Genomic DNA, 71,430 nt, shown 5'->3' with positions numbered 1-71,430 from the left:
TAGTTCTACCTCAGTCTACAACAAGAAATGTGTTTGCTACCAGCTCTACTCATATTTAGTATATCCCCCTTAGCCTGATGCATTATTCTGCATTTTCTCAATTTTGCATGCAGGTTCACTTTTAAATCATTTGATTTTGCCCTACAAAAGCAAAGAGCAGACATAGCAAAAATTAGTTTTGCCTAAGTTACTCTGTTTAAAGTTGTAAACATCTGCATCCATCTTTCAACCTTATTGTTTTTGGTTCTGCCTTTATCACCCATGCAGTGCCTAGCATCTCTTCAGCCTTGTTCAATACTCCTTCAGGCTATGCTTCCTTACCCAGAGCTAGGGCAGTGGGGCGTGGCTGCGAACGGACCCGATATTTAACGTTACTTCCATATGCAAGATTGTGGGTAGCGCTAGTGAACTCATCTCCATAGCAGGAAAAAGGTAAACATCAGTAGTATTAACGTATATTGTAACATAAGCTATGGTCTTAGAACGCAGCAAATCAGCTACAGTTTAAAAATGCCTTAGATATATGAGTAAGCAAGTTTTATTCTACTGGGTAATCAATCATTCAGCAGTTTGCCTTTTTGGCACAGGTAAACACTGCACCTTCCCAGGAGAAATAGGACAGTGCGAGTTCTCTCTTCGTGAATTTACATACTTCTCAGAGCAAAGTTAATTATTTTAGTTGGTATGATATCAAACATGCTTTGCCCTGTTTCATATGACTGCAGAACCTTTTCATAACTCTCCCACCTTAGTTTGTTAGGACTCATTTGTAACACAATTGCCTCAAACACTATTCTTGTATTGAAAAGGATACAGGGATATTCTTTTTAGTTTCAAAAAGGAATTTTCTTGATGCTACTTAATTCCTAGTTACCCATTTTTGTCATTTATTTAATTAAAAAAAAAGCTCCTAACTTTATGCTAGTTCTGCTCAAATGCTTGTTATTTGATTCAGTTGATTTTGCTAAGGTCACTCTACTCACATTGACCTTTAAAAAAATTAATGATTGGCTTGTGTCTAAATCCAAAGGTCTTGCTTCTTTTTCTGTCCTCGACTTATCAGCTAGTTTTGGACCTTTGGATCATTCTTTATCAACTCAGTTTACATAGTTTTTCTGACTCTGCACAATACTTCTTTTTCTACTTACTACATATGTTTGATGCTTTGTAGGGTCCCTAAAATCATCCTCGCCATCATTACAATCAGCTTTGTGCTCGTGCTCTACCATTTATTTATTTTCCTGCTGGACTGCATTTTTGTCAGTGAAAACATTCTTTCCCATATCTCAAAGGTCTGTTTCTTCCTTTCTTAGGTGTAGTTCCTCCTGGGCCTAAGCCAATCTTCATTTAAGTACAATCAAAGCAGAAATTCTTTCCTTTTCCTAACTGGCACGTTTATGGTCTGACCTTGAAACCTTTACTCACGGTAAATAGCATTTTCCTTCCAGCCTTCATGGAGCACCAGTCATTTGACCCCCAGATTGCCCTCACGTGGGCCTTGATACCTGCAATGCTATCAATGCACTAACCATCTAATATGCACTCTAGTGGTACCCCTATGCTTCTTTCATCACTTGGCCATCTTCTGGGTCACTTGAAAAAAATCTCATTTGTCTCCTTAAAGCAGTCACTTACTTGTATTTCTCTGCCTCCATCTTTTTATTCCTTAACATCCAATCCAGACTTCATACAGTTCGCATTTATGGTCTATGGAAGTGTCATTCCTCACAGTTCCCTCTTTGGCATCAAAATGAGAATCCTCTTGCTTCTTGTATGCTAGGTAGCTCTTTATATCTTCTTCCTCTTCTACAAGAGGGGCTTGATCTACCAATGTACGTTTTAACAGTGACATAAATCATGGAGCACAACACCAGTAATGATTATTCAAATGTAAATAAAGCTAAGCTCATTCATGCAAATACAAGAAAGTTACTTAAACATGTGGTTGACTACGCAAGTGCTGAGCTCTTTGGATCAAAAAATCTCATTCCAAAGATCACATCATTAAAGTTATTACACACAATTGCTAGAATTATTATAACACCTTGAAAGTTCAGCTCACTACCCAAAAGCTTGCCAATTATTTTCAAAATTATGTGCTGATCTAGTGAAGATATTTTCTTCCACTGAAAACCTCACCTCAGTATGGAATTTTAACCTGAAACAGGAGCAGGAGCTTCACATTACTATTGTTGAGATCAGGCCTATAAAGATTAACTAGCAAGTCTTTTGGGTTTTGTTTTGTTTTGTTTTTAATGGGGCTCTATGCATTTTTTGTAATATTCTATCCATCATTTTCGAATGACATAAGGTGCCTTGCAGGCTTATATAAAACCATCTCATCCTGATAACTAGGTAATCCGCTTAAAGCAATGTGGTTCCAGTTAATAAAGAACAATGTTCTGGCCCAACGGCATTAGAGAATAAGATATTAAGTAGTAAAATCCACCCGAGGATACTGAGGGAGCTGGCAGAGGAGCTTGTCAAGCCACTCTCCATCATTTATCAGCAGTCCTGGTCAAACAGGGAGGTCCCAGATGACTGGAAGCTAGCAAATGTGACGCCCCTCTACAAGAAGGGTCGGAAGGAGGATCCGGGGAACTACAGGCCTGTCAGCCTGACCTCAGTGCCGGGGAAGGTCATGGAGCAGGTCATCTTGAGTGCCATTACGCAGCACGTGTGGGACAACTGGGGGATCAGGCCCAGTCAGCATGGGTTTATGAAAGGGAGGTCCTGATTCACTAACCTGGTCTCCTTCTGTGACAAGGTGACGCGCTTAGTGGATGAGGGGAAGGCTGGGGATGTTGTCTACTTGGACTTTAGTAAGGCCTTTGACACTGTCTCCCACAGCATTCTCCTGGAGAAGCTGGCTGCTCACGGCTTGGATAAGTGCACTCTGTGCTGGGTTAAAAACTGGCTGGACAGCCGAGCCCAGAGAGTGGTGGTGAATGGAGTCAAATCCAGTTGGCGGCCGGTCACGAGTGGTGTTCCCCAGGGCTCAGTGTTGGGGCCGGTCCTGTTCAATATCTTTATCGATGATCTGGATGAGGGGATTGAGTGCACCCTCAGTAAGTTTGCAGATGACACCAAGCTGGGTGGAAGTGTCGATCTGCTGGAGGGTAGGAAGGCCCTACAGAGGGACCTGGACAGGCTGGATCGTTGGGCCGGGGCCAACTGTATGAGATTCAACAAGGCTCAGTGTCGGGTCCTGCACTTGGGTCACAACAACCCCATGCAACGCTACGGGCTGGGAGAGGAGTGGCTGGAGAGCTGCCCCGTGGAAAAGGCCCTGGGGGTGCTGGTTGACAGCCACCTGAACATGAGCCAGCAGTGTGCCCAGGTGGCCAAGAAGGCCAATGGCATCCTGGCTTGTATCAGGAATAGTGTGGCCACCAGGACCAGGGAGGTGATAGTGCCCCTGTACTCGGCACTGGTGAGACCGCACCTTCAGTTCAATTTTGGGCCCCTCACTACAAGGACATCGAGGTGCTGGAGCGTGTCCAGAGAAGGGCAACGAAGTTGGTGAAGGGTCTAGAGCACAAGTCTTACGAGGAGCGGCTGAGGGAGCTGGGGTTCTTTAGCCTGGAGAAAAGGAGGCTGAGGGGAGACCTTATTGCTCTCTACAACTACCTGAAAGTGAGGTGGGGATCGGTCTCTTCTCCCTAGTAACAAGCGATAGGACAAGAGGAGACAGCCTCAAGCTGTGCCAGGGGAAGTTTAGGTTGGATATTAGGAAAAACTTCTTCACCGAAAGGGTAGTCAGGCATTGGAACACGCTGCCCAGGGAAGTGGTTGAGTCTCCATCCCTGGAGGTATTTAAAAGATGGGTAGACATGGTGCTCGGGGACATGGTTTAGTGGTGGACTTGGCAGCGATAGGTTAATGGTTGGGCTCGATGATTTTAAGGGTCTTTTCCAACCTTAACGATTCTATGATTCTATGAAAATTCTAGTTTAAAACCACACAATTAGGAAAAGCAACAGGAGACATGAAGTAGAGAGAAGTTATCCTTGGCAACAAGACCAGCATTAGTGAAGATCAAAGTATAAACTCAGCTATGTTTTAGGACAGTATCTGGTCTCAGTCTCACGTATCTTTTTCTCTAACACAGATCTACTAGAGAATCAAAGGATTATACTACTGTTTAAATGTGAATTTCTATCTGTCTGAGACTTGAGGTCCTGCCTTTCAGAGCAGACATTGTTTAGATTTGTAATGTGGTATAGCAACATGCCTGAAGCACTTGAGGGACATGATGTTTAAGGTAAAGGAACAGCTTACCCTTTCTTACCAGTATTTCTGATATATTACTGATTTAATCGATTTAGTATAAGATACCTGGTGTGAGCTGGTCTTAACATTTACATATACTCAACAGTTTTTACTTATCCTTACTTTTACTTTACTTACAGAAACTTACTCTTTTCAACAATACAATTGTGAGAGACTTCAGTTCCTTCTAGTTCGTTGTCAAGGATACTGTTTGCTAAATTCCAACAGTCTACACCCACAAGAAGAGAATTTGGCACAGCAAATCTTATCTGTTAGCTATCAGGAACAACATAGAAGAATCTAGTATGCTTCTTAGAATGCAAGTTTCAAACTTCCTGAAGTTCAGAAGTCTGGACTGTTAGAGTTGGGAAGAATAAATGCACCTCAAAATATTAATTTTTTTTTTTCTCCTTTAAGCTCATAATTTTGTTGTCAACTCTGAACTCTAAAAACAGTCAAAATAGTTTGTTACACATAATTAAAACAATTTCTTTAATTCAACACTTTAACTTGTGATCTATAGTAAGAGCTGAAAATCATTGTACTATTTTCAAAGTCCTTTGAAAGATATTTCAATTTTAATTAAATAATAGAAAATCTTGCTTTATCATTCTTCACACTCAAAGGAAAGATATAATTAGATTCAATTCCTTATCCAACCAAACAAGCTACATATGTAAAATGGCAGGAAATTCTTTCTCCCTAATCCCAGCTTCACCAAACCGCATTTTGTCTTTAAACTTGCTGACAAACTCTACATGGCTTCTGCCTATTTTGTCTTTTATAGTTATTGAAGGACAAATCCTGTAGTTTTCCCCAACTGCCAATTGTGGGTACTTTTTGGAAGATTTTCTGTTCTTCCTTGTCAGGACATCTTCACTGTGTGACATGCTGAAGTGGCAAATTCTCCATCAGACGGAATGCAATCTGCTACAATGGAGTTTTGACTACAGAATGAAATACTTACTCCTCTGAGTACAAGAACTAAGTAAAACTGATTTCCTCTCTTGTTGTACAATTCATATGGTAAATGATAAATCCTAATCATAAATTGGATGGTATTTACCATAATCAGAGATCAGAATTTATAAGGAATCTCCATTATGTGGATACACTGGTATCTAATAGCTCTGCAACCTTTCTGCTAGTTGGGGCACTTAAGGGGTCTTTTTATTCCTATCCAGCTAGCTATTATCACGAAACTTGCAGGAACTTAATACCATTGAGACCTATGACCCTTTCTCAACTTTGTCTGAAAGTAGCCAACAGGTTCAAGTTACAGGGAGGGGAGGGAGGAACAGACACAGACATATATGCACATACACAACCCACGGTCATATAATGTTATGTTCTTAGGAAGCAAGACGAAAACCTTCCTTGTCTTTAAGAAAATAAAAGATGAAAAAAATTCTCCTGTTTGAAAGCAGATGACTTATGTAGAGGTTTTCTATATGAACATATAGATCAAAATTTTGTAAGATTGCTAGGACACTGGTATGATTCAATTCTTAGTGTATTATTTTATTTATGCAAACATTGCTCTTCATATCTTTCTGTTAAAATGTCTTTAAAATTTCATTGCAAAATGCCATCAAATCACATATACAATCAAAATGCATTTCAACACATGTAATTCAAAAGAACATATCAATATTAAAATGTATTGCACTAAATTTCAAGCATGTCTGATAATTTAGGAAAGAATTTAACTTCTTTTTTGGGAACCAGGTAGCTGGAATACTATCCCCACCCAAAACAAGGCTCAGTAACTGAGCAAAGGAAACAGTACAGGTAGTAGAGGTGCATGTATGTGAAAGGCAGGACACTGGCCAGTGAGGAGACAGAAGTTGCAATTGAAATAGCAAACACAACTACAGAGCTCTGATGAGATAATCGTTAGACAAAACTTTTGGCTTAATAGTCCAAAAAAACCATTTGGAACTTTGAGCAAATAGAATAGTCCTTGATGACTGAATCCACCTGATTTCAGGAAGATAGGACTTTCCACTATCCTTCCGGCTCACAAATCACGTTACATCGTAGAAATGACTGATTTAATAATTTATTTTTTTTTCCTAACAGAGCTTGCAGAAATCCACATTCTGACTAGCTACACTGTATGTGCACGTAAACATGAGTACCAACATACATATAAATATCTGTTTTAATTTTAGATGTCATGTTTCTATTATAGAAAGGTGACAGAGCTGAAGAAAGTTCTATGAAGGCAAAGGATCTGGTGATCATAATCCATGACATTTTACACTCTGTCATTTCCAGAGGCAGTGCAGTGCTGACTACTGAAAAACACAGGAGGTCCACGCAGCAAAAGGCACATCACTTGGTGGGATAGATTTCATTCAGACCGTATTTCCATGTATACAGTAACACGATCTGCCAACATTTTCTAGGGTCAGTACTGTGACAATACTTTCTGTCAGGGCTGCCAAATGAACTTCATGGCTCTAGGACATTTGAAATCTCTTGAATCGCAAACATATGGTCTTGCGACACAGGCTGTTGTACATTAGCATTTAAAATTTGAAAACTGCTTCACATTTTTCTTGAAGAATATTTATAGAAATTATTAATATAACTTTGCTGTGCCCCTGAAACAACAACTGCATCCAGTTTTCTTCTCACTCGAACTGGAGTTAAAATTGCAGCCATATCACATCATACATCTGAACAACAGTTTCAAAAATTCTGGTTCCTTTAACCATTGTGTGAGTGGCAAGTAAGCTACTGCGCTTCTAATATGAAGGGGGTTTGCATGATTTTTATGGCAATACTTGCCATTTGTTCCGCTTGTTTTCTTTTTTGGAAGGGACAGGAAGCCTTGGCTCTCCAGGAAAGGACAGCCCGATGCACCAAAGTTATTAGACCTCTATTTACTTTAGGGAGAATGCTGCAAAAAACAGCTTTCCTCTGCTTCTTCTTTCTACACTGAACCACAGAATGCCTTGAAGAGACTCCCTGACAAGGGGAATAAGCCACAGAACCTCAGCCACTCTGTGCAGTTTCTTGAGCTTTTGAATATTCCCTCTGACAGACAAGCAATTACTCAGTTACTATTTTCTAGCATATGCATGCAGTTTATTCCTGTGAAAGATGTTGGAGTACCCTTAGACTAAACTAGATGGCACATCTTGTCTGTTCAGTTTGCTACTGCTCAGTAAATAAGGCTCTGAGAATAAAGCCTCTTTTCCCCCCCTCCCTTTTTGTAAGAAAACACAGTTCTTTGATAAGCACATTCCATCACTTGATGCTCTTGTTGGCAGCATCTATGAATGTTGCTCATACTGTAATGCCTCTGAAAAGTTTGCTGAGCATAAGCTTGCCTTGATGGTAGGATAGTAACAAATTACACAAGTAGGGTTTGATTTGAATGTCTCCTTCAGAGGATTTCATAAATTCATTGTGAGTTTTATGCTGAATCTGATTCAAGCCTAAAGTTCGTGGTTAAAAAACAACACTGGATTTGGACATATGGATGTCATTTACTCTTCCATCACAAATGAAAAAAAAATGGCAACATCAAAATTTGGGGGAAAGGAGTAATTTTAAATTGTCCTGAGGTCAAGGCTCAGCTAAGCTTTCTGCTTAATCCTTACCCTTTCATCTCCCCTTGGCCACTTCAGTTCTTGACAGATAACAAGCCCTCAGCAGAGAGGAGAGAGCAAGTAGCTTGCTTGCAATGACGGGAATACCTGTACTAACCTAACTATCTGAACTCCAAACTACTGCTGGCATAGCTCTGGAATGAGTTTGGCTGTGTATCTGTCATGAACTAACAGAATTCAAAATCTATTTATGGGATGGAAACATTTTCTCAACTCCATGAAAGAGAATTGAGCAAGGCTCCCTTTGGAGTTTCTGTATTAGGAGATGAGATAATTCCTGAGCTTTGACAGCTCCCTTCCCTGATCTTGAAGAGCACATCTGTTCTGATGAATCCCAACCATGTCCGTATAAGGAAGATGAGGATGGCCTCAGTGCCAAGAATCTAGTTACCATCCAACACCAGGAATCTCTCACATGTCGCTGTAGAATATTACAATTTTGTTCCTAGAATTTCTTACCAGTTGCTTCTAACACCTCTGCAACGGAAAGATGAGTCTCACTATGATTCAGACAGCTTCACGTAGAATTTCTTTAGCCAGTCATAAATGAGCAGAGAGCTAAGCCTGGCAATCTTCTAGCAAAACAAGTTCTTAGTTGTAAAATGCCAATTTCTTGAAATGGAAAGGTTTCATTAAGAGGTCTTAGATCCAATAAATTTAGGCAGAACAGAGGAAAGGTTCACTTTCCTTCTTCCACTTTCTGCTCCAGTTTTCCATGCAGGCTGCTGGGAAGACAGACACTCACAGTCTGCTGTGAGTGCTACAATTACACTACAAGCCTTCTGGCTTTGCAGCAAAATGGTTAGATCTCCAACTAGAGCTACTCAAGGTTTTTGAAGACCAGGTCCCCTCTCAAGATACCATATATCCTTCTAACCAGTGGGCTAAACTACTAAGTCATGATAGGCAGGATGGAGTAGCTAAGATTGCATACATAGTAATAGTATCGTCATTTCACGCTACCCTACTAACCACCTCTCACGTTCTGTGGAGTGTAGCAGATTTCCTGTATGTCTACACTATTAGATATCTATACGTGCGGCACACAAATCTGGACTATCTATATGGTTTTGTCTAATGAGTCATGGCATGTTTATTCATAGCCAGATTGCACCTTTTTTATCTTTTAAAAGCAATGTCATTAACATAAAGGAACATAAAAGAGCTTGTGACAGAGTGCAGCAAAATAAAGGCATGCCGTAACATCTAGATTTCTTGCTCTTTGGAGGAATCTGGGTAATCCATTAGACAAAACTTTCTTGGAAATTCCAGGGTCATAGGAGTGGTTTACACACTTGGAAGGAGACTTTTGGAGGTTGGTGATTGCAAAGTATTTCAGTGAACAGACGTGTCAAATCAGCTGCAGATTGGACCAAGCAAGTCAGCTCAGCTAGCTGACCTATTAGAAATCCTGATGCATTACAAATTTGTAAACATCATCCCTCAGAAGTGGGGAAAGATCTAGAAAAATACCAACAAACCGCTGATGTTAGCACAGTTTAAGTGGTGCCAGAGCATGTATTTCACTGACCTTCATCTCCTGAACCTCTGCCAGACAGGGAGGACAAAAATGGAATGGCTTGAACTCTGCCATGAGTGGGTTTAGTGATTTATCTCTCCATAGACTATGAAATTGGTTCTTACATTTACAAAATTATTTTGCCTGGTTAATAGGTACCTTGCAACCCATATAGAAGGGGGAAGGGAACAGAAGGAGAATTTGAGATGTAGCATGTAGGGAAGGGAGATCAAGCTGTTGCTTATTATCTCCTCATTCCCTCCTTTGCATCGGTCCTCATATTGGTACTAATATGACCCTTTGATGAGCCTGTTCTACTCAGTGAGTCAGCAGAGAACTTACCCAGCAAAATAAAGTTTTCTGCTGGCTTAGTGAGCTGAATTCATCACTGAAGTGTCAGAAGAACACCAGAGCTGGAGCAAGGGAGGCAGTGGAGCTAGGAGGCCACATAAGGAGGAGAGGGAAACAGAATCACCCCTTTTGGCAGCACCAATGAATTGGATCACTCCAGCCTGTCTCATCTGATTGCAGCCTTACAGAACCATTGTGGTAATACTGCAAATAAAGCTTTAATAGCAACTGTAGTAGCTGTGAATTTCAAAATGAAACAGAAAGCCATTTGAAACCGGAAACTGAAGACTGTAGACTTCATATAGCCATCCTGAAAAATACCCAGTTGAGGCTTTCAGTAGGAAGGGTCAGGTGAAACACGTAAGAAAAGAACCAACCCAGCTGACCTGTTACACAGGTTCACTGAAGCCACAAGTCATCCATTCTGAATCCTATCTCTCTGCCATTCATCAGTAGTTAGGTAAGTGTTGTTTTGTGGTATGATTATTGTCACTTGAGCTAGCTAGAATGGAGCATGCTGCCTTGTACCATTACAGTGAGGTCTCCCATCAAACCATAAACAGACAACAAGAGAAAAGGGAGGAGGTTGTCTGCACAGAAAATGCTGCAGCCTGGAGCATCCAATGGTTAGCCAATATAAGGAGTGCTGGGCTTTCCCATGCTCCCTGTCCATGTACCTTCCCTGTAACTAACAGTACAGTGAGCTTGAATCCCAATTTAATACAAACTTCCAGTTACTTGTTACCCTCTGGTGACATCTCGTGGATCAAAGCAAGATATCCCTGCCTGCTGGCAAACCCTGCAAAGCCTCGAGTGTCTGAACCTGCAGAGTGCAAGTCTCTTTCCCAAGTCTAAGGAACTCTATAGCATCTGACAAGGTTTAGCTTTTCTTTATTTTTTCCTTCCTTTCCTGCTCAGTGCAAATGAGCACTGTACCAACAAGCCCCCTGCAAAGAACTGAAAATAGAGGTAAGCAGGAAAAAAGCAAATGAGAAACCAGAGCACAGAAACTGAGAAAAGAGGAGAGTAGTCAATAAATTTCATTAACTGTATTGTCTAGTAATAAAACAGATTCTAATGTCTAGAGCTGAGTATAAGCAAGTGTTGAGCAATTAGGATTTCATAGCTGAAGTCAAGAGGAACCTATGCACTGCTTGCCACAGTGGCAGGAGCAAGCAAATAATCAGCATCACATTATCATAGCTCATTGCACCCTGCAAATATTAAGCAACTAACCCTCCCAGTATGCCTGTGGGCATTCACAGGGACTGGAACTAAAGACTTAGCTCAGATTTGAGTTGCGACAGTAAGAAATGGAAAAGTTAGTAATACATTGCTAAAAATATTAATCGATTTTGGATGGTTAATTTTGGAGCCTCCATTTCAAAATACTTAGGCATTCATCATATAAGTTAAATTTATATAAGTTTATTACATAAGTTAATTATGTACGTTTAAATTATAGCCTCATAATATAGGAAAAAAATCACTTCTACATAACAAGAAATACAGTCCCTTGTGACCTCTGCAGGTACCTTGAAATTCGATCCACCCCCCATGGGGGATATTGATGCAGAGAAAAGAAAGAGTTCCATGAATGTCAGCTATCATGGAGCTATAGTAGAAAGGTATCTGCTTTTCAAGTGCTTCCACAAAGCATTAGGAGACTGAAAGCTGGAAATGAGGAGACTATGGAAACGGAGCATACATGGGAAGTCATAAACTCATTAACTGAACACCCACTGAAACCACAGCGAGCAGCTGGGAGCAGCATCTTTTCGCCACTCAGCCTATGACTGTGCAGGCTCTGAAGGGGTGCTCAGGCAGTGCCAAACATCGGCAAGAGGCCTTCTGCAGAGCCAGGTCCCATGGCCAACACCCAGCACAGGACAGCACTGCCGACTGACCACGGTGGGCCAAGCCCTTGGCCAGTTTCTAGCACAGGCTCAAGCACGCGTGCCTCTTGTAACACTAAACAAGTGTCAACCTGTCATAGGAAGCTCCATCAGCTCTCTCCAAAAAATCTGCATTTAGAGTAGCTAATTGGAAAAAAAAGGAAAGATAAGGTATTAAATAGGGTTTCCAAACTATAAAACCTAGCAAACAACTAAGTCAATAAAAAAGCACTCCTTGTCCCTAGGCTAACAATATTTAAATTGATACTTGGTTCAGCAAAAATACTGAAGCTTACATACTTCAATTTCTAGCCAAAGTGACAGCTGTTCAAGCAAAAATATCAACATACCCTATGGCAATCCATAACATTAGTCAAGCACAAAATAACCTGCCTGGATTAGTAATTTACTCACAAAAATAACTTAAAAAACAGAAAAGCACCAGCCACTTCTAAGTCACACCACATCGTATGTGACACATTTCATGATATATTAACCTCAAACAACATATGAATTAGCAGTTGATTACCTATTAAAACTGCTATGGCAATGAGAAATACTTGAACAAACAAAACTGTATCTAGCAGTGGACTAACACACCTTCACCCCTTGGGATTACTGAAGAAAAACAGATTGTCCCAGTGTGCAGCAAAAACTAATTCCTAACAGGGCTTTGCTTTGTATGGTTTTAGAGAACAAAACAAACCTTAGTGCTACCTCAAAAGTATCAGAAGGAACACTATAGACATAGGTAGCTAGGGCTTGGTAAATGTTAGAGAAAATAACAGGAACTGAGGAAGTGCAGTTTGTTTCAAATTTGGAGGCTATCCAAATGCCTAGTAATGCTGACATAATTACTGCTTAAACTGCTGAATTCTAGTTGCCATTGCTAGATTAAGCATCGGTAAATATTGCCTCTGAAATTTAACTGTCTCAGCAAGCTAGCTAGCTCATCACTGAAATCTTTGTAGAGCTGAAAACCTTTATGAGGAGCCTGTAATTAGAGGACAGTGGGAAAGGTTTATCTCAAGGAATAGCTTAGAAGAACGATGTATTGTGAAAAAGCTGGCCAGCAAAACAAGTATTTGTTGTGTGGAAACTTACAAGTTTTTTAAAAAATTAGTCCTGAATAATAAGGCAGCCAAAGGTCCTTCAAAATGTCACTGGAGCACACTCATGATCAATTAACCTGAGGCTTTTAGCTCTCCAGGCTGCTGATTGCAATTCCCTACTAAAGTTACAGATCTAATGCCACTGCCCATGTGAGAAAGTCAGAGATGTAACTGAAGAAGAAAAGGTTACATAGGAAAACTCTTCTTCAGAAAGCCCATTGCAGGACCACAGCACAATACTGCTACACCGTCTTCTGAGCAAGAGGCTGGAATTAGTTACGGTAGTTCAGCAACGCTTTGGAAAGACTGGCTGTGAACATAGCCAATAGGGTGTACTAATTTCTCGTACTTCTCCCAGTCAGTTACCATCAGATAAAGAAGCTTTCAAAAATATTCTGTAGCTTTTACACCTCTGAAGTAACTCTTAAAAAAACTACCTGAGGCACCAGTTTGAAACAGTAGCTCTCTTACAGAAGAACTGTAAAAAACCTCTAATTTGTCCAAATGCTAAAGCCTAATGATACTCAAAATTTACCTTAGACATTAACCAGTTAATTTTCACCTGCGCTAGCTCCCTGAACCAGCTCCTCACTCAGTCCCATGAGTTCTAACACTGGCTCATGGGGAGGAGTATGTGAGCAGGAAAGGCAACACTGGCTGTTGGCCACTTGCAACCCACTGGGTCCAGTTTCAACTGCAGAAGCTGCCTGGGAGGTCTGACCACAGCTAAACTAACTGGACAGCTCTGCTCCCTCCCACCCTGCTTGAACATCCAGCACTTGCGTTGCATTAGAGCTAGCCACAGCTCACCTAACAGCAAAGTGAACTTAATCTGGCAAGGGAAACAAAGTCTGCAGTGAAAAAAGAAGTTTCCTGACAGATCAATGACCTGAATCAACTCACCTTGTGGTGAGAAGTATCAGATTTGCCATAGAAGGGGAGCAGAAAACTGTGAAGAAGAGGGCAGGAAACTGTCCCCTTGGTGGCACTTAGCAAAATATAAAATTAAAAATAATTTAAGAAAGAAAGAAAAAGCAGTCCTTATTCACAGTAATGGCTGCTTAAACTTCACCAAGAAAAGCACTGTGTTCTGGTCGCTGGGTCCAGTCAGAAGGGTGAAATTCCTGGAGTTTCCTTCAAGGTTGTCTGAGCAACTAATGTGTCTCTTAGCCTTGGACAAGGGCAAGACAGCGAGACTGAGACTGTAAATTCCTTTTGTGCATCTCGAATACTAATAGCTGTAGGTTTTTTTAATTAAAAAAAAAATTAAGTCACACCCCAAATTTTCAGTTGGCTCGGCTACTATTTACCTAGTAGACTATTTACCACCCAGTGAGGAATAGCACCAGGGCTAGTACCAGAGGAGGGCAGGAACATGTTCCCCAGGGCAGCTCACCACTTAATCTGCCAGGAAGCCTCATCCTAAATTTCTCCCAGTGTGACCCTTGACTAGGCTTGGCTGCCTTTGCCACTGGTGACTGCAGCCTCAAAAGGGGACGCGCGGATGGCCGTATCCCATGCAGAACGCATTCAGGCTCTAAGAAAGGCACCGGTCCCGACTGCAACAAAAGAGGCCAACCTTCTGCCCTGAATCTGCATGCCCCTTCTGCTGCCCCGCTGGGCCCAGCTTCCGACGCGGCACGCAGGCAGGGAGCCCGCAAGCACCTGCCAGGCTGCGACTCCGCCTTGGCACGCACCACCTGCCGCGCTTCGATTCCCTACGGCGGTCATCAGGCCGGGCCTCTAATTATGGCGGGGAGCCACTGCCACCAATTCAGACAACCCTTCCGGGGGCTCCGAAGCCCGGGAGGAAGGCTCGACGGCGGAGCTCCGTCAGCACCCGACGCGGCCCGCCGCCCCCGGGCTGCGAGGAGGCGGGCGCGGCCGTTGGTCCTGCCCGTCCCTCCTCGGGCGCGAGGCGCGGCCGTTGGTCGTTCCGCCCCCTCCGCCGGCGCGAGGCGCAGCGGTTGTGGCCGGGCGCGCGGCGCGGCGGGAAGGGCAGGGGCGGCGGCGGCATGCTGTCTGCCCTCTGCACCGCGCTGGCGGGGCTGCTGCTCCTGCCGCTGCTGCTGCGCTGCGCCTGGCCCTTCTTCTTCCAGGACCTACGCTTCGCCCTCACGATGGCGCGGGTAGCGAGGAGGGCGCGGAGGGCCGGTGCCCGCCGGCCCGCCAGCACCCTCCTGGACGTCTTCGGGCGGCGGGCGCGGCGGACGCCCCACAAGCCGCTGCTGCTCTTCGGCGACGAGGCCTCCACCTACGAGCAGGTGGAGCGGCGGAGCAGCCAGGCGGCGCGGGCGCTGCGCGACGCCGCGGGGCTGCGGGCGGGCGGCTGCCTGGCCCTCTTCATGGGCAACCGGCCCGCCTACGTCTGGGTCTGGCTGGGCTGCGCCAAGCTGGGCTGCGCCGTCGCTTGCCTCAACTCCAGCATCAGGGCCGCGTCCTTGCTGCGCTGCTTCCAGAGCAGCGCGGCCACCGTGCTGCTGGCGGCCCCAGGTGAGGAGAGCACCGGCCCCGGCCCGTGGGGAGCGGAGCCGGGCCGCGGGGGACTTCTCGGCTGCCCCCCGCGGTGACGGGGCTCCTCGGCGGGGCTCTCCCCAAGGGGGGGAAGAGGCCCCCCCGTTTCTCCCGCCTTGGCCCCCCCCCCGGGGACGCCGGGGGTAGGCTGGAGCGGAGGGACGCTTTCTTCTGATTGCATCCCCTCCTCCAAAGACGAATTTGGGGATTTGAGAAGTTGCTTCAGACCAGACGAAAGGATAAGGTTTCCAAGTAATTTGCACCGTGTTTTCATTTTCAGCTCATGTACAAGATGTGGGCGTTGAGCTTTGATACCTTGTTAACTATTTCATAGAATCATAGAACGGTTTGGGTTGGAAGGGACCTTTTGGTAAGGGTAACAAAGACCTAGAAATAAAATAGCCCTCCGTCATAAACATGATTAATTCACAGTTACGTTCACACAAATGTCCAAATTAGAAATAAACAAAGTAATGTAGCAGAATCCTCTTGCTGCAGCTGGACAGCGACTTAGACGCATGAAGGTGGTTGCAGTCTATATAAAAGCTTTTGTCAGGTTTCAGTTCAAAGAAAAAGGCATGAACCCATGTAGACAAACCATATTCCTTTTCCATAGAAGAGACTTTGACACATTCATATGTTTTAAATGGAGAGCTACATTCTGTTCCGTATAGAACAGAGACCTTATTTCATGCCCAGTCCTTTGTATATATTTGTATGTATATGCATGCATGCAGTATGAGTGACTAACCATATGGGAAGTCAGAGATACTCTCTTTATCTGCCTAGACTTAACAACTTCTACATGAATATGTACTCTCTTTCAGCTTAGATAGTTCAACTTATTCGTCTATTGTATGTAACTGAAGTATTTTATATGCCCCTAAACTTTAGAAGTTCAGATGAAATATTCTCCTTTTGTGATAAATGTCTGCCTCACTGAGAATAAATTCTGTGCAATCTCGGAACTCTCAAAATTAATCAATATTGGAGTTACTAGCATATGTGGGAAAAGCTTTTGTGTGGGATAGGAAATATTTTTCCTCCTTCTATAACATGCATCAAATTTTCTTAAAAGGCCTTCTGCTCTGAGGAAAGAAAAAAAAGTAAAAAAAATTGAGCCTCATTCATAAAAATGTGCTACATGCTTGACTCCACTAGTGATTGCTGGACATCAGGAGAGGAAAGAAGTCTAGGTCTTTTCTGTTGGACCTTGATTCTTTCTGTCCTTAAGTTTCATCCTTTATTATCTCGCTACTCGATGCAGAAGATAAATATTGCCTCATCAGAACTCACCATCACATGAGATCCTGTGTGTGTGCTTTCACAGATAAGGTCCTGAAAAGAAATATGCCGAATTCATTAGTATAGTTTATGTGTCATTGAAGTTACTTATACCTACAGTAAAATATGGATTTCAAAGTTTGTTGGAGGGTTGTTTATCTCAGTGAAAGTTTATTGGGGGTTATTTATCGCTAAGGTGCCAGCTTATTAGATACTTGCATAAGAGGCCTTATTTTATCTCCTTCATGCCTGATAGTGTCTCAGGAGCACTCCTCCCACCCAGGTTTAGTCTTTGTGCAGTCCAATATCTGTGCAGTGCTGGAAAGCATAGGTGCAATGTAGGAAGACAGGCCAGGCTCTGCTAACATTTTGAGGTTTCCTTACCTGTTCACTAAAAGAAGCCTTCATTAGATTTTCTCTGAGTAGCTTGGTGGCTAAAGGGCACCCATGGTAATCCCAGGATGTTTTTTGGGCCAAAGTTACAGCAGAAGTACAAAATTGTTTGATGGAGAATTCCAGAGTCTGCCAGACTTGAAAAGGTAATGCTTTTAATAAATTTTTGTGCAATTGAGACAAACTTTTGATGTGGATCTTGGCTTTATCTAGTCAGTTAGTGTGGAGATATAATTTCCAGTAATAGATGTAGCTTTCAGTATTAAATTGCCTCAGAGATTTGTTGATTTAATATTTAATTTATTCCTTGCTTTGAAATAAAATAGAAGTGGTAAAAAATAAATTACATGTTATGGAAAGTTTTATATTATGATGTTTCAGTGAAATTGGTGTTGAGGATTCTTTTTAAATCTTGTGGATTATCTATTCAAGTAAAAGTGCCCGTCAGTTGGAAGGCTTTTAGTCTGGATTCCTGAAGAAACAAGGTTCATACAATTGCACCAGCTGTCTGGTCATCCTCACTTCATTCTATTATGCAGCTTCTTAAGGAAATAAAAGTCTCAGGGACGACTACATTCTTTCCAAATTGGTTGAAACTGGCAGTGGGTAGAGGAGAGAGACCTGCATTACTGCTTCAATAAGAGAAAGGCAGACAGGACTTGATCATGCAGGGAGTTAGTCTACTCATTGCACATAAATGAAATCATGCGCTCATGTTGGTTGGAGATACCAGAGGGAATACGAGGAGAACCGGGATTAATCAAGACATGCAGGAGACAGGCATCAGAAGAGACAGAGCACAACTATCCACGAGTCCAGGCTTCAGTAGTACCACTACTTACTGAGCAAGTCACTCTTCATTCTGCTTTTCAAGTGTTTCTTCCATTTGTGTTGGGACTTGAGAAAGATGAGGTTCAACATAGTGGTGATTTAAGCAGCACCTAACTTTGTGGGGGCACTTGCCAGGTGAGGCATTTCCCCACGGTGGAAAGGGAATGTAGCAACATGGAGCTGGTGATGCCAGCTGTACTCTCCCTCAGAGTCCCACAGGGTCTGCAGGCAAGGGGAAGTGTGCTTGGATTGCTCCTCTGCAGTTCTGTTCCTGCTGCAGAAAACCAGATCAAATCAAATCAATCCCAGTTCTGTGGGGAGGCACTGTTCCTCTTCAGTCCTTTTTACCAGATTCTGAACATGAATTTCTGCAACAGCAGCTAAACACAAAAGCTGCTGAGCCAAAGTTGATGCACTGATAGTATAGTTCACAAAGTACAGAATTTTCTTATAATACTTTTTTCTCTCCTCTTTAAGAACTGAAGGAATCTGTTGAAGAAATACTGCCATTCTTGAAGAAAGAAAATGTTAAAGTTTATTATTTAAGTAAGACATCTGCTACAGAAGGAGTTGAGAGCTTTCTTGATAAAGTAGATGCTGCTTCAGATGAGCCTACTCCGTTGTCTTGGAGATCAGATATAACCTTTAATACTCCTGCCATGTACATTTATACTTCTGGTACTACAGGTAACGTATAAATTCACAAAAACTATGTGGAAGGCCACACATTCTTACTGACATTATGATTTTTTAAGTAAGGAAAGAGAATCTGTGACTTCACATTAGTTCCTACTCTCATTCATTCCCCCTCAGAAAACTGAAAATCTGATATCTGTATCTAAAACCAAAAAGCAGGTTGAACATCAGCTGACTTTAAGCACTAAATGTGGGGGGAGGTACTGAAGTAAAAGCCTATTAAACATACACATTTTATGCCAGTCAGGTCACTAGACAGCTGCTATCTTTTATCCCTGGAGACACTGCTGGCCTAGGTACGTGTCTTGGCACCCACCTTATACTCAGTATCTTTGGATCGTGAACTCTAAATGCTGACCATTAAGTTTTTGGGTGTCGGAGTACCAAAAATAGTGAGGGCAGCACAAAATACAACTAGTCATGGCCACTGTGCAAAACTGCAGCTGGTATAGGAGCTGCAGCCTGCTCTACATAAAGGCATCTAGCGTTAGGAGCACTAAGCCACAGCAGAAACTGGGTGACAAGGATGAAGATGAAGACAACACCTAAAGACACTCAAACCTCTAGCTTCATTAAGAAGAGCAGGGTATGCCTCCACACTAGCTCAGTCTTTGAGCCTCTTAGGGCAGGAACTCCCCTGGAAGGGAAGAAGTAAAAATTTGAATCCTGTTTGGGCTGCAGGAGGCAAATAACTCCGGTGTCCATCATCCTTGTTAAGGGTTCTGACATCTCTTTTCTTACAGAATAGGCAAGCACTACCATAATTTTGTCTTCTAGCATCTGTTTCAGCCAGTAATCAGTTCAACTGTATCTGATGGGAAACCAAGAAAAGATTCTGTAGGGGGAATTCCAGTTTCGTCTAGGATGATTCAGAGCTGCAAGGAGACACCTAATTCCAGGAGAGATGCAAGATCCGAGATTAACCTGTTTTTTAGCACTTCTATTCCCTTTGCTCAGCATGCTAGATTCTCCAAATCCCATTTCCTCATACTCTAGGTACTTGCTATTCCTAGGTACCATAGTATTGGGAATTTGGGTGCTTAACAGGGGGGTCAATCACCTAAAAGTTACATGTGGGAAGACATATCCTCACTAAGGCTAAACACCAGTGTGTTGCATAGACACAAGCTGCATACCTCCCTGAACTCTGAAGCTGTCACTTGCATCAGTGAACAAGAGAAAGTCTTTTCGTAAGCCCTTGTGAAGTCGACTGTGTTTATTGTTCGAATGAAGTTACACACCTTTTTGCTTGGCTTTAAACAGGTCTCCCCAAAGCTGCAGTGATTACCCATGAACGCATAATGCTAGCTTGTGGTTTGTTTGATGCTGGCAATGTTACCTCGGAAGATATTGTGTATACTGCTCTACCGCTCTATCATAGCTCTGCCCTCCTCGTTGGAGTCCATGGATGTATCATGAAAGGTACCGTGCACTTGTCTAGTATGAATGAATGTGTTACTGTGCAGAATTCATGCACAGATATGATCACAGATACAGTAAGCCTTTCCCTAGCTACCAAACTTCGAGATTAAATACTTGGTTGTACATGTCTCTGTTACCAGAAACTCCGTAAGTCAAGAGGCATTCTTGTTTCTCTGTCATCTTCATATCACTCACACAGATCTTTGCCCTGTACAAGTTTTATTTCATCACCTGGACAAACAGGATATATCCTATCTTACATGACAGCTCTTTGCACAGTTTTAGGGTAAATTAGTGCAGAGTTTCGTCCACAATAATAGCCTTTAACTTCTGATTAATAGAAATAAGAGTTTAAACCAATTATTCAGCATGGATTGTATTTCAATATGTTTTAGGAAGAGTACTTGCAAAAGCTATATAACCCTAATTCTACAAGTTTTCTACAATGTTGTGCTAAGAAATTCTATATGATCTTACGTTATAAGAAGAATCGTTCCTTCTGTTATTTGTTTTATTCTTTCTACACAGGTGCAACTATTGTTTTGCGTGCCAGATTTTCAGCAAGCCAGTTCTGGGATGATTGCAGGAAATATAACGTAACAGTGATACAGTATATTGGGGAAGTGCTTCGGTATCTGTGCAGTGTGCCACAGGTAACATTAACTACCTTTCTTTTTTGGCTAATTAAATTACTGGGAATATTTGTTATATTACGCTTGAAATCTAACCATAAGAGGAGAGGGAAAAATACCCCAACAAAAATCTTCCCTAATGAGGTCTGTAATCTCATTGTATACTAACATGAACTTTTTTCAAGAAAAAAAAAAAAAAAGGATCTTTTAGCTTGAATTAATGATTCTTTTGAATAGTGGAACAATGACAATCCGTTAATTGACATTCTGTTAAAATTGGTAGAGAAAACACTTACCTTATATGAGTACTCCAGCTGCAAACCAAAAATGAGGAGTTCTCTAGGAACCAGTGGACCTGTGTTTTGGGCAATGTGAGTTTTGGAGTTCTTGTAGCTAAGATGTCCTAACTCAAGGTAGTCAGGTGGTCCCCAGGTGAAAGTGTTAATGTGATTATTTAACGAGTGCCCCCTCTGAAGATGCACTTGTCATAGTGTCCTCATAGGGTACCTATTCATAGGCACTTTCCCACTGAGATCCCTGCAATCATATTAGTTAATCCTTGATTTCAAAAATGTGTTTGCATAAAATAACTTTCACAGAGGTAGGCCTAGTGAACTGCAGTTAGGTTTTAGTAAGAACAAAGGTGGTATCAGTCAGTCTATCTAGCACCGTTTGATAACTGTAAGCCAGAACAGAGAATCAGGTGCACAGTTTCTTTGTAATTTATGTATGTGTGCAAAATATCCAATATACAGAGGTTTCATTCTGGTGTCAGTTACAGAGATAAGAAATAACTTCACTAGAAATCAGTAGGATTCCTCAGGAATTGGGTATCTAAGGAAGATTCTGCTATGCTTTTTATTATTTCTTCATGAGTTGTTAGCCCAAAATGAGCAGTTAATAAAATAAAGTTTTATAATAATCAGAAGACTTAGCCTCTGGGTTGAGCCACTAGTTTTAATCAAAAAGTGTGGGTGGAGGAGATTTAAAGTGAGTTAAAGAAACTGGGCACTTGAAACATAATAGTTAAGAGTGGTGATAAGTTATACATCAGTACTGCAGTTCATGGAAAACCCCAATTAGCAAAGTACTCATCATTAGCCAATACTCAACTGGTGTAAATAAAATAGGGGAAAAAGTGAAAAACTAGATTATCTCCTTTCATACAGAATGTTTTTTAGGAAAATAAGCTTAACGAATGAGCTAATTACTCATTTTTGATAGAGTTGGGTTTCTTGATAGCATGCATGCACGCACAAATATAACTGAGTCACAGGGCATACTCTGTAAATTCCTAAATTGAACCAGTATCTCAAAGATGTGTACAGTTGCCAGCCAAGTATAAACTAGTTCCCAAATGGGGTGAGTTTGGTAATGTTAGCCACACAGAGACATATAGCTTAACCATTAAAATGACCTGTTAATCAAAAATAACGTGAATGACTGAACCTGAAGCCCACTGAATGATACTGTTGAGTAGTGTTTGAGGCTGTCTTACAGATTACTCATTATTGGTGGCTGTTTATCTACAAAGGCCAGATTTTAAGATAGACACAGATAGCTTGGCTTTCATTATTTAATATAAGGGGTTTTGTTTACTCAGTACATAGAATTCAACACCAGTGGAGAAAACACCTTTACATAAGCAAGGTTTATAAGCTTAATATCTGATCCCATGTACCCCTATGCATGCCACTTTGAGTGCACAAGTCTTCCAGAAAGATGGGATTAACATTTTAAGAATGCAAGAACTTGACAGAATGGATACTATTACTTAAACTGTCATGGTGCCAAGAGGGCTTGGCCAGTTATTGCAGATGTAACAGAGACACAGTCTTTTCCATGAGGAACTCACAGTATAAGCAAGATCCACATTGACGTAGGGTGTCATCTATCTTAACTAATGCCATTTCATTATTGAACTTCCTTATTGTGCTAGTAACTTTTATCTATGCTATCGTTTCTTTCCTTTAGATATCCACAGAAGAAAAAAACTCAATATGTGTCACAGTTTTCTTTCTGATTGTATTGCCAGCTAACTTACGTAGTCATTTCAGAACAAATGAACAGTCCAAGTATTATAGAAATCACCTTAAGTGTGAATCGTTAAGTCCTTCCTTCCTCCTTTCACTAACTGTGACTAATTAATGGCTAAGTACCAAATTTTCTTTATCTGCCTAAGCAAATGGGGAAGAAAGATTGAAAATACAGACTTAAGAACAACAAAAGATAAGGGACAATGTGGATCCAAGCAGCATCCTGTCCACAGTGAATCATTTCCAAATACAATCTTTAAGCTCAGCTGTATAAATGCGCAATCAACTGGAGTCTCTCTCATGAGAGGCTAAGGTATTGTGTATGGTGTTGTAGAGCATCATCTACAACAAACAAAGATTTTATACAAAGTGAACAGCAAGTCATTTAGACACTATGCAGAATTTTAGCAGATTTCATTGTTCTATTTTAAGCTTGGTTACATGTTAATGGCAGATCTCTCAGTATCACAGAGAGGACTATGTATTAATCTATTTCTTCTTTAGATTAAACTTAAACATCCATTTCTAGACTATTCTGCAGAAAAGCAATACTAATCCAGAACTACTATGATTGAAGTCCAAAATAAAGTTTTACAGTATTTCAAAATTGTTGCCATTTTACTGTGGCATTTTTTGGTCCTTTCTGGGAATATGACACTATAAGACCAATCCATGTTTGTCTTAATAGCCAGGTTTCTCTCTTGAATCGCTCCTTGAAAGAGCATTTTGCAATTCCAGTGTTCTGTGCTCATCTTCTACTTTGACCACCTACTGCATTGCCCTCTGCACTGTGTTTCCGGAAAGACCGAGAGCCAACATACTATTCAGCATGAATACACATTCCAGTCTGTTGCTGATAGAATAGCCTTATTCTTTCAACAAAGTATTCCAAGTTAAGAAGCCAATATATATTTAAAAAGACTCTTCGTACCTTAAAATACTATTAAATTATGTAATAAAAGAAACAGTTGGAGAAAAAGGCAGGAAATGGGACAAAAGAGACTTTCCGTATTGTGCTAAAATTCTCGCAGGCTGTTGTTACTCATTAGCACATTAGATATGTTTATGAATTACAAGTGTCTGACACAGTTCAGTACTTCCTATTGTTGAGGATAAATATAAACATCTAAGAGAAGGCATGAATGGACTGCCATCCTCGCGATGTGTTTATCGCTTTACTGTGTAAACAGAAAGATCTAATAGCACTATTAAAAGTGATATGAAATGTGGTAATACAATTTTTAGCAGGCTCAATCCTGCACTTACAGTGGCAGAAGGGATTTCCTTTCCACCCAAACACCATTTTAAATCCTGCAAACGTTTTGCTGAATTCAGGGTAAATTACACTCTTCTGCAGATAGTCATCACAAGGCTTACAAACAAAATAGTTTAACATGGTGCCTGAGTTTCATTCTGGCTTTCTGCGTAGAATTATTTGTTCCTTTCTTCATCCAAGTCAAGTTAACTACTAACTACAGTTAGATATATAGCCTAACTTGCTCAGTAATTTCTTTTCCACATCAAAATCATGAGCTTAACTGTAATGATGTTTGCACACATTTTGCTTCAGAATATGCTCAATACTTTTAAACTAAAATTTCCTTTGGAGTTTTCCAGAAGTAGAAATTCTGCTTTCACTCAGCAGAAATGTGAATTCATGACTGTTTCTTGTTTCTAGAGAAACAATGATCAGGATCACAAAGTCAGACTTGCCATAGGAAATGGAATAAGGGCTGATGTTTGGAGGGAATTTATCCGAAGATTTGGAAATATTAATATTTTGGAGTTTTATGCATCAACTGAAGGAAACATTTCTTTTGTTAATTACACTGGAAAAATTGGTGCAGTGGGAAGAGTAAACTGCCTGCAGAAGGTAAGAATTAACAACAAAACCTGGCATTTTGTCTTTGGTGAAGTTTGGTGTATTGCCAAGGGCATATACCAGGCCACTTGTCTGACAAGTTGGGAAGAACCCAAAGCTCAATTATGAATTTGTTTAGATGAGAAGATTCTCCCCAAGTAGTCTATAGCTGCCCGTGCTAGATATCACAGATACCTCTCGCTAGTTCAGGCAAAAGAACATTTAGACTCAACACATCCAGTTGAAATGTGATGAATTCGGCTCCTGTTAAACAGAAAGCTGACTATGTAGTAGAATTCTGAAAATATTTTTCAAAGATTGAATATTCACGTGTGTATACATTTTGCAAATTTTCACTAGAAAATCTTACGCTATGAACTGATTAAATATGACGTAGAGAAAGATGAACCAGTCCGAGATGAAAATGGATACTGCATAAGAGTTCCCAAAGGTAAAAACTTAACTCCTTTAAAAAATTTCAGACAGTTATTTACTTTTAAAAATTACATCTCTTTGCATCACTTCTATCTGGAAAGATGCTAAGAATTGTCATTGAGTAAGCCAGGTTTTTAAATACAAGTTAGAAAATACGTAACAAATCACATACTATTATAATACAGCTTAACAGAAAGGTAAAGTACAGTGGGGAATGCAGCATCTGTATACTTAGATTTTAATAACTTGTCTAGTTTTAATAATGGACATGCTAACATTTTTGAGTACAGATCATGACTTTCAGCAGGAGCTATTTAATTCTTCTCAGACTTTGTACTTAACATGCCACTAAAGAAACATTTCCAAAATAGAAAGCAGTTCTCTTTTCCAGCAGTGGCTGAAACTTTTTGCCATTGGCAATGGAGAAAACACACATGAAAATACTTTTTTTATAATATATCTTAATATCAGTTTTCATAGGAGGGGGTTATATATTGGCACAGGCAAACCTGTGTTTAAATGAGATACTTGCGATACTTTTTTCTTTTGTTGCGTTCTGTTACATGTGACATTCTGTTACATTACTGTGAGTGAGGACAGAAACACTCACCTTCTCTGTGCATAAGGCAAAAGGTTGTTACCGACTGTGTTAAATTCTCATTGCTGAGGAACATACCAGTTATGTTCAGAGTGTCTGCCCCATAGGCATGCTCTCCTATGCCAACTGTCCCTACACAGTCTCTTGAGTTGGGATGAGGAGGGATGTGCACACATATATTCCATATTTATATAAACGCACCCAATGTGTAAGTTGCTGAACTGTAGAGACATGGAAAATCTCTGAAATGTGAGAGAGAAACCCATGAAAAAATATAAAATCCCAGGCTTGACAGGGGCAGACTGTAGTTTATTTTGTATTGAGATAAAATTCACTCCAGTGTGTAACATCCATGCAAAGCTCTATATAACGTGGGGGTTGAGTTTCAGTTTACATAAACATACAGGTGTTCCTGCTCCCTTCATAAATTGCTCCAGCTCTAGCACATGAAAGATTAAAGAAGATACTAAGCAGCCTTTTGGTCTATTTTGCATTCAAAGTAAGCAAGCTGAACTCCAATATTTGATTCCTAAATCCAACTGAATCTTTTGGTTGAGGGGTAAGGCTGCCCCACGCCAACTGAGTTATGTGGAAGTAGCCCATATCAGTGGTCACCTTCTAAAGACATGCCTGATGCCATGTGTAAGTTTCCTTTGTAGAGACAGCTCCTATTGAGTCAGGTTTCATAAACTGAGGTTTATGAAGCTGTCTAGAGAAACTGGGCAACTATTTTCTACTTACCAGACGAGACCTCAGAGATTCTGTTCTGCTGCATTAATACAAGCAGGTGATAAACTGTATTATCTACTGGCATTTTTGAGGGCTAGTGAATTGAGAAGACAAGGTGAAACTCAATCTGTACCTGCACAGCTCATTTTAAAAGATGACAGTTATGACAGGATTCTCAAATAACTGTATAACATCTGCAAACTTCATGATGTAATGAAAATTAGTTATTCTTTGGCAATTTACACTGCGCTTTTTAAACAAATGTTTTTCCTCTTCATAGGTAAACCTGGACTACTGATCTGCAAAATCACCCAGTATGCACCATTTAGTGGCTATGCAGGAGCAAAACAGCAAACAGAGAAGAAGCAATTAAGAGACGTCTTCCAAAAAGGAGATTTATATTTTAATAGCGGTGACCTTTTAGTGATTGACAATGATAACTTCATTTATTTCCATGACCGAACTGGAGACACATTCCGGTTAGTGTACTTATTTAAATGCTTGTCACAAGAGAAAATTCTGACTCATTCTCAGGTTTGAATTCATATCCAGTATTTCCTACTGAGTGACAAAGAGGAATTTCTCTGACTTCAGTCAGAAGAGAGGACTCCAAGTCACCTTCACTGTTGTATTTTATAAATTGTGTTCATAGTTACATACAGCGCCTACAAGAGGTTCAGCTTTGGGTGATGAATGAATGCTATTTTGAACAGTCAGAAACCAGTCACATTCATAGAACAAATACACTGTGGTTTCACATTCTCTGTACTTTTCAGACTCGGAAAGCATAGAGCCTAGGATGGAATCTAAGGTAAGTAATGTTTTGGGGTTTTGTTTGTTTAGAGCCATTTTAAGCGTGATTAAATGAAATGTCTTAAATTCTTCTGAGATTTGAATAATCTGGAATGCATTGTTGAATTTTGCAGCATGTTTTTCTCTACTTTTGATAACAAGTTCCTTGTTCTAATGCAAAAGTGCTCTCTGATCTCAAGCTCAGTGCTCAGCCCATTGTAAAGTCAGACATTAAAACACTGGAGATCACTATATGTAATATACATAGAAATCATGACTATTGACTGCTTATTTTCCAGGTGGAAAGGGGAAAACGTTTCTACAACAGAAGTTGCAGATGTTTTAGGACTGATTGACTGCATTCAAGAAGTTATTGTCTATGGAGTATCTGTTCCAGGTATGAGTGAAATACATGAAGTATTTCAACAAAATAAATTTTTAATACATTAACAAAATATCAATATATTGAACTTCAGAGGTAGCCCTACTTCAGCTTATTTTTCATAAGCTACATTTGATACATTCCATCATTTAAATGTATGCAATATTAATTAGCTAAAAAAAACATAGCCAAAGCTTATATTCATGTAGTACGGCAAGAATACTAAGAGAAGAATGGAAGAACATTTGAGATTAAGTATCTTGGATATCAACATTGTTGTATCTTTTACAGGAATAAAGCTCTGCAATTACTGTAGAGTGGGACAAACAAAATAGACTTGAATTTCTGGAAGAACAAGAACGTCACTTAAATTGATTCCTCCCTTTTCCCCCTTTCTTTAACAGTCTGAAGGAATGCAAGAAGTTCTGACATGTTTACTGCCTTTTTTCTACTCCTCAAAAATCTGTGAAATTTGAACTTTTTCTAAACTCTTTAAGTGCTTATGGCAGCTTTTTTTCCTTTTCTTTTTTTCTTTTTAATTTGAGAGGCACTGCTGCTAAAGGCAGATTCCTTGAGATATTGGAAGACAAAAGAGGGAACAGATAGCTTTACTCTTCTTTCTTGTCCCCTGTGTTTTGGACGCACCTTCCTGTCCATGTTTCTCACTTACCCAAGATTCGCAGGACTCCCATCTAGCTCCTCACTGAAGTTGGGTTGTGATGGACAGTTAACACGGGACCCTTTCTTACAGTGTAATGTAGGGATCTGAAATCAAACAAACAAGGTTAGATTTGATTGAAATCCCGAGTATTGCATTGCACAAGTGGTTTGGACTAGGTGGCATAATACGTTGCATGCCCTTAGAGTAGTCTAAGGAGGAGGAATTTTGGAGCCCCTATTAATTAACAGATATTAACAGGTATAACAGATTAATTATTGATTCATTAACAATATTAATTAACAGGTATCACACTTTTCCAGAAGGGCTTCCAGACTATGGTATATCATAACATGGGTCACATCGATGACAATTTAGTATTTTGGAATTGAAAGGTGTGTTGTGTTAGAGATGCCACTCTTCCTACATCCACCATTTCCTTCCACCGTTTATTCAACATGCGAGAGATTCTGTTAATGTTACCATCCACTCGCTATTTCCTCTACTAAAAGTGGAAGACATGAGAATAGAAATGCCCAGTGTTTCTGAGGCTAGAATAACAAGGCTGTTTATAAACCAAGATGATCTATTAGAATAGTGAATTCAATTAAAATAAATAAACTTTTTATTAGTCAATCTGCTACACCTGTTGATCTATAATTAAAGCCTCTCTCTTTAAATCACTCTTGTTTTCAGCTGCTTTGTGGTAGGGATAAACACACAGCTGCCCTAGGAGACATTTCAAAAGAAAGGTAACAACATAAACGGTCTAGAGTTCTTTATGTATTTCTCAGATTACACTCTAGGAAATGAGAAGGATATGCTCTTATTCTCAATGGTCTTGTAATACCACATAGAAGAGGTGTTAATAATTATGGAACAACTTTACGGAAAAAAAAATATTGTTCAAACCAGTTCTCACCTTACATTTGTGTAAGAACTGGGTGGACTGTGTATTTTTTTTTTCTGTTTTACATAGCACAGAAATATTTGTACTTTAGTAATGTAGCTCGTGGTGATAGCATACCTCACCTGAGAACTCATTAATGCAACATTCTAGATTTTGAATAAACAAATTGGAATGCCAGGTGTCATTAATACATGGTGTTAAAGGCAAACAGAAACAAGACTCAAAAGAAACTGAAGAATTAAATCTTAATTTAGCATATACTTGTGCTGTACTTTTCTTTAAGCATGGGATGCTACTTTCCGTTTTCACTTCCTTCTGTACACAATTCTGTGAAAGCATTCATCTGGTTCTAATGTAAACCTTTGTATAAGAGTATTATCTGTTTCTTCTTTTGTTACCTGTAATCCCAGAAAACAGAAGGAACGCCAAAAGGTTTGTGTTTAAATGGCATCCCATGCCTCAGCCACCAAAAGGGTGCTCTCGAAGCCCTCTCGGTATGTAGTTAAACAAGTAAAAAAATCTGAAGTACTTGGATTTTTGCAGCGCTTAATTAATTGTTCATATGGTAATAAACAATGGTAAACTGGGTCTTACTCCTTTTTGTCCTCTTTCTGCATGGATCAGCTTGTCAGCACAACAAGTACAGGCATATTTACCATGATTTATTGTAAAGTAAATTAACCCACAGAGTTAAATGCTGCTGCAGGCAGACTTCTGCCTCAGAGTACCGAGAACTGATTTTCCAAAGTCTTTCCAAAGACTTTCAGAAGAAGGATGATTTTCAAAATGTCTGCCATCTATAATTCTGATGCTAGGCTTTCAGGAGAGTTTGGCATCTACCATGCTGAAGCCTTAAGAAAATCTAATCGCTTAGATGTCTAAACGAAAATATGTTAGTATGTTTTCTAAATTGGCTTAGAAAGAAGGGTTCACTTACAGGAAAAAGAAAGAAGAAAAAAAAAAAGTTAGCCTGAAGCTCAAATTTATATATGAACTACAGTTATTTGCTGTCATTATTCCTTCAGGGTATGAAGGCAGAACAGGAATGGCATGTATTCGACTAAAGGAAAACTGTGAATTTAATGGAGAAAGTACTTACAGACATGTTAACACTCACCTTCCAAACTACGCAAGACCTCGTTTTATAAGGATTAAGGTAAACCAGCATTCCTAAGTAGCTTTTCTGTGTCTGTCTGCATTGTGTTTTCTCTCTTTTCTATAAGGACTATGGACTTCCTAGTTATACTAGCAATTCTCAAAAAGGCTTCTTTTGTCTCTCACTTGCTCTTGTCGTTTACGAATATGAAAGTAGAACTGTGCCCAGATGTTTCAGTTCAGCCTGAAAAAAACAAGTTGTCTGAGCAGCTGGAGGGTACCCAGCACATTTTAACATATAAAATCAGGAAGATCCCTTAGTGAAAAATGTATTTCCTGTTGGATTCCTTCAGCACAGTAACACAGCTGTGTTCTCAGGTTAGTGTAGCTCCCTCTACAGACTGTTATATACAAAATAAAGATCCCCACACAAACAGCAGCTTGCAAGAGAGCTGTCTTTTGCAAGAGAGGCCTTAGATTTTTATCCTACCAGTGAATAAATAGCCAAATTCTAAACTGATGTTTAACTTGAATTAGCAAAATGTTGCAAGAATGTCACTCTCACTGTACTTCTCAAGTTACTTATTTAAAATAAACATTGCTCCTTTGAGAAGGGTTGTGTATTCACTGAGATGATTCAAGAGGACTAACACAGGGATGCTAGCGTGCCTAATTACTTAATCAATCTTTAAACTTTTAAGTTATACAAACAGAACAGTTGACCAGTCAAGGTAGTGGTTTGCCTTGCCATCCCACGTAAAGTACGGTGAGCCTTGCCCAGTCTCCGACTGCCATTTTCTTTGCTCTTCTTTTCTGAGAAAAATTCTGCTGTTTTTTTGATCCAAGAACATAATTAAATAATTTTCTGGATAAAACCCATTATTGTCTCTGACTAAGAGCTGAAAACTAGTGTTTTCTTGCCTCATTTAAATAGAATCATAAAGTAAGCCTTTCGCTAATATTTCTGTGGCCCCAGCACTTCCTACATTCAGAGTAATTACTGGCCCACATATTCCACCGTTGAGTTACTATCGTCTGATGAATGCAGATAGTTTAGACCTCTGTTAGTAAGGCTTTGACTTCTGTGCTGTATGGATTTTCTTTAATTATGATTCCCTTTAATTTTAGGAAATCTAATCTAATTCCCACAATTATATGCTGACATTGATAAGTAGAGATGTAATTTTGTTTTGTAGAGTGCCATTGAACTTACAGCAACTTTTAAGTACCGTAAAGTACAACTAGTGGAGGAGGGTTTCAATCCAGCAGTCATCAAAGATCGCCTGTATTTCCTGGATGACAAAGAAAACCTGTATGTACAAATGACCCAGGACATTTATAACTCAGTAAAAAAACATCACTTCAAATTGTGAGCATTTAAAAAAAAAAAAAGTGTGTTTTATAATACTCAGTTTTTAAAGTATCTGTTATTCTAACCTTGCTAGGAAATCCTATTTATTAATATTAGCAAATATCAGTATCTGAAATAAAGTGTAAATGTGAGATTGTTTTAATAAAGCAGAACTTATCCAACTCTACTTGTATCTTAGCCTGGCTTCTCTTCTCCTTCATACTTTGAATCTTACCTGCCTTCCTGCTGTGTATGGATGGGTTGTTAATGCTGTAAATGTTAATATTGTGCACCTAAGCAGGTGAAAGTGGGTTCAATGTAAGACATCTTTATGCAAATACATTTATATTCATATTAAAGGGTGATCCACTGCATTAGTAAAAATTACATCCCTAAGTCAAAACTCAAAACTCATTAATAAGACCATTAGTGAAGTTTACAGTTGTCTCAAATTAACTAATCAAAAAAGTCTGTATTAGATGCTTACATTAACTTTTATCCATTGCAGCAGAGATGCCCTCTTATTTTTTATGCACCAAATAATACATACACAGAATGCGAACAATTCCTAAGAACTAAGACGTATTTTCCTTCGGGTGCAACTAGAGTAACGGCAGGCCAGATACTTCATAATAAAGTGTGGCTTAGATTTCCCTAGGATTTAAAAAGTGGCAAATAATACTACAGAGTGGAATAAAATAAATCTGTTCTTACTAGAAAGGGCTAGCAGGCTAAATTTTACTGCTCCTTGGAACACATGCCTCAGTATACCCCACTGTGAGTTTAGCTGACGTTGTAGAAAGTTATGGAAATTGTTCTGATTAACCAGACTCATTGTTTATATAACTTGAGAATAGTTGTACTGGGTCAGACTGAAGATCCATCTGGCAGAGTACACTGTCTTCAAGATGGGGTGATTGTAGATGTCTGGAAACAACTACCAAGAAGGCAGCAAGCATCTATCAGTGCTTTCCCAGAATAATCATAGAATCATCAAGGTTGGAAAAGACCCTTAAGATCATCGAGTCCAACCGTTAACCTATCGCTGCCAAGTCCATCTATACCATGTCCTCGAGCACCACATCTATCCATTCTTTAAATACCTCCAGGGATGGGGACTCAACCACTTCCCTGGGCAGCCTGGTCCAATGCTTGACCACCCTTTCGGTGAAGAAGTTTTTCCTGATATCCAACCTAAACTTCCCCTGGCACAGCTTGAGGCTGTTTCCTCTCATCCTATCACTCGTTACTTGGGAGAAGAGACCGACCCCCACCTCACTACAACCTCCTTTCAGGTAGTTGTAGAGAGCAATAAGGTCTTCCCTCAGCCTCCTCTTCTAGGAGAATAATCTCCTAGCGATCATCATGCCTCCTGACTCAACAGTAGTATCTCTGAATTTAAAGCTGCCCTCAATAGATTTTTCTCCCCCCAATTTTTGCAATTATTCTTGAAAAATCTGTAAAATCATTGGCTTCTTGTAGCAATAAGTTAGTTTGCTGCATAGAGACCCTTTCTTCTGTAAAGCCTCTTAGTTCTTCTGATATGGGAAAGGGTGAAGTATCATTCCTGCTCCCTTTCCTCGTGCACTTGTGATTTACAGACCTTAGGTAATGCTTAGAAAGGCCACAGGTGCTTAGCAAGGGCAACTGCTCTTGCAACATGGTGGTGTAAAGCCTCCTGTGCACTGTAACTGATTAGCACAGATGGAATGGCAGGGCTTGCTGTGTGTTTAAACTCGGGGAGTTTTAAAATTGCCCTAATACAGCAAAATCTCTTAGAGAGGTTACATCCTTCTTTTTGCACAGTTCAGAATTGATGTTAGCATTGTCTGCATACACAGATCCTCACAGCAGTCTAGAAAGTTTAAGTCAAGGTATTAAAAAAAAAAAAAAAAAAAAAGAAAATCAATGGTACAAATAGAGAGCCAAATTGTTTACCCCCTGCTGAGGCCAGCATATTTTGTCAAAGTGGTTCTAGCCTACCACCTAGAAACCATCCGTTACCAGGACTGAGAAGGCAGAAATTGGCATTTTCTTTACCACAGTCTACAAAACAGAGAGTTTTGTGTTATATGCCTACAAGATTTATTTGACATTTTAATCTATAAATACACAAGATTTCCACCAGTAAAAGCACAGGAATTTTCTCAGTGGTCATTGCCACTGCTTACATATGGAACAAAATAACATGTAGTATTGCATATGAATAAGCAAACTTTGGTTCTCTTTCTACCTGGAGAGGTCTTAAGGACCAATCTCTTGTACTTGTTAAACAATGGCTTGCAGAGGACAACAAGGCAGCTGAAGGCCACACTGAATGCTACACTCCGGAAAGCTTGGCACACTGTAGAACTTAATTAGTTTTTTGAAGGCACTTTTTTTGAGCATCATCACCTCTTCAGGCAGCCTGGAAAGAATTCTGGCATTTGCATGAGACTCCTTGTCAGTGGCTGCTGCTTTGGGGTTACATTGCTCAAGACCACCAGTCATTGGCACACTGTTGCAGCTAAGGGAACGTGCTGTCTTTTTCTTGCCTTGCACAGATAAATAACTGAATAAAAAAGAGGTTAACTTATGTTTGGTAACATTTTGGACATCTTCTGGAAAACAGTCATCTGGAGTATCCCCTTGACCTTTCACTTGTTGACTAATCACGCACATACTGGCACTCGCTTCTAGCTTCTTAGGCTGAACTACTATTTTTCTGGAAGGTGTTTTGTATTTTCCTCCATCTAGATAAAGCTGAGAAGCACTACTAATGGCATCAGAACTAGGCTTCACGATCATATTAGGGATTCTTGCCCCATCACCAGAATTGATGCAGTGCAACCCATAATTCTGGCTAACGATCTGAGCTGCAGTGTGTTGAATGATGTTCCAGTCTTGCAGAATATCTTCCCGGGTTGTGAACTGAGACGTTACAGTAAAGCGAATGATGAACTTGTCATGAATGGTTGCTGGAATAAGGAAGAGCCTGCCAGAACTGCTTAGTTCTTTCAGGAGTTTTTCTGTCAGCCAGTTGGGACCCTGTTTTAAATATGAAAAAGAAAAAAAAAATACTATTGTTAGAATTTCTAGTGACATCCAAACGTCTCTTAAGAATTCCAGTATGAGAAATTCTTACATGAAAGTTTATTCACAGTTCCTAATGCCTGGGGAGAGATCAGCTGTGGTCAATTAATTTGAAAGAGACACGCAGAAGGCCCAATCTTTACCTTTAAACGAAATACAACCAGTCCAAGATGTCTCTTGGCAGGAATTTCAAAGAGTGGATCACTTTTAACCAATGATTCAAAGAATTTGGCTGTTTCAGTACCCTATAATTAAGGAAAAAAAGTAGTTATGTATTGGTTTGTCACAAATCCACTGTAAGACACTAAATTAAGTAGTTAAAAAGAATTTCTTTCCTTACTAGAACACATCATTCCAATGCATGAATGGTAGCAAACAGAAGAATGACAACAAAGCTAAGAATTTTAAAGTCTGTCTGTTTGCCCAAACCCTTGACAATGAACAAGAGTAAGGACTACACATGGGAATTTTCTAGAAGAAGCTTTGACAACAGAACGTGCCTTCTCAGATTAGAGTCCTTTTGCGGCAACCGCTGATCCACAATATGATCCCTTGTATTTACACTCCATCAAAGACTTAAGCCTGTAGATTTTCATAGCAATGGCTTCAGCCATCCACCACAGCCTGCCTCCCAAACAGCTGCCGCTTTGCCTCAAAGAAGGCTTCTACAGACAGCACTCAGTAATGTGCAGAAGGCACCGACTTACCGACTCGCTTTCCATTGCCTATTGCTTCCAAGAAGGGTACAGGAAATGTTTTGTCTACACAGTCAATCTTTACAGATTACTTAAAGAGTAAAACGAGCACGCATTTAGCATTCCCATGCAAGCTTTGTGTGCGAGAGGATTTCTGTTACTCATCTTTGCATCACTGAATTTATTAAACTCAGCTACAAATAAATGAACGCAATACGTTTATGCTTGCATTGTTAATTCACATACATGTCGGACATGAGCTTGAAGCTTTTTCACCCCGAATGAACGAATCACAAACCACAGCTTCAAAGAACGAAATCGACGACTCAGTGGAATTTGCCAGTGCTGTGAAAACACAACAGTGTATCAACGAGTGCAAAAACAACAGAAAGGAGCCTCCCTTTACACCGCTAGGTCTGGTGCTTCAGACTCGGGTCAGGAATCTCTGTTGATGCAAATAATTTCATATTACTGAAAACCTGCTAAGCCTAGGAAATAGCCAAAGAAACGCTACGTCTACATATTTTTCAATTATTTCCAAAAATAAGATTTTGGCTATTCCCCGTAATCTATGGCCTAGATATGCTTAGAATGTTTAGTTAATTACCAGCTAATAACAAAACCTTTTTGCATTTAAAGAGCATTATCAATTTAAGATGTGTCCATTTACACTTTAGGACTGAACGCTCACTTCAGTTCCTGGAATGTGCATATTTAAGTACCATCCTGAATCTTTTCCCAAATCAACTATGAACAGCGAGAGCCGATATAGGGATAGACCCTTCCAGAGGAAGTAACACCTCTGCTGCATGGAAAAGAGTGACAAAACGTGTGAGGGCATACTTCTAGGGAGCTACACAAGTACACGCAGCGTCCTATTTAACCACAAGAGGGACTCATTGATATATTTCCCCCCTTCTCTAGTGAAAAGCACTATTGATTTCAAGAAAACAACTATCTTTTCAGGACTAGGGTGAGATCATAGCAGAAACAATTGGCAGTGAATATTCTTTTGTTTTACTGGACTGAAATCTGCTGTAAGATGGATCTAAAGTGAAATGCCTCTTAGCTCTCCTATGAATACCTTAATCTGAAGAAAAACGTAATTCATTCTACTACTGTTTCAGAGCATGGTGTTTCCATTGCTTACTCCTTTCTCTTTTCTATTCCATATCAGAAATACAAGAAAACCAGCCAAAATGCCATCAGTAGGAATTACTTCAGCAACACGATGCACAGAATGACCCTTCTAACTAAGGCGGCAACGCTGAATCCCCATCTGTGTAAAAATCTTCAGTACTTCAATCTCTATATCTGAAAGCAATTTTAGAATTAATTTTCATAACCAGGGCTCACTTCAAAGTTTTACTATTTAATCTGCATTAGGATCTCAGTATAATTGGTTTTATGCTTTTATGTTATAAGACCAGCTATAAGATAAGCACAGTCCAGAGTGTGAGGAATTTTGCATTCTGTTTGAACATTTTATAGGCAATTTAAAATATCAACTCAAATACAACTTACCATGAAATCAACAGCAGCTCCTGAATTGGGATGTCTGAGGTAGACAGGGTTAACACTGAAGGTTTGATGTAACTTGTATTTATCTTTAACCCTGTCAATTGTAGAATAAACTGTATTTAGCAAAGAATCGTGCAGAAAAAGACTTTGCAATTTGCATGTTATCCTTTTGGTGTTGTGTTTTGCCTTTACTCACCAAAATCCAGTGCAGTCAAAATGAACCATCATCCATTTAGAAGGGTTAAAAGTAAAGGAATCTGCATATTCAATTCCATCCAAGAACAATCGAAATTCAGGACACACAAATGCTGTTCCTGCATATGCAGCATCAATATGAAGCCAGAGTCCCTCAGCATCACCTGTTGGAATTGAAATGGTTGTTATGTAAGGGACATAAGGAATCAACGCGCATGCTTAATCTCTCCTCTCTGAAAACTGGGTGCATGGTTTTGCAGGAGGCAGACAGGCTGACAACAAATCAGCAAGCCAGACAAACAACTGACAATCTAGTTTTATTCTAAAGCTGTGGATCCAGAATCCCAAAATATAGGATAATGCTGAAATCAGATGGACTCTGTAGCAAAATTCACTATTCCGTATTTGAGTGAGGCTTTTTAATGTGTGATTTCTGTCACCTGCCTTTTTACTAAGTGAAATTCCCCAGTACAATGCAGTTGCACAAAGCTAGAATAAAGACACGGTGGCAAGCAAAAAGGACCCGAAGACAGAAGCCGCGCTCCAACCCATAAGAGAAAGTGCCGCACGTCTTCAGCAGCTTCTTGGCAGAAGTTGTGCTGGAATAGAGTCTGCAGCCATGTCAAATTTACCTATTGAACTGGTGGCTACAAAGGATGTCCTACCAAACACTACCTTCAAAACTCCTTTGCTAGGTTAAATATTTATGTATCCGTGCTACATCAGTACTGCACTCTGTCCTGTACAGTCTGTATTCCTTGAATAACCACATTAAAGATTTATCCGTTGACAAATTTCATTCATCTTGAATAGAATGTATTTTAGCATCCTAATCTAAATCTTACAGAAATCACTGCAAAGTCTTGCGCTGGCTCCACCAATCTTTGAGACATCTGAAAAACTCAGCTGATTAGAGTTTCTGCTCTCCTTGGTTTTGGCATGAAAAATTCTCATACTATCTTTTCTGTGCTATCATAGTTTAAAATCAGGAAAAAAAAAAAGACACTTACAAACTGGGCCCAGTTCTGAGAGATTGTCAAAAGCACAGACACCGGTTGTACCCAAAGTTGCACAGACCTAGAAGAAAACAAACCTGTTAAGATGGCATTTTTTTAATAAATGGATGTGACACTTTAAAAGTGGAGAGGCTACCATATACAGTCAACATTATATTAACATTTTTTTGTTCAATAAAATAGAAATTGTTCTATAGACTTTAACCTTCAGCTAAGGTGTTTTAACACCATAAGAAATGTTTCAGATGATGTAATTTTATGTTGACAGTAAGAATACAACACTATGTCATAACCTCCAACCAGAAAGTTGAACATACAAAGACTGGCACTAGGCCTTTCCTTCTGTCTTCTGCAATGGCTTTCTTCAAAGTTTCGCCTCTGAGGGAAAAGTTCTCATCCACAGGCAGAAATTTCATCTTCACAAGAGAAATCAAGCCAGCCTTTTCTACAGAAGAATGCGCCTTTTAAAAAAAAAAAAGAAATGGTAAGAAAGCAAGCTCTGAGGCTGAACAGCTGTGATAAGTTATGGCCTTATAAAAGACAATGGTTGCAAGAAAAGCAGAGATAAAAATCCTTATTATAATTCATACTTATACAAGTCAAAGTTTCTTCTTTGTGAGTAACTGAAAGAATTAATACACTGTAATTCCAAGGAATGTGTGTGCTCCATTTGTTTGGGTACTGGTCTCTAAAATGTAATAGTAGGCATCCTTGCCTTGTGTTTGGAGGGCCATTTATCAAAACTCAGATCTTAAAGGACCCTTTAGGAATGGGTCAACCTCAGTTTATTCCCTCCTCCCTGCCATAAGAAAATAGAACCCACTGAAGTGTGCCTAATTCTGGGCTGGGGTAGACTAAAACCCCTCACAGGAAAAAGCCGTTTTAGATACTAAGAGAGAACCAGCATGAGGGCCTCTCCTGTTGCAGTTTTCACAGGGGAATATGATTGTTCACTTCAGGAGTCCGTGGACAGAACAGGTTTGCAGGCAGAGTCACAGTACTGCGTAGATGTTTCCTCCAAGAACGAGCACAGAGGCCTGGAGTGGAGACCACAACCAGGACCAGCACTGAGGTTGCCCCCTGAGCATGCCTGTCTCCGAGGGGAAGGAGGCTGTGAAGAAACAAGAGCTGAAGCAGCAGGAGATTAGCATCGAGTCACTGAAGTAAGGCTTTGTGAAAAACGGGAAGGAAGTGCAGAAATGAGTCATGTGAAACAGTCTCTTGAGGACTGCCGGGACCCTACAAAACCTCATCTGACACTAATTTCGTTTCCCCATCTGCAGAAAGCAACGTTAGAGGGATTCGTACATGCTTGTGAGGCATTCATGTTTGCGTTTTTCTCTTGGTACAGAAATGCAAGTTCACATTGTATGGTCTGGGTGAGAGAGCAGAAGTGAATTTGTTTTCTTTGTAACCATAAGAACCTACTTGATCAGACGCATAAGCGACGAGGCGAGAATTGAGTGAGGACTCATCAGTGTCTGGCTCAGAAACCTTCATCTCCAGAATTTTGTTTTTCCTTGCTGCTAGCAGCGCAACCAAGGTTGATTCACTCACAGTGCTCTGCAAAGACATTGCTCGTTACTGCACCATATTGCTACTTTATTGATTTACTGAAGTGCTCAGCTGCCCGCCCCCTCTATTTTTCTACTACTGCTTTTCTGGGATGCAGGGGGAAGTCACTAGCTGAGGAGCAGCTCTCTGGGCCAGCAACACAAAACAAAGCCTTTTAACTGCTGTATATTTTTAACATGCAGGACCGCGTTCGGCGGAGTACATAAATCACATTTTCCTTTTGTTCTTCTACAGCTAAAACGTAGTATCTCCCATAAAAATTACAAACCTGAGCAAAGCTCCTTACAAGAACACAAAGCCTCAGCACTGATTCTAGGGGACACTGGCTTAGGCCTTACGAAAGGAAGGTTCAGGCCTTGATCTTGCAACTCTGAGAGACGCAAAGTGGACATGAGAAAAAGGAAAAACGATTTCTTGTGTGGCTAAGGACTGCTGGCAGAAGGACAGGGGCAAGAATTCCCTCTCTAGTTATGTAAGAATCACTTTAGTGAATAATTTGGTGATGCGAAACAGACTGAAGAAACTGAATCTGACTCTCATTTATCCTTAATAAGGCCACAAGAGTACCTGCTCCTTGTCCGTAACACAATTAGGACTAAAAGCAATAGCAATTCCTATTGTATAATCTTCTATATTTAATGCTTAAATTTGGGAAATTAATGTCAAATTGGGATTTGTCTCTATTCAGCCTCATAGAACAAATCTTGTTGGTTTTGCCTCCAGGAAAACTATCACCCAGAGGGAAATCACTTGAGTGAAAACAAAATGTTGATGAAGCCACCTCTGATCTCCCTCACCTGTAATACCCCGCCGCCCACACTGTCGGGATGGTGGTGCAGGAATTTGTCTGGAAGGCCCAGCATTTTAGCCAACCAATCCATCACATTCATTTCTAGTTCTGTACAGGCTGGACTGGAGGCCTAGAAAAAAAATCAAAAAAAAGAGAATCAGGCTGTAATTCACCTGCAAACACAGTAAGAGTATAACCCTTAGAGTAAACCACATATCGCATCTTAATTAATAGCTATTAACACTTTTTAATTGTCTTGGGAGAAATCTCACTTAGATGCAACAAAGACAGGTGACAAGCTTTGTAGCATTGGATATATAAGCAGCTAATTGTGTAATCCTATGGCCCATACCGAGCAGAACACAACGCTCTTGTAATGAAAATTATGTTGTTTGGTGAGTTCTGTAATACAGACCTCTATGTTAAGGTTGCAGTTGAGGGTGAGCCCCGGGTACCTTGCTCATTTACCAGTTGCTCTCTTGGAACACCAAATACGGAGACTCTCACCAGCCTCCTTAAAATGCTCTCTCCAGATTACCTGCATCACCTCAGCGTTGAGCTTCTAAACTCTCAATAATTTGAGTCGTTAAAAAGAATCACAATGAGCCATTTGAGACGAAACCGTGGAACTGCAATTCACCACACAAGAACATGCTCTTTGTCCCTAAAGAGAAAGGGCACTGATCCGTCTTCCAAGTGAGAGTTAAGGGAGGCTTTTTGAAGAGCAGCAAAAGAAAGGTTAAAGCTGTTCTGCAGCGTCCAGCTTTCCACTTACTTATGAAAGAATCGTTTTATCTTGTAAACTTAACAGAAATCTATCAAAACTAGGTTGAGGGCATGGAAATGGACATTTCTGAGTGTGCAATGAGCTAATCTGATACAACTACACTGAGACCATAACCATCAATTTCTTATAGGTTTATGAGCTTTTACTGTTTTCTTACACGGAGACATACATCTAAAAATCTGGGCAACCTTGCCACTGGGGAAAACATTGGCTTCAGAACGCTACTGAGGTATGTAGAGTCATAACCAAGTAGCACTGTGTAGCTGCTGCAGGAGGATACAAAATACTCAGATATTCTGGGACAGGCCACCAAACAATTAGTTTCAGAAGAGGAAAAATAGGGAACGTGTTCTCTCAAAGGAGCAGGAGAACTGGAATGAAGCCCAGCCTAGCCTGCAGTCATGGATGGTGGCTGCTCTATTGCCTGCAGTGCTTGTGTAACAGTCTTGGCACCGAGACTAGACAACAGGGAACAACGTTCACAGCTGGATATGCAAAGAATTAGAAAACAGACATTTCTAGTGGTATATTTTCTTCATTCACCTCTTACTACTAGGTAATGTTTGCTCTTAATGTATTCTTTTTTTTTTTTTTTCCAAGTGATATTTTTCATTTTTGCAAACAAACAATTGGTTAAAGTAAATAGTTATACTGACTCACAGAACAAGAAGAATGACTATGACCTGCTCCTGCGTAATACACACAGGAAATGAATAGCTAAATAACAACAACAAAAAAATTTACCCATGTGAATCCCAAGCAGTTAATTGCATCAGCCAACATATCTCCAAGGAGTGAAGGCCAGGAAGTAAGCGCTGGAAAGTAGGCATGCATGTGTGGACTTTGCCAATGGACTACCTAGAACAAAATTATCTAGAAGTTAAGTCTGAAAATGTCACAAAATTCTGCATGAGATGTAGTGATTAGCATCTGCTTCAAGTGATGGAAAAGGATCACAGCAACATAATACGTGCAATTATAGATCTGCTACCAGAAAGCTACAGAGATAATATCAACAGGAATGCAGCACTAGCAAATGATAACACTGGGTCGTTATTAGATAAATTCCAAATTATAGCAAAAGCATTTATCTGAATTAAACAGGCAGACAAAGATTCTGAACAGGAAAGAATGGTCTTTTGAACATTGCACAACAGAGTCAGTAATCTTTATCGAAATATTTATCTTTATAAGGGCAATCCTTGCAACAAAGTTGGTCTTGCTCGTTTTGTCAAACAGCTTGCCTTTAGCTACACATAGCAACTTACAATTAGATAGCCCCCCTCGATACACCTGAAGGAGCTTGTATGTACGAGAGGAAGGAGGCATTTACATTAAAGAGCAGGAGACAAGTCGTAGATGTAACATGACCTCAGGCAAGAGATGTTTCACCTTATTGTGCCCGAGTTTCCACATCTCTGAAATTGAGATGATGCAGTTGAGTAGGTAGAGGCCTTGGGAAGCTAAATTCACCAGTGTCGGAAAATCATTGTTTCCCTCTAAGCAAACATGAGTTATTCTTAATGTATAAAATACTTCAAAAATACATTCAGTCTATCCCCTAAAATTGTAGTTAGGAACACAACAGTAATCTCCAGAATCCTTCTGTGGATATAATGTCTACAAGACTTATTCTACATTTTGGGTGCTTTATTTATTTAGATAAATGTTCTGCAGAACCTGTGCATTGGATTTGGTGTTCACCCCAGGTAGTAATGGCTTTTTCCTGTCATGATTATACTTTATTTCTTACCCCGGGCATAATAATCTTCTCTATATCCCCAAAGATGTTGTCCCAGCTGTCTGGGTCCATTGGGGCAGAATCCGGCAACTGGGCTCTCATGTAACCTGGCTGTACATCAGGAGTCACCCGTCTCTCTCGCACATTGCTCAGGTACTGGCAAATGTAATCCACCATCTCTTTCCCTGGAAGAGGCAAACCAGCGCTTTGAGTTTCGATTCCAGGAACGCTAACTAGTAGTGCTAGCACTTCACACAGTCTGTCCTTAGCATTGGACAGGGCTTTGAATACTACTCCCAGGATAGCCACAGGAACTAACCTTCCTCCTACACCCTACTTGTCCCATCTAATGATGTAGGGACACGGCTTCTAGAACAGGCTTCATGGGGACAGAACAGATTCAGAGGGTTATTTCAGTGTCATCGTTGAATAGTTCAAATATACCTTTAAAATACAGTCATGGTACAAGTACAGTTTGTTTGATTACTGAGAGGATAAACAGATATTCTTGCCTACAAATTAACTGAAACTGCATTTCACAAAAATTAAATTTGCATAATGCCCCATACTTCCCTGTTGTTATAGCATACCCCCTTTTGCACCCTCTGAAAACAGCTGCACAGCTCCACACCTTTTCTCCACTTTTTAGGCAATCTCCGCCAGCCCTGGGACCAAACTTTGCTCCCCATCTCCAGAACTGTGCCAGTATCACTGACGTTTCACGGTGTCAGCCGGGGAAGAGCCACTGTCCATAACCCCTTAGCACAAGTCTATTCAGAATCACAGTTTTGCAGCTTTCCCAAAGTATTTTAAATGTAAGACCAAAAAGCTTAAGTCATCCACTGACTCCAAATCCATTCATCTAAACTCAACCCTGGGACACATTTTTGTCTCAGCCTCAGCAGATCTAAGTCTCGAGGACATGTGTGCAAATTAAGAATATATAGCCCATCCTAATTTTGGGTACCACTCCCAGCCCTACAACAGTTGATATCCGTGAGCAAATGCTACCCGTTTCCAAGAGCAGAGGATCACTTACCTCTCCGTCTGTATTCCTCAGGCTCCATACTGATTCCTTCTAAAAGCACCTCGTCAAACCCGGACCACGGCCTTTCGGGAGCTGTGGGCAGTTTGGTCTGGTGCCCTGCTAGCTGCTTCACCCTTTATAGCTCCCTTTATCTCTCAGACTCACGCATTCTGGAAAAGGTTTAACGTGGGCAGGTTATTGGTGAGTGTTTATCTAACTCCTCCCAACTGAGGGCTTTTACAGTCTCTCGTATGTTCTCATCTGTGCTCTTTTGATGTGTAAGATAGTATATCTCTAACAGGAGCTGCCTCTGCGCTAACCCTTTCCCATTTTCAAACAATCTTTCAGAAGTCTCACAGTAATTCATGTCATGAATATAAGACACTAACATCAGACTTGTGGGAGAGAAAAAGCTCAAGAGCTTCCAAAACCAAATAAAAGCAGCCACGTTACTCTGGCACACCAAACTACCGCGCTAGCAGTAGTCATTAAAACAAAGCATCAGCACCTAACAAATTTGATGCTGCAGGCAGGGACTTTTTTTTTTTTTTTTTTTTTTTAAAGAATTGCAGGACTGAGTTTTCCCAAGAAGAGAGTATACCTGCATCCCCACAAGTCTCCAGTCCCTTGCTGCTAGAAGGAAAGGCCTTACAATTATTGCCAGTTCCAGAACTGCAATACAAAGCAGCAATGATCCTCTTTGTGCAGAGATTTCCTGCCCTTCCAGATCAGACCAGGTAACCCTGCAGGGCAATGTTCCTCCACTGATATCACCCTAGATTGCTGAGCTGAGAAAATGCATCTTTTTCCCCCAACTGTGCTTGCTTTTCTCACATATTATATGCATAAGCACTGGGATTTGGCCTTGTATCTCCAGAATTCCTCCAAGTCCTCCACCTGGACTGTTCTCGGTTTGGAAGAACAGCCATGTAGATTCCCCCTTGTTCCAATTTTAGGACCTGAAAACACATCCTGACCTGTCTTTGTCGGCACGACCTTGGACACTGTACTCAAGGTTGAGCGCTTATGGTCTTCACCAGAAGGAACTCACTTGCTCTACACTGATACCAGGCAGCCCTGGGAAAAGAGAGAGGTCTAAGAGAGAGGACGAAGCACCAGAAATGATGACATAGTACAATACACGCTTGCCCTATTCTTGCTATACCCTAGGCTCCTGCTCAGGGTTGGCCCTGTTGGAGACAGGACGCCAGGCTAGGCAGACCCTTCGTCTGGTACACGACAGCAGTGTCTCTGTTCTCACCATACAGAAGAGAACCGGCTGTCCGAGCAGCTTTGATTTTCTGCCTCATGCACTATAAGGCAGCCTAAACGCTTTCATTATTCTAGAAAGTTGTTACGCCTTTCTCCACAGCGTACTTTCTACGGAACAGTGTGAAAACCTTTCCTGGTTTCTGCTGCGATTAGATATTCGAGAAACAACTGTTTCATAGATATGACAAAGATGCTCTGATACATGCACATCAGATTAATATACTGAAATAAAAAACTGATTAAAAAGGCATTGAAAGAAGAAGTGCAAGAAGTGCAGAAAAAAACGCAACCCCATACTATATGCATATTCATCTGCTTTATCTCACATTTCTCTGGAAACATTAGGAAAAAAGAACAAGCTGCCCACACACTTAACATTAATTTATGACCCTCTCTTGGCTTTACTGTAAATGCTACCATAAAGGGGAACAAAGAAGGTGAGAAGGGACTGGCATCAAGCACCGGGCCAACTCAAAAAGAGCTGAGAGTTCTCAAAAACTGTGATTCTGGCTCATTACAAGTAACCAATGTATTACTTTAATATATGGACGGCTGTTCAAAGAAAGCTGGTAGCTAACTACATTTATGGTTTCAATTTGGACCAGCAAATAAGGAGCAATAGTTTTAACAATGTTTTCAGAGCTAAACCACACAATAAATATTCCATGTGACATATACCCTACGCCTTTGCTCAAAGGTGATAGTTCCATCAGGTTGGTTTCTCGTTCTGTGCAGAAGAGAACAAACAGCAGCTCCTGTTCAGAACTAGAATAAAATAGGTGATAATGAATTACAGGTAGGGTAAATATTGCTGGTGCTAAATAAATTTTTGTTATAGCTACCCTGCACTGGAAAGGATTTTGCTACCGACCACGAGGAACAGAATATTTGCTCACAGGAAGCAGAATTAATAGAAAAGGTTCTTTTCATTGTTTGCTACAAAGGTCTGTGCCGTCAAAACCGTGGGAAATTCTCCATTTGGATGTGAACATTACCACTATCACCACTCAGACTAACGCCGAAATTCTTATCGGTATTAAGAGTTCACAGAGATTAAACTGTAGTTAAGTTTGTGGGATGTGAGGACACAAACATTATTTTGATCACAGAGTAATTCAGTTGGAGCAATGCCTAACCAGCACATTTAACTTGACTAACTGGTTCCTGCATTTGCTAGTGACATAATGGATAGTTTCTTGAAAAAACCCTAAAACAGCAATTTCCAGTTAGTCACTGCACAAGGCTCGCTTCAAGTCCTAGTACCAGCTGAGCATGATTATATCCTTGAAAATAATTCTTCTACAAACCACCATCACCAATTTTCCATTTTTTATTACCTTTTGATTATTTTGGGGCCAAATTTGCCAAATTTATACCAATACTAGGATATTTAGGATTTTTTCTTAACTGCCAATTCTATAAACTCAAGTCAAAGTCTGAAGAAGGAAGATTTCACTTCCTATTGTGTAATGAAATTCTTTCCCCACTCCTCCCTCCTCCCTTTGAAAGCTATTCTAAGCCTAAAACTGTTTTTTCATATTTTTCTGAATGCCTAACACAGCACAGCTTTGACCTTCTAATGCGCATACGAAACAATTGAAATGGAATTGATTCTACACTATATGTATGTGGAAAAGATATTTAATTGTAAAATAGAAAAAGTAGGCCAGAGTACAGTTTTAAGGGTAATTCTTCTGTGTACAGTATAGGTAAACTGGACTTTTTGCTTAAGTTTATATAAACAATTCCATAAAAGCAGTGAAACATGGAACAACAAAGCAAAGCACAACGAGTTTTATCTTACAAAAAAGGAATCTGCACAGTAGTTCAAAATTTAATGTAACACAGCACTGAACAATCTTAAGGCAGCTCAGTCTAAGCACAGGACTAGAAGCCAGGAACTCCTGAGGTCTGTTCCCAGGTCTACCACAGATTCACGTGGTCTTGGGCCAGTCGTTTAACACTCCCTGTGTTGCACTTATACCAGTTATAAAATTGAGACAATAACACTCACTTACCTGCCTCAGGCAGTACGGTAAGGGTTCTTTAAAAGATTTTACAACGCTCTGAAGATGTAACGTGCTATATAAATCCTAAGCATAATAGATCACTGCACAGACACACACAAACACGGTATCACAGTGAAGAACAATGATGCTAGGTAAGAAGAGCATCACTACAACGTAAAAAAAATTATTTGTCCAATTGCGTAATTAAAATGCAAAAGTCCGTTTAGAAAAAACGTATCACTGAAATCATTTCAAGGCTATTGGGGAAAAGAGATCGATAGGAATATTCTAAAAGAACTACTATTTGTGTTCCAGTGGAGACATTCTTTTCTATTCATTACTGAACTTTAAAATGTTTGTACAGGAAAATTGTAAGACACACAAAGTGAAGTTTCAATGCCTCCACTACCAAATTTTAAATTGCCTCTAATATGTAAATTAAGATTTTTTTTTTTTGTTGTTCTTTTTAATTACAAATTACATTCTTCCAAGGAATATACCATCCACAATAAAACTGGCTGCTAGCTTACTTGAAATGACCTATAGGCTAAACATTTTTCTCATAATTTTTCTCATCTTTGCTGAAAAATACCTATGCAAGATGTATATGTAGAAATTATAAAAACATGCAGCATATGTACAAACTGAAAAGTTTAAAAAATATTAGCTTCATATACATGTAAATCTACTTGGATATATCTGAAATTAAATATAAAAATTTCACCACCTAAAATAAAAAAACCCAAAAATGGTTTTCAGAGAATCTGAGACAACTACTTAAAGCTGTACAAAGATTTCCACGTGGAAATGTCTTATTCAGAGAAGTTTAAGTTGTTACCGTGTAGAAATAACTGTTAATTCATTTTGTCACATAATTCGTTTTCAAGTTGTCAGCTTAAATCAACAACATCACCCTTAAAACTGTTCTGTTTTTCAGAAGTTAGATTCGTACTAAAATCAAAAATTTCACAAAAACATTGGCTTCTCATGTTTCTGGATCCCTTCAAAAAGATTTATCAACTCATTTTGAAACTGTAAAAAAAACAACTATTTACAGTATTTCATTTTAAATACTTTTCACAATTTCTAAATTCAGAGTTTTTATGTTACAAGAAACTCATCAGAGCTCACGGCGTAAGTCCAGTTATCAACTTGTAGCATCTTCTCTATCATGTAATCCTGTGTCTGTACCTATATAGCGTACAGTTCAAGATTGTACTGCAGGTTTTTGAAAGTAACAGGCTTTGCAGTATGTTCATTTTTTATTAAACAGCTTCTTTATTAGTCTGGAGGCGGTTCATTGCCTCTAACTTCTGCCGATAGGCCTCTGCTTCTTGTTCTTTCTTTAGAAGCTGCTGACGATATTTTTGTGCTTCTCTGTTTGCCTCATCCAGCTGTTTCTGAAGAGTTTCTCTTTCCTATTAGAAAAAGAACCAGCAATATTTTGTCAAATATGTATCAAATATAAGTTAAAACGGCAAATACTTTTCCTTTACATGCAGCTGAAGTGTTAGGGTATCATGTAGAAACTGTCCAGTTCTTACTCGGGCAAACCTAAATGAATGCTGCTGTGTAAAACAGATATCAAGTATCACACCAGACAACTCCCCACAATTAAGACTTGAAGTGTAAATATAGCAAACCCAAGTTTCTTTAGCTGCAAAGATACCAAGCAAGTCTTCATGGAAAAAGAGTGAAATAAAGTGGAAGCATGGTGATCAAATACTAACATAATAGATTAACATTTCTCCAATGACTCAATTCCCTTTGTTAATGTTTTTAAATTGGAATCCAATCTAACAGGATTGTCCCTTTCTGTTGTATTTCTAATCAGGCAGTATAATGAAAAACTGTTACCTAGCAACAGTTTGCACTGGAAAGTGACAGCTGCCCACTAACCGAAATATATACATAGCTGGTTTCTAAATGAAGTGATCTGAAGTGATTGATACTATGCAATCCAGAGGTATAATTACATCCCCAAGGACACCACATTTTTATGAATTAACAGGCATGTAGCTAGATAAGCTTTTTCAATTCAAAAGGAGTAACTTAAGGCTCCATCCTGCATACAGGTTTGCTGGGGATGGCTATAAAATGGTTTCCAAGCAAAATAATACAGGAAATGCCACTTCCCATGAAGCTGCCTTAGGAACTAAGGAGAATGTATTTCTATCTCCAGTGATGTAGGTACTGTCATTTTGTTTGATGCTGCACTGAGCCCAATTAAAAAAGCAATTTGCTTGGAAAATAGTTTTGTTTTGATCTTCAACCAAATACCATTTCAATGAAGTGCATCATACTTTTATGAGTAAGGTAGTATTTGATTTCAAATCACTTTCCACTGTAGTTGTTACGTAGCCACAGGAAGGAGGTTGTCAGAGAAGCGAGCTATCTCCCAGAAAAAAAAAAAAAAAAAAAAACTCTTATCAAAAACTGAGGCCCAGTGAAAATAAGTTGCCTTTTCACCTTATTCCCAGCCCAGCAGTTCAGTATCACATTCCCATTTAATACCTCAAACAGTTGTTAGAAGTTTCTCCCCCCACATCCCCATAAGAGCATCCCTATTCTTCACCTCTTTGATGCACTCACATATTTTCATGGTCAGAGCCTGAAAGTACAAAATACTCTGCCTCCCTTCTACTTGCTACTGTTCTCAGTACTTGTCACAGTCACATTTAGCAGTCACATACTGTGCTGAATGTGCTGGAATATAATGACATAGGTAATCAGATCATTGCTAACAGCAGCATCTGTATAGCAAAAACAACAGGTGAAGGAAAGATGTTATTAACAGGTTATAAAGACTAGCTATAATACAGAACAGAACAAACTCCACTGAGTGCAACCCGATTCTACATAGGGCTTTAAGAGCTGAAGGAAGCTAGCTAGGGTTTGCTTCATTTGGAGCATATGCTGATAAAATGAGAGCTCATCTGATCTTGCTTACTTATTTGAAAAGGAAGTTCAGCTTCCACCTCTGAAAATTTGAATTCTGCTTTTTAAGCAACTTTATGAATGGCCAACCCATGTAGCAACTAGACTGACGAAGGCCAAATGAACGGTAGAGCCTACGTCTCAAAGGATCTGAAATACACCAATGATGTTCCAGCACCAGTCCAACCAAAACATACTGCTATTTCTGTAAGTTATCTACGTAGCTTAAGGGGAGCCAACAGCTTACATAAAACAGCCCCGTGGAGTCGAATGTTGGTGAAAAGAGCTACAAAAAAATTCTCAGGGAAGCAGTCAAAACAGCTTATCCTGCTACAAGTGGAAAGCAACATTTCCCTCTTTAGGGCATTCAGCTCTGGGATATATGAGCTGGGCATTATCCATCTCATGAAACTGTCACATAAAAAACGTCAGAAATCTACTACTGGCAAGAAGCAAAGCTGCTCTATCTACTGGGCTGCAGAAGAATAAGACCCACCAGTAGCTCACTGGCCAGTGGTTCTGCGATGCATTACAAAAAACAAGGTGCTATCACTACTATGGAGTGTGTGCAGACTGCAAATGCTTGGGAGCGGAGAGGTTCTCAGACCACACCTTATGAGTATTTCCCACAGAAGAGAGAAATAGAACCGTGTACCCATCAGGAGTATAGCACATTAAGGAAGGGATAGGAAAAAAAGGAAAAAAAATAAGTCTCATTGGCAGAGACAAGAAGATAAAACCAGTATCTACCATACGGACTAGCAATTCAAAGCATGTAGATTAGTCCAGCAGCTAATAGGTGCAGTTTTCAGAGAGTCATAGTCCTACTGTAAAGAGAATGAGCTAAGGAATTGAGGCCAAGTATACTGTCTAACTAGGCAGTGGAAAGAAACCAATGCTTCTGGAGAAGCAATGCAGATCCACAGTGGACTGAACAGTGAAAACTGGTTCCTTAACTTTGACATCTAGAATAGGGAGGACTACATCTGGTCTATTATTTCACCAAATCCAGAAAGTGTTCTTAGGGCATTCTTTAGAACACAACTGAAAGAGTTCTAATTATCTGAAATCCTTTTGTATCAGCATAAAAACCTACCCAGGTAAAACTCAAATTAGAGGATCCTGAGTGCTCTTAAGAAACTTCCTATGTTATCAGGCAATTTTCTTCATTACATGTAACTTTTCTTAACAGTCTATATATTGACAACAGGGACACACATAACTAAAATAACCAAACCAAGCATTCTTTTTAACAACAGAAAAAGCAGGGATATGAATTCACTAATATAATTAATTTACAATTATGATGTTTTTTTAGTCTAATGAAATTATTGTCCTGATTCTAATACATGTCACTTTTCAAACATGCAACATGGGAAAGACAGTCAAATTCAAGAATGAAAATAAAAATCACTGTATGTTAATGAATTATGCATGAAAATGAAAAACAGAGTATCTGTGTGACAGGTTTTTTTCTGCTGCCATCCTATGTTTAAAATACCGAACTGTTTAGGAAAACTGCCACAACTCTTCAAAATGAGCCGAAATGTTTGAACTTAACAGACCCAAAAGAGAAAAAATCAAAACACACCACACTACAGCTTTAGTCGTTCACAATACCTTCACAGGAATTTTTAATCACCTCACATGAATGGAAAGATGTTCAACTTAAAGACTTTCAAACTACAGTTAACTGTTCATACGCTATGAATTTAGAACAGCTGAAGAAAGCACTCTTAGCCTTGAATCAACTCTTTATAATGAAATAACGGAATGAATCACCAGTGGGGCAGAGAAACCAAGCAATAAAGGTTTTCTACATTAAAAAAAAATATTTTAATGAGGGGAGGGGTCCCACTCCCTCCACATTCAAGTATTACCACCTTCTACAATGTTGAAGGTCAAAGTGAACAGATTTTATGTGCACTTTAATGTCCCTGTTACCAAAGCGAGGTAGCACCATACCCCTGTGAACTACAATAAGGCTCCTGAAGTCAACTGGCCTCCACACAGAGGCAGAGGTCTGCATGTGCATTTCCAGTTGTACAGGCAGCGACAAAGTCATCAAAACCTGCACTTAAAAGTAACAGATAAAGTAACTCATTTAAACCAACTTCTTTTGATATTTGAGAAATGTGTTTAAAATATATAATTGAAACTCGTAATCCCCTTAAAAGAATTATTTGTACTGTTATACCAGCTATGTGTAATTAGGAACAGGTCAATTTATTCCCTAACCAATCTAGATGATTTTTCCTTCACCTAACAGAATTATTAAAATACTTAAGGAAACGTAATTTCCTTTAGGAATAATTCAGGCAGATGTTTAAAAGTGTGAACAAAAGAAATGCTTTTATTGTAACAGTCATACATTTAAAAAAAATGCAGCAAGAAAATTTCAACTGTCATGATAATCTGTAATGACCACCACAGCTGCAAAGGCCAAAAGTATTTGATGTGACAACTTAGGGACAGGGAAAGCAAGTGATGAAAGGTGATAATTATTGTTATTAGACATGGATAACATATAGCACATACTGTACAATAAAAAGTATTCAGTTAGGCACAATTCAATAATATGAACAGAAGTTGGGTAATACAACTTTTGATAAATGAAATATCATGGAGTTGACAAAATGAGAACGTACAGCCTAGTCAAGGCAGACAGCAATTTTCATAAACTTTTGACCAAAACTGGTCAGCACAGTTAGAAGTAGTAACAGATGAAGGAATGAGATGGTTGACCTATTGTGGTTAATATAAAAAAGCTATAATTTTAAATTGAACAGCTACATCTAATTGTCATCTATAGAAAGAAAAGCTCTCTCAATGTTGTTACGTCTTCTGCACTATAATTTAAAAAAAACAGGATGGTGCAAAGACATGTAATAGTAAACTGCTCCAGAATTAAAAAAAAAAGAAAAGAAAAAAGGGACAGATAAAAATTGACAAACACAGAATCTTACTGTTTCACATTTCCATTAACAGTTATCTAGATATCATGAATGGAAAGGAAACATTGCTAAAAATATGATCTCACAATCAGGACAAGCATGTGGTCGTAACAGAAAGATGCGGGTACAGTACTCTCATTCACTGCTAGCGGAAAGAGTCAAGTTACTCGATAATATATCGGTACCTAGTTTTAAAAACTAGCTAGTGATCTTAAAGGAAAAATAAAAAAATTAAGTTATCAAATACTTAAACAAGTGTAAATTTTACGTGCACGACCAGAGGATGAAGCAAACAGCCCTCCTATATTCTTTTTACAACTTTGTAAAAGATGAATTCCAGTAACAGGGAAGACTGAACAAGTTATTGTTTCACACGCTTCATTCTGTGGTAACACAGAAATTAAACTCTAGAAAACACAAAAAACCACAACCAGATACTCAGTGCCGAACACACTGGTTAACACATATCACGTAATATACTCCTTACTTCTATTTCTGCAGACTCCACACGATTTTCAACAATCTCAATGCACTGTCTCTTCACTGGCGGCTCTTCGCTTATCACAGTTTCTTCAGCAATGTCTGTTGCTGGAACTGTTAATACTGAAAACATATTTGTACATATAAATACATTTACTTCAAACAATATTTGCACTATATAAAATTCATATAATTAAGTAATTTTATTAACAGCAATAAAAATGCAAAGACTTTCCCTTATGAAAACATGACTTTATAATAAAGTGCACTATAAAGTCAGTATAGGGAAAATTTACTAAAAACTTTAGCTGCTTGTATGCTAGTAAAGGATTTTAAAATTCTTTGTTGCTGAGGTCTACAATAGTTACCAGTCACTCTGGAGTATCATTGACATATTTCACAGAGTAAACAGACATGGAGGTGAACTGCAACAGTTACCAGTCTGTCAGTTCTGTAACTTAGGTAGCAGACCATCTCCTTTATAATGTTTCTGAAGCAAATACTAAATACAAAACTGGCTTTTGATTTTGATGAATTAGTAGCCTGAAAATCCAGTTGTTATTAACCTTGGAGGAAAAAAAAAAAAGGGCATCTAAAGAAATTCATACTCTAATTTACTCATGCAACCGTCTGGCAAATAGATGTTGTGACTATCACTTCAATTACTACCTACACACATTCGTGCTTTCTGATAACTAGCTGTACTTGTTCAGACAGACTGTGAACCAAATCATCTGTCTTCACTGCCCAACTCTTCAAGCTCCACACTGGGAGTCCTCATGAAGAAACCAGAGAAGGAATAATTTTTGTCCAAATAGCAGTGGCAGAGAATCTTTAAAAGAAACCACCCAAAACGCACACGTCACAAAACAGCACTTACTACACTAGCAGCTTCCACAAAGTACCTATGGCCCAACAGGACAATCCGTATCACCCTGGCTTCACTGGTTCTGTCACTGCTCCTCTGAAATCTCAAGCATGTAAGACTTGGCTTTTGTTCTGTTAAGAACATGCTCCATGGGACTTGCACAGCTTGCTTCATGCATCAGATTTCTAAACCCCACCTTCACCTCCCTGCAATTTTTCCAGCAAGGCAACATAAGTATTGGAAGAAGGCTTTTGTTTTACTCCATCTTCTGGTTTTCATAACAAGTTTGCAAGAATCAAACTTACTGAAGGCAAAGCAAGTAGTTATCACTTTTCCCTTAAATGTCCCAGTTTTCTTCCATAGTTTGGTAATTCTTCCATTCTTTCTCCTAATGCAGAGACTCGGCTGACACGTGGTAACTCACTGAACTGCAGTGTCTCACATGTCTGAGCCTTTTGCAGTATAAGAATTCAAATATGTATTTAAATTGATAATTACACAAAATTCTCCAAGCTATTTGCACCTAACAATTTATTATTATAACTAAAATAGTTCCTCAAGCACAAATCGTACATGTTTCCACTCACCTTGCTGTCCATCTGGCATGGTCACAATGATCGGTTGCCCTATTCCACTGGTTGGAATTGAATGCAGATTACCAAGCTGAATGCCGTCTGTAACTATAGTAATAACTTGCTGACCTCCAGAACTGACAACTTGCTGAATAGCACCATCCACAGATTCTGCAGTCACTACCTCTTCTGTGGCCACAACTATCAACAGATTAGTAAAGGAAATAAGTCAATTTATAAATTAAGCTTTATGATTTCAAATGCATTTTGGTACCGCTGAGAAAAAAAAATGTCTTCCATGTCTTTTAAAATTTGATAAACTCCCCCCCCCTTAACACATTACTACATATTATATTGTTAATAGAAATCTTTCACCAGGCCAACATAGAGCACTAACATTTTGAAATATACATGCAACTCTGTCCTGGTTTACCTTGCTCAATATAATAATTTTTTTTATTTAGCATGTTTCCTAATAGACACATCCCACTCAAAACTGATGCTTTGGGTTCAGTGTTAATATGGCAGCAAGAACAAGAGTTGGTTTTAAGAATACAAATAACTTTTCCATTGTACACAAGCTGGACTAAGTTACACTAGCAGCGGAATACAAAAAAAAAATTAAACTTGAAATACTAGCTTGAAACTGCTCCTCAACCAGTGCCTTGCCAGGTGTACCTCAGGACCCAGCCCCGATTTCTCTGCTTACCATAATGGTCTTCAAGACAATAACAGACTGAAGGACCTCTAGAGAATCTTAAAGTTTTGTCTGTACTACATGGGTACTTCAAACATAACCACAACTTTTTTTATTACACAAAGTATGGAACAGGACTAAAGGAAAAGTTCTGCAGAGTTGACATTTTCACACCTTTGAAGGAGAAAGATTAAGCTAAAAAGGTAAAATAAGCATTGTATGTATATAATTTTATAAGTAAAAATAAAAATCCCAGCTCAACTAAATATTTCAAATTCATGATTCAATAATGACTATACAGCAGTGAACTCTCACAGTTCTATATTACATCCATAAGTCAAGGTAAGATAAGGAAAAGACTGCATTCAGAGCTACAACACATACCACAGCTTGCACTATACACTGTAACTGGGGTCTCACACTACCACCCTTTTTTTTTTAAAAACAAGATACTGAGAGAAAGAGCACTAGTAGCACAATCAAAGAATTTCAAGCACACTAACTCTGTATTTTATTTTCAATTTGTCAGGGTAAAAGCAAAGCCTTTGATTTAAATAACAGACATTAGAGTGCTTTCTATCTACAGAGATAAAATTAAAACCCTATAGACTGTATTGTGATGCTCGAGATGAGAGAAGGCAGATAAAACCCTGAAGCTTTCATCTTTTAAGTTAATTACAATGTAACACACACACAAAAAAAAAATCACTCTGTAGTTCAAATAATGACTGCAGTCATTGCCTTCTGAAGATCTTTATGTTCAGAGATTACTGTCCAACAGCACTGTTTAAATATTCATAGAGTGTTTATTCAGTAAACCAAAACAGTAAGTCCTACATGAATAAGCGGTGTTGTATTGAACATGATTTGGCTTCCAAGTACAGGCTCAACAGTAAGAAAGACCACTGTCACCAAAAAATCCAAGTTGCAATTGCCAATACTAGCTGCTGTGGCAAACAGCTCTGATCTTTCAGTTTCAAACTCAACATTGGGTTTTTAGTTGTGGAAGGAAACGTTATGAGGACTTCTTCAGACCTTGAAAGAAAAATGGAGATTTTGCCTAAAAAGAAGTTACTCTGTATAAAAGATAAATATCCCTATAAATACAGTTGTTATTCCTCCCTTGCTCTCCTTCCGTATCTATATCCGTATAATCACTAGTTACCACACTACTTCATACGCTGAAGGAAAGCTGAAGTCATTTAAAACAGCACCACTGTTATTTCCAAGAATCTCTGTATTATGTGCATTATTTCCTTCTGCAGTGAGTGCGGGGGGAGAACACCTGCACACGCAGTAAGTCATATGCCTAATTCCAACATAAGCACACCAAACGTCGCATTCCAACTACACATCTTAAACCAGATTTTTCTTTAATCCAACTCTGAGTCCATACATACATTACGCACCACATTTGTACGTAACACCCATGTCCTCATATACACTTCATTTGAGTAACAATTAAAAAAAGCATGATTCTATTCAGCTCCAGTGAGAAGCACCTTTCTTTCTTTGGTTTTACAATATTGATGTGTTTTTAACTGTCAGACATGAAGAACTAGGGGGAAGAGATCAGGGTAAAGTTAATTTGGAAAGAAGAGAAAAACCTAGACAGAAACGACATAAAAGGCAGAACCTAAGTGCTTCGTCCAAGTTTATACAGTCTTAAATACAGGAGGCTAAGTACAAGGTAAGAGCCAAAACCAGAATTCTCAATCTTACAATTTTTGACAGTATTTATAAATGGATTTTTTACAAGATGAGCACAAAGGGGTTTTTTTGTTGCTGTGTTTCTTTTTTTTTTTTTTCCTTGAACACACATACTACTGATACACAGGTGACAAAGAGCTGCTTTTGTATACTTCACACTTTATAAAATATTAAAGGAGTAAGAACCCAGGAAATAATTTGCGGACAGTAAGATTCTGCAAGATTGCCCATACATCTACATAAAAATCAAAGCAGAAGGACTAAAATAAACAGGAGGGCTAGGTATGATGCACACTGCATTACTGAAGGTGGGAAGCTACTGCATCAAGGCTTCAAGCTTATTCCTTCTGGCCTGTCATCTCCTGCCTCCTCTCTAATAATTCTTATCTTCAGTGGTTTACTGACATGTAACGTAGGTTACGCTGCACCACTGCAAGGGTAGGGCCATGAAACGCGAGAACACTCTGTTAGTTACCGAAGTCTACTACCAAGTCCCGGACACACATTTAATGCTCTGTAATCCTATGCAATCCCTTCTCAAGTTTCTCTCCTACAATTAGATCTGAGTTTCACTGAAACATATTAATTGATTGAAAACTTCAGCAGCTTCTTCTGTAATGAAAGGCACTGCATTCCGGTTTTGGAATCATCCACTTCACTTGCAATATTTAAATGTCATAAAATAGTATAGCTGTACTTAGGTACTGCTTTGAGAAGTAGTAGAAGAAAAGAACTGTTTTAAGAAGAAAACCTGCAGGACTTCAAAATATTTAGAGATGAAAACTCAGGTATATGTTGCGATGCAGCTGTCATGCCAGCAAGTCTGAGAGTACAGATCTGGTCTATATTTTCAGTGAAAACTGTATCCTTAAGAACAATATCATCTGCAGAGCTGAATTCTGTGAGAATTCAAGCACCAAAGACTTTGACCATGCAAAGTATCTCAGTTCTGTAAAATTTATCATACTGACCATCACCAACAAAAAAGCAAAATAAATGCATTTCTTTAGAAATGTGTTTAGAAAAATTCAGGTTACCATAAGCATCATAAATCCTTGATCGACAGAGGGTTGTTGCTCTCCATAGTGATCTCCAGCCACTGGCTTTGAAGTTAGGCTCATCTTGCTACATATCACATCACTAATCAGCGCTCAAAATCCCAAGCTAACTTTGAAATAAGGCTATAGTGCTACAGGTCAGTATAATAAATACTAAATCAACAAAAAAAAAGCAATCTGGCCTACCATAAAACTCCAGCAGCTACAGGCATATACTGCCTGAGAAAACCAGGGAGCAACGTATGCAGAACAGCACTGGGCAAGTAAAGCATGCATGAAATACTTCACAGCTTTCTTTAGAAAGCCAGGTCTCCACCACAACACCTTTGGGACTCTCAGAATAACAGAAGTTTTTATTCAAGTACACCATATAGCCTACTTCAGAGACAAAAACTAGGGAATTGTGTGTCCCAACACTAGCTAACAAAGAATTAACATAGCACCTGACCTCCTAAGTGCTGGTTTTACCTGATTTTTTTTATGCAATGGCAAGATATTAACATACACCATAATGGACAAATACGGTCCAGAACAGAAGTTTAGTGTCATCCTCTTATAAAGTAACTTCCAACAATTCAGAAGCTTTTGATCACATTTTAACTTTATTGTAGATGGTACTGCAACTTGCTTAAATTATAAAAGGTCTTTTCCTTGCTTATATCTCTCTCTCAAACCTGTCAGTGGTAATGACTAGCCTTTATAATCCACTTTGATTATAAGACTTCTGACTGCTATGTCTTTCTTCGCTTTGCATGTTGTAATGAACAAAAGTGGAAAAAGTACACAAAGCAAGCACCACATTATTCAGAAAGAGTGGAGAAAGATACCCAGTACAACCTGCAGGGTATGGAACCTTGACCAAGTTTTTTTTCAGACACAGCAGTAACTGGCAAAGACCCATGGGGCAGGGGTGAAGGGGTTTTGTGTTAAGGAAGAGGAATGCAAAACTTAGGAATTAGGGGCAATGGAATTCCTTGTGCCTTTCTGGCTTCTTGTCATGGCCTTACAGAATAAGGGAGCGTGCATACAGCTGCAGTCAGGGATGCAGGCTGTTTCTTCCTAGGAGAGAAAGAATGTATTACTAGGCTTACGTTTGTTTACCTGAAGTGCCATGACAGCATACCAGCCTGAAGTGGGACATACTAATCACTACATTTTATTATAAATGCAAATGCATTTATAGACAACATAGAATGCCTCAATGTTGAAAAGACAACCCATAGGCATATCTAATGAGCAAAGTGCACATTAAGATCACCAAATATTCTTGTGCCTTTTGGGTGAAAGATTAAGAAAAACGCTGACAAAGTATATGCAGACAACAGTAGGGGCCATTTCCCAATACTTAACAGAAAGAAGCATTCGAAGAAAATTCTCCCACCAAATGCAACTAGACTATACGTAGACAAAGATGTGAATTCAATCTCCTGAATTATGCTGGCTTTCAGCAAGATGAATGCTACTCACATTAGGCACAGAACTACCAGCTGCGGTCAGAAATCTTATTAAGAACTAATTGTACATACAAATCTGGCAACCTTCCAGGTGAAAGTAAAGGAAAAATTTTGTTCACATTGAAAAAAGGAAGACTATCATCTCATTTCTGTGTGAACTGTATCTCCAAAAGCACCAATTATGTACTTCTAGTTTAATAAATGAGGTTAAATGACTTTGCTTTCTAACCTGGTGTTTCTGAAGAATTAGACAGTGGAGCTGATGCTTCTGCTAAAGCTGCCAACGTGGCTAATACTGACGTCGATGAATTTCCAAACTGTACAGCAGACACTCCTGTTTCATCTAGTGGGATGAAAAAAAAAAAGTTAGCTCATAAATTTAAAACCAATGAAGTCCCTTTTTTTGTTATTGCATTGAAGCTTCTATCACACACACTGTTCTCAGCAACATTCTGCTAAACCAAAGTGCTATTCTGAAGGCAAGTTTGTTAAGCAAATACAACTTCTGATAATTTATGTCCGTGAAGACTGTTGTTTTAAGTACCTAGATATTTACAACACATAAAAAACACTGAAGAGGAACATGGTAACTAGTCTATTCTTACCACTGTTTTTCCTCAAGTCTTTTCACTAAATGGTGAAAATCAGTTAAAGTATAAAATCCCAGTAGCTGTCCTACAGGCATCTAAATCCCTGTTCCATTTGATGTATTTGCAGAAGATACCAGACCTGTTAGGTTCACCACCCCTCCAGGTCCGATGATGAACTGCGGTGTTGCTGCATGTATCGTCACAGTGTCCGGACTCTCTGGATTTGTATTGATTTGGTTCTGCATTGCAATCTAGGAGACAAAGGTAATAATATCATTCCAACTGTAGGTATAAAGAAGCTATTTACCTTGTAAGAACTACAATTATTGCACATTCCACTCAAACAGGGAGGATCCCCCTCATTATACTCACGCAATATACACACATCATGTCACATCTTGTGCTCTATGTAAGTATATGAGAAACATTTTTTTTTTTGGCTGAAATCTAAAGACAAAAAGTCTGTTGAAGTGAAAGAGAATAATGACACACTGCTACTTCTCCTTAGCACTTATTGTAAACAAAGAGGACCATATAAAGACAAGGCCCTTTTGTAGATGTGCAAGCTCAAGTATCTAAAATAGAGGCCTGAAGAACCAAGACTGCTGTCACAGCTACATGCCACGAAAATCGGCTCTGACAGCTTAGTAATTGCTATGAATTGTAGATGGCATTCTTCTTTTTGTCCTTCTTTGAATTATTATTGACTTTTATTTACTATATCCTTTCCACAATGAAGAGGAGGCTAAAGGAACAGACCATAAGTTCATACAGTTCAAGATGTAGGGGAACAACAGATTCATACGGTGGCATAACGGTATTTTTCATTTGCTTTCTATTCTTTTCTCAATAATGCTTAGCACTTAATTTGCCTTTAAGAACACTATTGAACAGTGAGACACAATTCCATGAAAGTAACTATTACAATCCCAATCCTAATCACTTCTCCAACAATTCAATCCTAGTTTCTCTAATTCTGGAAAAAATGCCATCTCTCCTCTCCTGAACTCCAATTGCTAGAAAATTAACAGTCATATACTAAGCCAATTTAACACTAGCCTATAGTCAAAACATATTGGCAGAGTAGGGAGCTAAGTTTTACGCCTTGCTTGTGAAGACTCTACTTAGTTCTGTGTACTACAACGCTCAAATTTAAGAAAATAAACGATACTTATCCTTGACTTTGTAGGTGGTGAAAACACTCTTCAGCCAACTAACGTTTACTAACATTAATCTCATTTCCACATCATGAAATAGACTGGAGTTTAGCAGTATCAGTCAATACATGGTCTCACAGCTGCTATATTAAAAGCTTAGTTTATCCCATGTGTAAACAAGTACTTTGCTGTAAAGTTCCCTTAACATCATGAATCAAAAGTTACCTGCAATATTTCTGCAAGGTCTTCATTTCCATTGTCTACTGCAATATCTAATGCCGTTTTGCAAAATTTACTCTGAGCATGAACATCTGCTCCGTACTTTATTAAGAGTTCTACAACTTCTTGGTGGTTATGTTCAGTAGCCCAATGAAGTGCAGTCATTTTGAGCATGTCCTTCGCATTGACATCAGCACCGTGCTACAAACAAGATCATTGCATAAACTATGTCATTACAAGTATCTGAATTAAATAATGCTGGTCACAGAATAAAGCCCAAAATTGTCTTTCTCCAGCAGTAATGTCCTGTTATCTTACATTTACAGATTTATTAGAAGTACTTCAATCTAACTACCAAATAAATTATTTGCCTCAAAGGATTAAAGACTCCCTAAAACATAACATGCCTTGGTTCTAAAAGTTGTCACTCACACAATGTCAAATTAGGAAGTAGTCTTATTTTGAAACAGCAATAAATAATTCACCTGAAATCATGATGACTTTAATGCTAAAATAAATTACAGTTTAATAGGAAAACAAAGCACTCAATGCACAGAATATAAATATTCATATCATTTCAATGTTGTTTTCATGATTAAAAGGAAACTGCAAATATTTGATCATAAACCATCGTAATATCCCCACCTCAGACCCTGTTTCAGCAGCAGTCTTTACCTTAAGTAAGACTTCTACTATGCTGGCATGGCCTTCTGATGCTGCCATATGTAATGGAGTTCTGTCCACTTTGGTTCTGGCATCCCGACTTACACCTGCTCGCAGCAACACTTCTGTTGTTGAGTAGTGTCCATACTGTGCTGCTAGATGAAGTGGAGATGTTCCCAACTGCAATGTAATGGACAAAAGTGGAGTTTTAACAGATGTCAGTATGAAGTATTTCTTCTTATTCTGGAGCTATGAAACTCAGATGTCAGGCCACCACTTCAAAATCATTTTCCCTTGCAGTCTCAAGGAAAGAAGCTGTCGGGGCTTTTACAGAGTTTGAAGAGGAAAAAAAAAAGTTTAAATGTTTTTTTTTCCAATAATCACAACACACTAAAAACAGCTCACTGGAAGCAACTTTTTGAGGTCTGTGCTGTGTTTTTTCTGTCTTTTTGAGGTGTGATGTTTCAAGGGGCCTAACCCCATTTTTAGTGTTGGTCAGCACGCCATACCAACACTGGAAGGGACCTGTGGAAGTCATTTAAGTCCAACCTCCTGCTCAAAATGGAGATGACTTGAAAGTTAGGCAAGTTAAGTAGATTAAGGCTCTAAAGAGCTTGTAAATACCCTAGAATTTTAGGTACCTAACCTCCCTATACAACCTATTCAAAAACAGGCACCTCCAAAAGACAACTCAGAGTCCCTATATCAGGGAACCCTCAGCTGCACATAACAGATAGTTAGGACTGCTTTCTTAATTCAGACCTCTTACTATACTAAATGCATAAACACAATAACTAGGAGGATGATTGGTGCTTTCTTCCATTAACCATTCCAAAGTTCATCTTGAACGCCACCAGAACAAGCTCATTCACAGTCTGTTACTAAAATCGGCAGGAGGTCATATGACTAAACAGACAATTTTAATTTTAAATTAGGCATTAGATGACATAACTGCAGAATTCCAAGAAGAAAATCCCAAGGCTTGCAATATAAATGCTTAATTGTAATAATCCTATATTCTTCTTCAGGTGAGAAAAGTAAGAGGATTTACCAAACACTGCAAAAGTTTTCATTACCCAGTCTGTGGTAAAAGGTGCTCCATTTGCCATCAAAATGCGAACTTCGTCATCTTGACCTGCTCGTGCAGCTTCTAAAAGTTTCTTTCCCAAATCTACTAGTGACATCTAGCAAAGGACATAAAAGAATACAAAGAAAAAGTAATAACATTAATACTATTTTAAGTACACAAATGCCACTACCATTTTTTTAATTATTTCTGAACTACTCTGAAAAGTTCAAAAACTGGAGTTGGTATTTTAGCCATGAGAACAAGCTTTATTGATTGCAATAAGCAGCTTGATTTTAGAATTACTTTTGTCAGCCAAACAGAACTGACACTGAGGTGAAGACTTCAGTATTACAATGCTGTAACCATAGCAGCTGCAAAGTTATATCAAACTAAATTTAAATTGAACTGGATGCACATTTCTTATAGCAGAAAGTGGTCTAGAAGCTCTCACCTGATACTGCAACCTGCTGCAGCTTTGTCCAGCTTTCAAATGGCACTACATCATGGCTGCTATGTCACACGCCCAAAGGCACTACAGTCACGTATCCAAAATGCCTATACGTATTTAAGAGGTACCACTATGTAAACGCATTTAGATAGATGCGAAACACAAGACCTTTCTGACATCTTGTCCATCACTATCACTTCATCTTGTTCACCCTAAAACATAATTTCTGTATTCCTAGCTATGAAATGATGCAATAGGTATATATTATTGTACTATTTACATCAGATAGATGAACTAAAATGTCTGCCTGAAAACAAACATTACTACCTGCTTCAACTGTCTACAGTTACTAAAAACATGTGAAGTGCAAAATTTTGATTGAGACATGACCAAGATACTAGCTGAAAAACTTTCACATCATCTTTAGGTAATCACCCTTTTACAGCACTCCAAGTTCCATATCATACAGACCACACAAAACTATACATACGTAGACAAATGACACCTATCTATGTTTCTGTTGCATCAAAGATTTCCTAGTATAACAACTTTTTAAAACTACTCTATTTCATATTTGCTATTAAATTTGTTCAGTAAAAAGAAAATTTAGAACTAAACCATAACTCATGCTACTAATCAAAATATATCATTAATGTTTTAGTCCTATACCTATGTTTCCCACTACCAGGATGCTAAGAATGGAATTACTTTCGTAAGTTTGGCTTCCAGTCACAAGCAAAGTTAAGCTGGTATTACTAATAACAGCAGTTGCAAGGCCATGCAGCCCATTTCCTACACAAAGTTAGAGTATATCAGTTCAGAAAGAAATCCCAGTAGGACCATTTTTTTATCTCTTTTCTTAAACATACACTTCTATCACAAAACCAACATACTTAGAAAGTCCTCTGCACCTAGCTCAACTGGCAAAATCTGCGTGGTATATTGCTCAACAAGCTGAAAGCTACTGACTTTGGAAGAAATTAGAAAGGAAGATGGAAATACTGCAAATGCAGAACTCCAACATGTATCAGTAGAGCCATGAACTGGAGCAGTTTACCTCTTTGTCTACAGAACTGACTGCAGGCAGCAATATCCCCTTCACCAAGATAATACTCCATTTATGTCCATCCTTCTAGTACACATGGACATGTCGATTTGTCTCCAGCCAGAAAAGGGAAGAGGGAGCAGGAAGGTGGCAGGACAGGACAAATACTGACAATGGGAAAAGGAAGGAAAAAAGGAGCACAGAGTCAGATGCAGAGGAAGGGACAACAGTTGACTCTCTTCCATAAAGAAAAAGAGCAAAAGAGAAACAGGAGTAAGAGAAAATCTACTATCCCCATTAAAGGGAGACACGAGGAGTAATGATATAAAACAATAACAGGACAGAGAGGCCATTTGGCAAGTGCAGCAGTGAAATGAAGGAATATAGCACTTTCTTTATATGGCACCCTTTGGGGGGGGAGGGGCACACAATTTAAGAAGGAAAAAAGCACACACAGACATACGCGCTTTTTCTGGTGGTCTAATACCTCCACATCAAGGTCCTCAGAAGCAAAAAGAAAGCTGGAACTTAATGCAAAATACTGAAGTTAGGAACTAATTTGGAAAGAATTAATTTTCCTAATATTTATTTTTGTTTTAAACACCAGTAGAGAAAAGGAACTAAAAGTCTCATTTTGGAGTTACAGAATAATTCAGGCTGGGCAGGACCTCTCAAGGTCACCTAGTTCAATCTCCCAGTCAGAGCTGGCCCAGGCTGTGCAGGGCTCGGTCCTGCTGAGTTCTGAATGTCTCTGTGGATGAACATCCCACCACTTCTTCAGCCTCATTCCAGTGTCCAACCACCTTCATGGTGAGAGCTGCCTTCTGTGTATACCTGTCTTTCTCCACTGACCAAAAAGACAGCCTTGATAACAAGCTTATACTTGATGTCTGCTAGACAACAAAAAGAGGTGCATTAAATTACAGTCTGTACATTTAAAAACTACACCTATTTGGAACCCACTGACCACATCTATACTAGTGAAATAAACTGCAAAGTTGTTACCAAAACCCTATGCAGCAAAACCAAGCAAAAAAAATTAAATTATGGTGGCCTGCAAACTACAAGTCTCACTCCCAGGAGATGTTAGGACAAGCTTCAGCCCGAGACTGACACCTTTTCAGAGTCTCTCTGAAACACTACTGTTGAACACACTGTCAGAGTGACAGTACATCAGTTCTCAATGCAAAACTAAACAGCATTGTACTACTCAGTAAGAAATGTTCTTATCAAGGAAAAAAGAGGGACGTGTAATATCATACATGACATAACCTTCATTACCACGTGTTACTTACATTAACCAACACTCTCTTGGTTGATATAAAGTGTTTATATTTTAAACAAGAACAAAGCATCACAGAAGTTTACATATGTTTCACGATGCAGAATTTTAACTTCAGTTAAAATGACACAAATTTATTTTAGAAACGAAGTAAAAGTTTCACTTCTCATAGGGTACTTGAAAGCATGCTTGGGCCATCTAGTGGAAGAAAGTTAAAAACCTAGCAAAATTACACAAACTCAAAAATCACATTATATGTCAATAATGCACTAACAACAGCAACTGATGAGGCCTTTCCAACAAAGGACTCACGCACATTTAGTCACTTTTAACCAACAAATACTAGCATTCACAAAATTTCTCAAGAGTAGTCAACCCAAAGCTGATTTCTACTTGACAGACCGTTCCAAGGACCGGTATTGTAAGGTCAGGAAACCCTCGAGTAACAACATGCCCCACACTTCCCCCCATGCTCTTCCACTGCTAGTACTGGGACACACCGAGAAGGGGCTGCAGTGTCAGAATTGCACTTTCTTCCCTTTCCAGAAGAATTCTTCAGCTGCTCTCTTGAGATCAGTTAGTCACACTACAATAGCACAGTGATACTATCAAAAGCGAAGTTCTATATATAGTACAATAAAATATATTTAAAATTTAAATATCTCCATTTCAAAGCAGCACTCTTAGTCAAGTACTGCTGCTACTCCATGTAGTGTTACAAATCAACTCTGCTGAACTGTGTTAGAGGATACTCTTCAGTAACTGTGTCACCTTCATCAAGCTTGGCTAGCACAACAGCTGGGTAATGCTTTATAAGGGGATTCTTTCAGACAATAAAAACATCACCGGCTCTGAAATAAAGTCTTGAGACTATTATAGTTATTCTTATGGCAATCTGAGCATGTTTTCAGGCTTCTAACAGCTCCTATACAACTGTGTGAACAGAGGGTTCTGTCTACAATTGAGTAAATAGGGAAGAGCTTCTGCTGGGCTTGGACTTCTTTGCGTTAACCACCTCCTGAACTTCCACATTTCATTACTGCAATGCATTCTGTACGGTATCATTAGCCAGATGCCACGATGAACTGGTAATTAAAATTTACATCAAATTATTATTCCTATTTTACTTCTGTTCAATAGGAAATCATACTGCTTTTTTGTATCCGTCTTAGATTTAAGTTTTTATACATTCTGTAAAACTCTGAACGTCATGCTGTTACCAGAGGGGTATATAACTTGACCAGAGTTTAGGTGGAACTGTGCGCAAAATGGGCTCTGTGGGGAGGGAGAAGAGCTGAAAAACATGCAGCTTGGGAAGCCTGGGGTCCCACACCACAGCCTACAGGCAACAGAGCAGCAGAACCTGCGGTCCACAGAACGAAGACTAAGTATGGCTTAAAATATTGCAGCACCTTTCAGACTGGTGTCCTGCCCCAAGGATCCTCGACCCAGCCTTTATTCCCCTTCTACCGCTGCAGCGGTGAACATCAGCCAGTCAGAATCAACAGGCACAAAACAGTTGTTGCAGAACACCTGCTAACATGGAGATCTCGCAGCCGCCAACGTACGCCAAGGCATGCTCCTAGAAGGGACATACTTACACTAGAAGAGCATGGACTGCACCGGTGCAACTTACTGGAAGGTAAACTAAATCAACATACACCCCATCTATGATGAGGATTTGCAATCATTCCTAAAAACCCCAGGATGAAGTTCCATAAAATGCTAATTAAACAGGTTTCCCTACTGAAGATATCTTGGAAGATAGCTTGAGACCCGTCATCTCTCACACCCATTACGTCTGGAAAAAGAATGCCCTTTTCAGAATGTCTTTTTCTTTCACTATTTAAAAAAAAAAAAAAAAAAAAAAAAAAAATCAGCCTGCTTCCCCAGACCTGATCTTCAGAAATGCTATCACCCTACCGATTTCAACATTGCACAGTATCGCTAGAAATTCAGAACAGCAATTTCTAAATAATTTTATATGCCTATCCATACCAAGGTCAAAAATATTTTTAAGTACAGAGTATAACTAGTCAGGAATAACTTTTAAAATCTTTAATCAAGCACTCAGTTTTGATCATTATTAGAATTGAAATAATAGGATCAACTTGCTTTATTTTTTTTTTTACACCCTGATGTAACAGCACAATACTTGAACTCAGAACAACTCTTCAAAAAGTTTTTTATTTCAATTACAGTTTTGTACCTTTTAAAGGAACCAGAAGGTCTGCATTAAACTTAGGCGTATTTCCATGTGCTAGCATCCCTTAAAAACTTGGGTATTTTACCTTGTGTATCATTTAATAGTGATTATAGCGACTTACATGGGATAAACTCAAAAAGATCCTGTATTGTTTCCCAAGGGAATCACGCCCTTCCAAATGTATTTTGACAATGACTTCACACGTCATACTTCAAATCTTAATATAAATATCATAGGCTTAGAGTATCCACAGCTCTATTATGATAATGAAAATTACACTAACATATTAATAAGTCGGCTTTAATTCCAGTGCTTTCAGCTTTCCTCTATGACTGTGTTGTGTGTGCAACTAAATTCTCTCCAGTTTGTTTAAAGAGCAACATGACCTTCATGTTGGACTAGGTATGCATCAGATGAAAAAAAAACTGATCTGAGAAAAGAGATCAGAAAAGCAAACATATTGTTGGAATAGTTTAGTGGTTAAGATAGTCAAGGTTGTGTTTATGCAGGTCTGTCCTCCAATTAGGTTCATACGTTAATTTAAATTAGCACCAATCATCAACGTAACTCCATTAAATAATGCAGCTGGTAGAAAAGTCTTGTCCTTAAAAAGGAGAGCACAGATTTGGCCATTATCTGCAACAAAATGCAACACCTAAAAAACATGATTATGCAACAAGGGTGAACCATTGGCACCAACCAAGATTTGGGTTGGCACTGCCAACAACTACAAAGGTTTCACAGATAAGTTTGGCACTGGATACCAAAAAGGTTACGTTACGGCAGCTATGACTGACATGAAGAAACTAAGGGCTTGTGACGTAGCCTTTGAACTGTTTTAGAGCCTTAGGAGTGTATCTCAGATTAACTGAAACTTGAAAACATCCTCAAACAAAAATCACCAGCCTCTCTAATTAAAGCATCTGTTTTATCACAAGGAATCTTCCCTCAGCAGTTTCTGTCTAGCACATAGGCCCAAAACAACCCTAGAAAACAAACTGTTTTCAGCAAAGAAAGTGGGTCACGAACAAGAGCGTACACCTAGTGTATGCGGATGTGCCACGGATACTCTTAACCTTACACAGCAGATTTGTGCACCATTACAAGTATTTCCATGTGCGTACAGACGTCAACCAAACTGCTTAGTCTTACTAATACTTCAGAAGTCATGACTAATTTAAAGAAAAACATTAAGCTACTCCAAGGTGTGCATTCACAACTTTTAGCACATTTAACTCTAATATGCAGCATTTGCCATTAAATAAAGCTACGTTAGTAAGCAGGTTAGAGGACAACATACAACTGCTTTAAGTTAAAAACTCTAAGCACGTAAGACTTCCTAGAGGGGATTTCACCGACGTGCTATCAGACAGCGTACAGCGTCTCACCAACAGGAACGGCTTTGAGTAGTAGGAGAGAAAAGAAAAACGACAGTCCGAACTAACACGTCTTATCGCACGCTTCTGCTCCCGTCGTACGCTTTATTAAGAGTCCAAAGCAAGAGTTACAGACTCGGGGTGAGGGACACTGCAGAGGGAAGCGCTGCCCTCAGGGCACCTTTGGCGCCAAGCTCCGGCACGCAGCTCAGCCGCCCCCGGGCCGCGACAGGAGCCGGCCACGCCGCCCCACGCGAGGCCCGAGACCGTCCCCACGCGGCCTAGACCGGGCTGCCCGGCGGGGAAAGACGCGGGACGAGCCGGGCCCCGCTCTGCCCCTCGGCGCCCGGGCCGCTCGCCGGGCGCGCCGCCCTCGCCCGGGCCTGCGCGGCAGCCGCGGGGAGAGGGGCCGCCGCGGGCGGCCGCGGGCAGCCGGGCCCCGAGGGGCCCCGTCCCCGTCGTCGTCCCCCCCCCCCCCCGCCCCGCCGGCCGCGCGGCGGCCCCCGACCCCGGCGCAGGCCCTGCCCCGCAGGCCGCGCCCGGCGCCCCCGCGGGCCGCCCAGGCCGCCGCCACGGCCCAGGCCGCCGCCGGCGCTGCCCGCGCCCCCCGCGCGGCGGGGTCCCCGGAAGGCCGGCCAGCGCGCCCGCTCTCCCCAACAGGAAATCCTGGCTGGGCTGGGCGCTGCGGAGGGAGCCGCGGCGCCGGGTTCCGGGGGAAGTGGAATTATTTTTTACCAGCGAAGAGATCAACTTCCACATCCGGTAACAGGGCCCTATACAAAGGCGCAGACTGACCTGGAAAAGCTTGGCCGGCCCGGGGGGGTGAGGGAGAGACGGGGCGCGGGGATGGGACCTTACCGTGCTGCCGGCCCGGCCGCCGCCGCCGCGACAACAACCAGGGGCGCCGGAGGCCGCCGCTCATCGGCGCCCAAAAGCCCCACACAAAAGTCCCCGCTGCGCCTGGCGGAGGGACACGGCGGGCGGAGGGGAGGGGCGGGGAGCGGAGCCGCGCCGCGCTGCCCCGCCGCCGGCCCGCGCCCGGGCGTGAGGCGGCGCGGCGCGGCCGCGGGCAGCGGCTGGAGGGGCGCCCGGCACTTACCATGGGGTGCAGGGATTATCTTATTACACAGACATCCCCGGCAAAAGGGGCTCGGCGGAGGGATACGGCCACTGTGCGGCCCGCCGCGCATGCGCGGCGGCGCGGGGAAAGGCGGGGGAAGCGGGGACTGGAGGGGCCCGCCATGTTCCGTCCCGCTTCCCGCCCGGCGGGGGGCAGGGCGCTGCCCGCCGCTTTCGGCCGACCCCGGCGGGTGGAGGCGAGCTGTCAACGCGCCGCGGGGGCGGGGAGCCTCCCTAAAAGCGGCTTAAATAAGAAAGAGGGCGGCCGTCCCTGCACGGCGGCCTTCCCGGGGCTCCTCTTTGCCACAGGGCGGCGGGGCTTGCTCTTCCCGCCTCATGGCTGCTGGGGCTCCGATTGTGCTCCCAGGCGAGGGTGCCCTGACTGAGCAAGGGCTTCGCTGCCTTGCCTCCCCCGAGCTTTAGCTATGCTTTGGG

The 71,430-nt window shown here is 40.0% G+C and overlaps 3 protein-coding genes across 8 annotated transcripts; 1 reads left to right on the top strand and 2 right to left on the bottom strand.

Annotated features, from left to right (window-relative positions):
• The first annotated feature begins 14,732 nt into the window (after positions 1 to 14,732).
• SLC27A2 (solute carrier family 27 member 2) lies at positions 14,733 to 36,653 on the top strand. The gene is made up of 11 exons (XM_087745013.1): positions 14,733 to 15,265; positions 18,272 to 18,481; positions 19,754 to 19,912; positions 20,441 to 20,565; positions 24,259 to 24,453; positions 24,802 to 24,892; positions 26,484 to 26,682; positions 27,295 to 27,392; positions 29,971 to 30,101; positions 31,237 to 31,352; positions 36,336 to 36,653. The coding sequence occupies exons 1-11, from the start codon at positions 14,788 to 14,790 to the stop codon at positions 36,400 to 36,402; spliced, it is 1,869 nt and encodes a 622-aa protein (XP_087601139.1). The 5' UTR covers positions 14,733 to 14,787; the 3' UTR covers positions 36,403 to 36,653.
• On the bottom strand, positions 30,244 to 46,587 carry HDC (histidine decarboxylase). 2 transcript variants are annotated; one of them, XR_015701579.1, is made up of 16 exons: positions 45,761 to 46,587; positions 44,788 to 44,887; positions 43,823 to 43,980; positions 42,796 to 42,968; positions 41,787 to 41,900; positions 40,263 to 40,385; positions 39,319 to 39,453; positions 38,208 to 38,351; positions 37,885 to 37,951; positions 36,876 to 37,038; positions 36,683 to 36,773; positions 35,405 to 35,503; positions 34,607 to 34,708; positions 33,625 to 34,418; positions 31,254 to 31,332; positions 30,244 to 30,284 (listed from the first exon to the last, which is right to left on the bottom strand). XR_015701579.1 is itself a non-coding variant. In XM_009470109.2 (14 exons), the coding sequence occupies exons 3-14, from the start codon at positions 43,848 to 43,850 to the stop codon at positions 33,660 to 33,662; spliced, it is 1,998 nt and encodes a 665-aa protein (XP_009468384.1). In that variant the 5' UTR covers positions 43,851 to 43,980; positions 44,788 to 44,887; positions 45,761 to 46,587; the 3' UTR covers positions 33,465 to 33,659. The 2 variants fall into 2 exon arrangements, 1 of the variants encoding a protein (XP_009468384.1); XM_009470109.2 differs by lacking the exons at positions 30,244 to 30,284; positions 31,254 to 31,332 and having other exon boundaries at positions 33,465 to 34,418.
• A 118-nt stretch (positions 46,588 to 46,705) lies between these two features.
• On the bottom strand, positions 46,706 to 71,116 carry GABPB1 (GA binding protein transcription factor subunit beta 1). 5 transcript variants are annotated; one of them, XM_087745016.1, is made up of 10 exons: positions 65,025 to 65,619; positions 63,971 to 64,074; positions 63,527 to 63,634; positions 62,463 to 62,630; positions 61,794 to 61,988; positions 60,551 to 60,662; positions 60,051 to 60,164; positions 54,918 to 55,103; positions 53,470 to 53,585; positions 46,706 to 48,509 (listed from the first exon to the last, which is right to left on the bottom strand). In XM_087745016.1, the coding sequence occupies exons 3-10, from the start codon at positions 63,632 to 63,634 to the stop codon at positions 48,357 to 48,359; spliced, it is 1,152 nt and encodes a 383-aa protein (XP_087601142.1). In that variant the 5' UTR covers positions 63,971 to 64,074; positions 65,025 to 65,619; the 3' UTR covers positions 46,706 to 48,356. The 5 variants fall into 5 exon arrangements, with proteins under 5 accessions (XP_087601142.1, XP_087601140.1, XP_087601141.1 ...); XM_087745014.1 differs by lacking the exons at positions 63,971 to 64,074; positions 65,025 to 65,619 and adding an exon at positions 70,976 to 71,116; XM_087745015.1 differs by lacking the exons at positions 63,971 to 64,074; positions 65,025 to 65,619 and adding an exon at positions 70,735 to 70,957.
• Positions 71,117 to 71,430: the final 314 nt, after the last annotated feature.

Source organism: Nipponia nippon, unplaced genomic scaffold (assembly GCF_047370975.1).
Source record: "Nipponia nippon isolate SJK-2023a ecotype South Korea unplaced genomic scaffold, ASM4737097v1 scaffold_9, whole genome shotgun sequence".
Classification (NCBI taxonomy): Eukaryota; Metazoa; Chordata; class Aves; order Pelecaniformes; family Threskiornithidae; genus Nipponia; species Nipponia nippon.
The sequence above is the reverse complement of the archived record's forward strand: the minus strand, read 5'-3'. Positions and strand labels throughout refer to the sequence as shown.

Bases quoted from the DNA above. Each gene is read 5' to 3' on its own strand.
- GABPB1 (XM_087745014.1), bottom strand. The intron at 62,631-63,526 runs GTAATGAAAACT...ATTACATTGCAG, and splicing joins CACCTTTTACCACAGACTGG to TTGGGAACATCTCCACTTCA. The intron at 53,586-54,917 runs GTGAGTGGAAAC...ATATGTTTTCAG, and splicing joins CATGCCAGATGGACAGCAAG to TATTAACAGTTCCAGCAACA.
- SLC27A2 (XM_087745013.1), top strand. From the start codon at position 14,788: ATGCTGTCTGCCCTCTGCACCGCGCTGGCGGGGCTGCTGCTCCTGCCG. The intron at 24,893-26,483 runs GTAAAAACTTAA...TCCTCTTCATAG, and splicing joins CTGCATAAGAGTTCCCAAAG to GTAAACCTGGACTACTGATC. The intron at 26,683-27,294 runs GTTAGTGTACTT...CTTATTTTCCAG, and splicing joins CGAACTGGAGACACATTCCG to GTGGAAAGGGGAAAACGTTT.
- HDC (XM_009470109.2), bottom strand. From the start codon at position 43,850: ATGGAGCCTGAGGAATACAGACGGAGAG. The intron at 42,969-43,822 runs GTAAGTGATCCT...TGCCTCTTCCAG, and splicing joins TGAGGAATACAGACGGAGAG to GGAAAGAGATGGTGGATTAC. The intron at 38,352-39,318 runs GTAGGTTCTTAT...TTTTTTTAAAAG, and splicing joins TCGCTTATGCGTCTGATCAA to GCGCATTCTTCTGTAGAAAA.